At 31.3% G+C, this 72,089-nt stretch overlaps 3 protein-coding genes across 3 annotated transcripts; all 3 read left to right on the top strand.

Annotated features, from left to right (window-relative positions):
* Positions 1–41,071: 41,071 nt before the first annotated feature.
* LOC124919881 lies at positions 41,072–41,524 on the top strand. The gene has a single exon (XM_047460244.1). The coding sequence runs from the start codon at positions 41,072–41,074 to the stop codon at positions 41,522–41,524; it is 453 nt and encodes a 150-aa protein (XP_047316200.1).
* Positions 41,525–41,575: 51 nt separating this feature from the next.
* On the top strand, positions 41,576–43,643 carry LOC124919880 (pentatricopeptide repeat-containing protein At5g40400). The gene has a single exon (XM_047460243.1). It carries the CDS (start codon positions 41,576–41,578, stop codon positions 43,523–43,525), a length of 1,950 nt encoding a protein of 649 aa, XP_047316199.1. The 3' UTR covers positions 43,526–43,643.
* Positions 43,644–58,232: 14,589 nt separating this feature from the next.
* LOC124919879 (probable lysine-specific demethylase ELF6) lies at positions 58,233–69,723 on the top strand. The gene is made up of 8 exons (XM_047460242.1): positions 58,233–58,342; positions 58,525–59,618; positions 61,098–61,176; positions 61,477–61,544; positions 62,165–62,315; positions 66,532–67,025; positions 67,983–68,216; positions 68,319–69,723. Exons 2-8 carry the CDS (start codon positions 58,559–58,561, stop codon positions 69,455–69,457), a joined length of 3,225 nt encoding a protein of 1,074 aa, XP_047316198.1. The 5' UTR covers positions 58,233–58,342; positions 58,525–58,558; the 3' UTR covers positions 69,458–69,723.
* Positions 69,724–72,089: the final 2,366 nt, after the last annotated feature.

Genomic DNA, 72,089 nt, shown 5'->3' with positions numbered 1-72,089 from the left:
TGTATTATAATAATAATATATTCTAACAATCATATCATATATTTTTATCGTATTTTTTTTTACAATATCTCTCACTTATTCACAAATATTCTATTCACATACACTCTTTCATCTACACATTTTTCTCTCACTTATTCACAAACACTCTCTTCCCTTCTGTCACTTCATTTTTTTCATATTATTTCATTTGAGAATTAGTAAACTCAAGTTACTCAACCATTTATTTCGTTGAATAGATATGGAATTTGATATTTTCGTTTTGAAAATAAATTTTGGTTTGAGTTTGAGCTCGAATTCGAGCTTGAGTTTGAAAATTTAATTTTTGTCAAGCTTTTCTAGCCGAGTCGAGCTCGAGCTCAATTTATAAACTTAGTCGAGCTCGAGTTTGAGCCGAACTAATAAATACTTAATTGAGTCGAACTCGAGCTCAATCTTGTTTGAGCTCGACTCAGCTCATTTGCATCCTTAGTCGGACCTCTCGATCTTGGTCGAAGTTTCACGGTCGGACCTCTCAGTCCTAACTGCAATTTCTCGGTCAAACCTCTCGGTCCTGGATGAAATTTCTCGGTTGTACCTCTCGGTCCTAACCGAATATCCTTGATCGGACCTCTTGGTCCTGGTCGAATCTCTCGGTCCTAGTTGAACCTATCGGTGCTCAAGAACATCAAAGCTGCAGGTTTTACAATTTTAATAAGGCTCGGATCCTTTGATCAAATGGCTTGGGTAACTTTACAAAACTCTCAAGAACATTATGAACATCATCCTAAGGTATCATTCGACCTGGGTGATGTTCAATTTGTGCAAAAACAATTTGAACTCCAAAAATTAAGTTTTTGGATTTTAAAGTTTAATGAAGTGTAATGAGTTTGACAATAGATTCTTTACTACTTCATATGATTGATTAATACCAAAATATGAATATTAGATGTTCATTTTGACCAATTCAAGACTTAAAATTTTCATTTAATTTAAAATTTTTGATTTTGATCAAACATGATCGAGATTGATCACACATAATCCAAATAGGTTTCCAGCATCACTAGAAACATGTTCAGAAGCTTTCTGGATTGTTGTTCTTAATATTAACTCAAGAATAGAAAACCCAATTTTCAAATTTTCAAATTCAAATTTGAAGTTTTTTAGTTTTGTTCGATTGATTGTGTTTGGCTTCAACAAAAAGCTCACAAATGATCATTGGATTGTTTCTCAATCAAGAAATTGATTAACATGATAGTATATTGAATTGTCAAAACCGAAATGTATAAATTGCAATTCAAACTAGTAATTCGATATAAAGAATGATTGAAAGCTTACCAAGGATTGAAGAACACTCCTTAGACCTTAGGGAAGCTTTTAGAATGTCTAGATCCAAGCTTTAAGGTTAATACAAAATTCCAAAATTCTAGAAGCTTGGAGCTTCAATGGCATATTTTTGTGATTTTTTTTATTGAGGGCGTAAGTGTGAATCTTTTGGCTTCAGATTTATCAAGGGAGGTTATTTATAGTCTCTCAATGTTCGTTGATCGACCAAGTGGGCTGGATTAAGTCAAACAACTATGATGATATTTTGGTTGTTCTTCCGCTCAGTCGTCGGCGTAGATCGTAATAACGATCCTAGATGTAGGGGAAATGATCACCGGAGTATGGTGATCATTTCACTTTTTGAATGGAGTCAAACCATCAAGAATCGACAAAATTCCATATTGAAAATCAAAGATGGATGCGGATGATTATCCATCCAGCGTCGCAATGAAGACGCCAATCTAGAGCAAAACGACGTCATGTCAGAATAATTTAGTGAATGCAGGACGCTCCATTGGTGTTCCGTCAACGTTCTGTCCGCGTTGGAGGAGACAACGTTGGAACAGATGTTTGTTGCTTCTCTACTTCGCATGCGTCTTCTTCTGTTGCAACGGCGACGCAACGCGTTCCTGTGTGTTGGATGAGAATCCAGCGCTTATCCGAAGGTCATGGTTCTTGCTGCAACCATATTTCCGAATTTTGGCCACACATATTTATTTATTTTATTTAACCTTAAGGGTTTATTTGAAGTTAATTTTTCTTTTACTCTTTTGGCTTTATTTTTAAATCTTTTAAAATATACAAAATAATCAAAAATAAATGTGTCAATTTATTTATTTTTGGGTTTAATAAATAATTTATTTGTGATAAAATGTATACAATATTTATCTTAAATTATTTATTTTTAATCTCTTTGATTTTTTTAAAATTCATTTGAGACAAAATAGATAAAACATTTATCCCAATTTATTTTATTTATTTTCTTTAGTCATTTTCATTACTTAATTTAGAATTTAATTATTATAATAATTAATTCAATTAATTGTTTGATTAGGTTTTGTCCTGTCAGTTAATTATTTTGATTTTATTTATTAAAAAAATATATATTTTAAAATTTTTATTGGATATATAGATTTTTAGTAATTAAAGTTATATATTTATATTATTATAAAAATGTAAATATAATGATTATGGCAGCAGTAGTAATATTAACAAAACTAGAATATTGACATATAAACAGAATCAACATATATTTTTATTTTTTCTTATAAGGTTCATTCTTTTTGAAGGAAAATATCAGGCTTGGGCCAACAAAATCCTTGAATATTAAAACTAGCTAATTGTCCCAACAAAAAAATGGGCGGGAAAACTATTTCACTCGATTAATTTGATTTGTTGCTGGGCAGCCTAGCTAACTACGATCCACCGTCCAAATTAAAATAATTAACCAGATAATTTAAGATAATTAATTCTTGATTCAGATTCAAGTGATCATAAGCCATTATTATTAAATTCATCTAGATATATTATTAATATAAAAGATATTCTAATATAGGTTAATATTATATTTATTTTGAATAACAATTGTATAAAAATTGTCATTATACAAACCAAATAGGTCATCCAAAACCACTTTTTAAATATTTTAAAATAAAAGTATAAATATATATATGTATATATATATATATATATATATATATATATATTTGGCTAATATGAGTATTATATAAAATTTCTAAATACGTTATAAACAACTAACATCGAAAATTTTTACGTTATTTAAGACAGTATATCTAAAATAAATAAATAAAAAATAAATTTTTATTTTATAGTTTAACATTATTTAATACCATTGGAATTCAAACATTTTATCAAGTAAGGAATATAAATATTTTAACATTTTATCAGGAATATAAATATTTTAATTATTAGATTACTTTTGATTTTTAATTTATTTTATATTTTTTATGTAATATATATATATTTGGTATATAAACTTTTGGCCCGCATATTAATCGGTATGATATATTTAACAAGAAGTTATCTATATTCATTTACACACAAAAATATTCAAATGTATGTATTTAACTTTTATCTCTAAAATTAAATATTAAAATTTATTGTTGAATTTAAAATATTAATTTTTCATTAAATTTTTTTTTGTTAAAATGTTATATTTATATTGATTAGTCTAAAATTCAAGGTGTGTATATATATCAACTTTATTTTATTTTTTAATTTAATCATTTTAAGTTTTACGAAGAATTACATCACAAATTAATAATCAGATCAGTTTATTTTACAAAATATTTTTCCTTGTACATGGATATGGATCACATGACTTACAATTAAATATTATAAATATAACTAGCATAAATGCTCGCAGTTTTACGGATAAAAATATATACAAATTATTATTTATTTATAAATAATTTAGATAAAATTAATATTATTCCTATCTAATTAATTTAAAATTGGTTTTAGTTATAAAACTGAAGTGTAATCTAAATTAATGTTAATATATATTTTATCTCATCGGTACTCACTTAATTCTTCAATTGACCCTCATCTTGTAACTCACTCTTTTTTATATACCTCTTTTATCCCTTCGGCAAACCACCCATCAACCTTAGTCGACTCAATTAATGTCACACCTCTTATTCTAGTCAAACTCAATCATTAATTCCCCAATTAACTCTCATCTTTTGACTCATACTTTTTCATATGTCTCTTTATCCTCTCGACACACCACACACTGACCATAATCTTGTGACTCACATTTTTTTATATACCTTTTTATCTCCTCGACAAACCACTATAGACCATAATCTTGTGACTCACACTTTTTCATATGCTTCTTTATCCTCTCGACAAATCACCCACTGACCATAATCTTGTGACTCACACTTTTTATATGCCTCATTATCTCCTCAACAAACCACATACTGACCATAATTTTGTGACTCACTTTTTCATATGCCTCTTTATCCTCTCGACAAATCACCCACTGACCATAATCTTGTGACTCACACTTTTTTATATGCCTCATTATCTCCTCGACAAACCACCTACTAACCATAATTTTGTGACTCACACTTTTTCATATGCCTCTTTATCCACTCGACAAACCACCCACTAACGATAATCTTGTGACTCACACTTTTTAATATGTCTATTTATCCCTCGACAAACCACTCACCAATCTTAGTCGACCTCTCTTTTACTCTCACTTCAATAAATAAACAACCAAACCAATTGATCACATACCTTTTATCCAACGTCAAACCAACCACTGACCCCCAATTGACTTTCATCCTATGACTTACACTTTTTCATATGCCTCTGTATCCCCTTGGCCGACAAACCACCCACCACCCAACCTTCATCTCGTGACCTCACACTTTCAAATGCTCGTCAAACTAACCACTAATTCCAACCTCACACTCAACAAACTACCCACCACCCGACCTCCATCTCTTGACAACAACACTTTCAAATGCTCATCAAACCAACCACTAATTCCGACCTCACACTCAACAAACCACCCACCACTCGACCTCCATCTCGTGACCTCACTTTCAAATGCTTGCCAAAGCAACAACTAATCACAACCTCACACTCAACAAACAAACCACCACCTGACCTCCATCTTGTGACCTCACTTTCAAATGCTCGTCAAACCATCCACTAATTCCGAACTCACACTTAACAAACCACCCACCACCCGACCTCCATCTCGTGACCTCACACTTTCAAATGCTCGTCAAACCAACCATTAATTCCAACCCACACTCAACAAACCACCCATCACCCGACCTCCATCTTGTGACCTCACTTTTAAATAATTGTCAAACCAACCACTAATTCCAATCTCACACACGACAAACCACTCATCACCCGACCTCCATCTCGTGACCACACACTTTCAAAATTCTCTCCAAACCAACCACTAATTCTGACCTCACACTCGACAAACCACGTACCACTCATCACCTAACCACCATCTCGTGACCTCACACTTTCAAATTGTCTCCAAACCAACCACTAAATTTGACCTCACACTAAACAAACTACATCTCGTGATCTCACACTTTCAAATGCTCATCAAATCAAACACTAATTCCAACTTCACACTTTTAGATGTCTCGTATCCTTTGTTTAAAAATTTGCATGTTTTGGGATTCGAACCCTAGTCTTAAGCATAAAAAGTGAAGACTTTAACCGCTAGATCACTTTAAATTGTTGAAATAATTTTATTATTCTGTGTGTATATATAATTTTTATATTAACTAAAAAATTATTTATATTCATAAAGAAAATATTATATATATAATAAGAGAAAAAATGTATAAAATGCATAAGAATATATGAGATATCAATCCTTAACTCTATGATATAAATTAGACTAGAATTTTTAGACCTTAATGTAATTAGAAAAATTCTCGTGCGATACACACGGACAAAAAATATAAACAAAATAAATAGTTTTTTTTATAATAATATGTATTCAATGTTTAAAATTCTTAATAAATCACGAATAATATATTAAAATAAAAAATAGAACACTCTCATTTCACATTTTTCTCACTTCAGTAAAATAATTCATCTTCTCACATATCTCATCACATATATTTTTTTCCAATTAACTTCTTATCTTGTAACCTTACACTTTCACATTGGTCTATCAAATATCTGATTCATATTTTTTAATATTTAGTATCGTGATTTCATACTTTGGTCAATCAAATATTTGATTTATATTTTTTTAACACTTTCAATTGTTACCGGCCTATTATGTCTCGACAAATCACATCTCAATCACACTTGTTTATAGGCGAATCAACTCACAATCCGACCCAATTATTCATTTACTCTCACATATATATCCAAATAAACACAACTCTCGATCCGGCAATCCGAACACATTGAAAATTAAGCATAATTATATATATATATATATATATATATATATATTTTGTAGGCAAGATATATAAATACTAACCAAACGTCTAGATTAAATAAGATTTAAAGTTTAATCAATAAATCATCAGGATTAGAGTCGGTGAGGTGTAATTGTTTGTATTTAATGCAATTAGATAAGTATAATGACACTTTAATTTAAGACCCACAAACTCCAAGTCCATTTACCTAATTCTTATTTCATTAATTTGTTTTTTTTTAATTTATTGCTTAAATATAAATAAATATAAATAAATATCTCAAATTTTGCCAATAACATTTTATGTAGTTATTAAGAAAAACTGAAATTTTAAAAAGTGTTTAAATGAATACATACAGTTATCATAAATATTTAAATTTAGATGATATTTTTTTCAAACTTCATACTAGAATATGAACAATTGACATAATTAATTTATTGTAAATCCTATAAGTACAGATCATATGAGATAAGCTCGTGATCATGTGGCCTTTGCGGGGTAAGCCAATTTAATATTGCCACTTAATCAATTCATTTTTTTATTCGTCGAGTGATAGGGATAGAAAATTTGGGGTTAGTTCGATGCTACTCATACAGGCAGTACTGTATCCACTAAAGCAGCGTCACCTGTACAAAGAAAAAAAAAATTAACAAATGAGGAGAGTGATGCTTCACTTCTTTTGTGTATAGGTGTCATTTTATGAGTGTGACACAGGCACTGCATGCAGAGCCGTCAATTTGGGTTAGACCCGTTGGGTTGGCCCGCCCCGCCAAACAATTTAGACGGGTTGGGTTGAAATATTAGCAACTCATTTGGAAGTGGGCATACACGGGCCTAGGTGGGTCGGGCTTGGGTTGGCCCGCGGGTTGGCAATAAAAAATCTAATTTGATTTATAGCCTTATAGGCATATGCCGCATAACCCTAGTTTTTTTTCTCTCTTAGGAAGCACTGCAACAGTCAATACTCAATATGCAAGCTCTTATTTGTACACGCAATTGGTTACATGGATATGCTATCGATAATTTTAGTTACAAATTTTTAATTATGTCCTTAACTTATTTGTGACTTGTGACTTCATATATTAGTTTATTTTGATTTGAATTTTTAATTACCTTCATTTTTGTAAAATATTTCATATGTAGATAAAAATCAAGAAGGCAACGTAATAGTTACATCAATATTGTCCACGCAATGATCAAATGTTCTAGAGGATGTTGATGATGACATTGAAAAGAAATTAGATGAATGAGAAAGATTTGACATGGATTATATCTCGATTGATGGTATTTAAGAAATGTTGACTTTACTGAAATTTCTATTTTATGAAATTTTTAAATTTTAGTTACTTTGTTGAACTGTTTGGTCAATTAATATGTAACGATAGACAAGACTCTTGTTTGATGTGCATTATGACTATTTGATCATGTTCTTGAACTCTTGTATTCTAGAACTATTAATGATTTTTATTTGTAGTGAGACAATCCGCGGGATCGCCCACCCCGCCATGGGTTGCCTGTATGAGTATCATTGAAATAACCGAATTTGGGAGAGAGAATGGAGGAGGAAATTATGTGTCACTATATCACTAATTGGAAAAAATATAAAGAGTGAAAATAAAGAAGAAAAATAAATTTTATTATTTTTTCGGCCAATCATATTACGTCACGTCATTCCTTCCTCATTTCCTCTTTTAAATTCACTCTTCCAATCAATTCTCGTGATTCATGAATTGTCATTGGTTAACTCTAAATGAGATTTTCTTTAGTTAGAATTAAAAATTTCTCTTTAAATATATTTTAAGTAAAATTCGAACTTATAATTTTTAAACTTTTAAAAATTATTTTTTTTTCATTTAAACTAAACTATATAAGATACATTCACTAATTAGTTAATGCTATTTGCACAGGACTGAAAACAAAAATTATAAATTTTGGATTTCTTTTCTTTTATTATTAACTCATGTTTGCGATTTTGAAAAATGCCATTTTCTAAATTTGATAAAAAAAACAATTTTAAAACTTATTTTAAGTAATTATTAAAATATTTACTAAATAAAAATTCAATTAAATAAATAATAATTTAGAATCAAATATTTTGAAATATTAACCATTTTAATTATTAAAATATATTATATATATATATTAAACTTAATCTAGTAAATAAATAACAATATTATATATTTTTTAAATATATAAAATAATTAAGAAAAGTTTTCGTGCGACATACATGATAAAAATATAAAAACATTTAAAAAGAAATTATAATAATATGCATTTAATGTTTAAAATTCTTAATAAATTATAAATAATATATTAAAATAAAAAATAGAACATTCTTATTTCACATTTTATTCACTTCGTTAAAAACAACTCATCTTTTAACATATCTCATCACATATTTTTTCCAATGAACCTCTCATCTCGTGACCTTATACTTTACTTTGGTCTATCAAATATCTGATTCATATTTTTTAATATTTAGGATCGTGACCTCACACTTTGGTTAATCAAATATTTGATTTATATTTTTTAACCACTTTCAATTGTTACCGGCCTATTATCCCTCGGCAAATCACATCACAATCACACTTGGTTAAAGGGTTGTACTTATTTTTTTAGGTTGCAAGTTCGAAACATACATAACCATTTTAAGTTTATGGGCGGGTCAACCCACAATCCGATCCAAGTATCCATTTACTCTCACATATATATCAAAATTAATCACAACTTTCGACCCGACAATCTGGAAACTTTGAAAATTAAGCATCATTATATATGTATATATATTAGTTAGTTAAAAAGTTTAACTTATATTGTTAAGAATGTCTTTCGTTCATCAAATTTGTTGTTGAATTTAAAATATAACCCACAGCCCAGTTTATGGATGCTTGGTCAGATTGTGGGTTCACCCACCCATAAACTTAAAACGGTTAAAAATGAAATTAAAAATGCTATATGCATGTTTCGAACTCGCAACCTAACAAAACAAGTACAACTCTTTAACAACTTTATATTTTAAATTAAACACCAAATTTGATTAACGCGAGACATTTTAATAATATAAGTTTAACTTTTAACTAACTAATCTATATATATATATAATGATATTTAATTTTCAAAGTGTCCGGATTATAGAGTATAAGTTCTACTTTTTAACTAACTAATTTTTATATATATATAATGATGCTTAATTTTTAAAATGTCTAGATTGTCGGGTTGAGAGTTGTGGTTAATTTGGATATATATGAGAGTAAATTAAAAATACATATTTTTACCATAATTGTTTTTCTCGATTTTTATATCATTACTCGTGCAAATTCACAAGATACATGCTAGTTAGTTATAGTTATTGTAAGGTTCATAATGGATAGTTTTTAGCTAGTTATTATGAAACTTGTTGGAATTAAACTAATTTTATTAATTAAATAGAAATGAGAATTTAGACAAATTTAATCTAAATGAAATTAACACCAAATTCAAATGTGAATTAATGTGAAATTTAATCCAAATGAAATTAATAACAAATTCAAATGTGAATTAATAGTGAAATATAATCCAAATGAAATTAACACCAAACTCAAATGTGAATTAATGGTGAAATTTAATTCAAATGAAATTCACACCAAATTCAATTGTGAATTAAGGTGAAATTTAGTTCAAATAAAATTAAATTCATTAATTATTTAATTTACATTAATTTTTGAATGAGGCCATTAACAAATATTAAATTATTTAATATTGTTAATTGTTTTTGTAACAATTATGAGTTTATTGATGTTATCAATTCTTATTGATAATTATTTCTAGTAACGGTTGAAAATATGTGAAGATGAAAAATGAAGAGGTAAGAAATATCATCAGTTGGATTATGGATGGATTATGGATTCATAATAGTTGAATTCATTTTGATGATTTAATATTCAGTTATAATAGTCTTTTTATCTATTGCTAGATCATCTCAAACCACCACATCTTATCATATATTACTCTAGAATTTTAAGTGTTTTTCTTTATTTTTGTGAATGATTTTCGAGTTCTTCACTTAATTCATTTTCACACATTATTTTATCATTTCCTACTCTAAAATTCTAAAAGTTTTTTTCTTATCTTTTTGAATGTTCTTTATGAGTGTTGTTCGAGTTCTTGACTCGACAATTTTTGTTGAAACTCGGTGATTGGATTTAGATATCTTTATCATGTTCTATGCGTAGTGATTCTAGTGCAAAATCACTACTAAGATAAGTTACAACACAAACGGGAGACGATGAAGTTGTTTAAGGAAAATATGTATAACACATACTTCGAATTAACATTGTATTCTAGTGATTTCGTTCTTTGTACATTGTATTTAATTAATTTCTTTGTAACATCATTTTTATATATTTTTTGTAATTTTGAAGACAAAAATACGAACAATCTTATAATATTAGTTTCGTGTGTTAAGCTATTTAGTAGCTTGTACCATCGAAAATCTTTGTCTTTGATATTTCAGAAATACGAGCTGCGATGTTGCAAGAGAGATGTTGTCTCATTTTGATAAGTTGAAATTATTTATCTTGAGAAATAGAAGAATTAACTAATAAAGATAGTCTTTATTGTATAATGTTAATTAATTATTAACAATATTTTAGTATATTGTACAAGCTTAAATTTATAAGCTAATATTTGTTATATATATATATATATTCTTATGAAAAATATGTATATTATTTATACAAAATATATAAGTGATTCTCTAGTTTAATTAAAGACTTGGTTTATTATTAAGAAAGAAACTAATAAGAAAAAACTAAAAAGATAGTTTTTATCAAAAAAAATGAATGATGATTAATAATAATTGGTTATAGGTGTAATTTATTAATAATTATAAAAATTAATTTTAATTGAAATAAATTATTTAGTTTTGATATATGTATTTCTAAATTAATTAAACATGAGTAATTAATGAGTAATTAATAAGAATGTGGTATGATAATTACTAACTAAGAAAATATTGTCTATTTATATACGTATATATACTGTCTTATATATTTACCTTTTGATTATGATAATAAGTTATCATTTTTTTGTCAAAGTTAAGTAAAAAAGGAGAAGAATAAATTTTTCTAAAAAAAGACAGAAGATCGTAAACAGTGGTATAACAATGAAAGGGTGGGTTGGTGTAGTGGTTTGAAGTTCAGACGCAAATGTGCAAGGCAGAAGTCAAGTACCTTGTTTGAATCCTACTTTAACTAATAATTTCTTTTTGTAGAAATCTAATGTGTTAAAATGACTTTGGTCATTGATTTAGGAACCTTGAATGGGATAGCCGATGGTTTCTTTATAGAAATTAGACTCGCTTATAAAAATTAGACTCGTTAAAATGACTATAGTCATTGATGTTGAAACTATTCCAATTTTTTATGTAAAAATTATGAGATGAATGAGTGTCATTAAAAGTGTCTTATGTAGAAATTTGATGTGTCAAAACAATTTTATTCATGAATGTTGGAATCATTCTAATTTCTTGTGTAAAAATTATAAAATGAATTGGGGCACTTAATAGTTTTTATGTAGAAATTTAATTTGGTAAAATGACTTTATCATTTATACTTTAAATCATTTTAATTTCTTTTATAGAATTTGTGTGATTAATCATTAGATGACATAAACTAGATATCATATTTGTTAGAACTCGTTATATTAATGTGTTCAAAGAGACGACTATGTGAGTCAAAATTGTCTTTGCAAGAATTATCTCGGTGAAAATAATTTACCCAAATTTGTTTTGAACATTGTCTATTTACGTGGATTATCGTACAATGCACAGTAATGTAAATGTTTCGATTAAGACGTGAAGTATATTTGTAGATATATTATTTGATTGTGTTGATAAGTGATTGTTTATATAACATGCATATTAGTTAATAATCTGATAATTTGTCTTTTACATTGTATTTAATTAATTTCTTTGTAACATTATTTTTTTATATATATTTTTTAATTTTGAAGACAATAATACTAACGAAACTATGCTTAAACTATACTGTGAAGTCTTTTAAAACTATGCTTAAACTGATAACAATGCTAGTTATTTTGAAGTATAGTTATTAACTAGTTAGTGTGAAATTTTGTAATTCAAGTTGATGTGAAGTATTGTGATACTATGCCTAAACTGATATAATTTTATCTCATTTTACTAACAAAGTCATGTGAAGCGCGCTTCACATGTCTCTACTTTACGCTGAAATGTTAAGCGCTCTTCATAGATTAAAAGTAAATGTGACAATTATATATATCATTAAGACAATAAAAATTATTTCATTACATGTCTTTTGTACGATATTTTTATCGTTAAAAATTACGATAAAAATGATTAAATCCACCAAGGATGTAAATTACACTACATGAAATATCATGTTGTTATCAAATGATATTTATATTATTAAATGAAAGACTTTACGTTTATAAGTGAATATGTTTACATTTGGAAGTGCAATCTACGTATAGAAATCTTTTAAGAAAATTATGAATGATATATTAAACGTTATAATCTATAATTTTAACTTATTTCGAAAAATAAAATAATTTTATAAAAAATATGTAATCATTTACACGAAGACAGAATAGTTCAAAGAAATTTTATCTACTAGTTAGCCAAGTAAACAATATTTTCATAAAAAATTGTTTAAATTGTAAGCATGACTATGCTTCTTATTATAATATGTTTCAAGACTATCTAAGAATGTACCAACGAAAATTTCTAATCATTGTGATAGTAATAAAAAATTGCACAAACTTAGAGTCAATAACAAGTCTAGACATACAAGTCTTTGGCATAATATCATTAAATTATACTATCTAATGGAGTTATCAAATTTGATTATGCAAGTCAAAGATAACATTGTGGATCCACTAACCAAATTATTGAATAAAGAGTTATTATGAAAGTCTTTTAAAGACATGAGCCTACTATAAGTTTATATGAAGTAAACACAACTTATGCAGATTGGAGATCATAAGAACTATGTTCAATGAGAAAACCTAATTGTACTAACTTGGAAGATTATTGTTGAAGATTAATCCTATAACAAAATAATATATATTTTGACAAGGATAATCATATCTCTTTTAATGATTTTTTGTGAGTAAAGAGATAACCTATGTGAGGAAGAAGTGAGATCAATTTGAAGGAATTGTATGACTCAATTCAAGACTCTCTCATAGAACCAGACGCATGTTCCATGGCTAAAACTGACACAACCATGAGAATTTAACATGCATCTGGAAAATTCTATGTGAAAGTATATATAATCATTACACAAAAGACATAATAATTCAAGGACATCTAGTCTACTAATCAACTAGTAAAGTTATATGTTATTACAAGATAATGTTTAAAGTGTTACACTTATCTATCCTATATAAAATTCAACTGTTGAATCTTTCAATTGGTTAATCTTTCAATTTCTATTAATGTGGGGATTGTTAGAATTAAACTAATTCAATTAATTAAATAGAAATGAGAATTTAAAAAAATTTAATCCAAATGAAATTGACACCAAATTAAAATGTGAATTAAGGTGAAATTTAATTCAAATAAAATTCACACCAAATTCAAATGCGAATTATTTGTGAAATTTAATCCAAATAAAATTTACACCAAATACAAATGTGAATTAAGGTGAAATTTAATCCAAATGAAAATGAATTTGTTCATTATTTAATTAACATTAATTCATTGAACGAGACAATTAATAAATATTAAATAAATTCAATATTTTTAATTGTCATTGCAACAACTAACATGAATTCCGATCATTTACACGGGTAAAAATATAAACAAAATATTATTTATCTATAAGTATTTTAGATAAAATTAAAAATATTCAAAAATATTTAATTTAAAATTAGTTTTAGTTTATAAAAATTAAGTTAAATCCAAAATTTAATGTTAACATATTTTTTTTAAATTTATTAAATATCTAAAGTTAAAAAAATTAATTTTATGAGTTTGAAAAACACTTAAAATAAGTGTAAATTTCTTCTTAGTAAGAATAAGTCAATTACACTATTTATCTCATTAGTTTACTATAAATCGATATAGAGATTTTACTTAAAGTTGTGTCATATGTTTTGCTCTTATCTAAAGTAATGTTAGACGTGTTTTACACTATTATCGACCACTTATTCAAATTACCGCAACTTTTTTTACCACCACTTCGACAAACCAATCACCAATCACATAATTCACATCTCATATCATGACCTCACACACTTTCACACGCTTATTATCTCTCGTCAAATCAACCACTAATCTCAATCGACCTCTCATATCATGACCTCACAATTTTCTTATGCCTCTTATCACACTCGACAAATCAACCACAATCTTAGTCGACCTCTAGTATCGTGAGCTCACACATTTTCACATTTGATCAATCATAATTTCATTCATATTATTTTTAATCATCGATATCTCTCTTTATTATCGGTTTTATCCCAAAAAATCAACCACAAGTCCCCACCTCGCATCTCATCATATTTACTCTTATTGTGACTTCTCTTACCCCCACTTCAATAAATTAACAACCAATCCCTCAATCGACCATTTTGTTCAATCCACATCTCATTCATATATTTTTAACCAATAATATATAATTTGTTAAGAAGACCTCTTATATTTACCCTCACTTAGACAAATCAACCTCCAAATCCAAAACAATATTACATCTCGTGACATCACACACTTTCACACATCTCTTATTCCCTTGGCAAACCACCCACCAATCTTAGTTGACTTCTTGTGACTCACACTTTTTCATGTCTCTTTATCCACTCGGCAAACATCCACCAAATCTTAGTCAACCTCTTGTGACTCAAACTTTTTCATGCCTCTTTATCCCATCGGCAAACTACCCACCAATTTTAATCAATCTCTTTTACCTCCACTTCAACAAATAAACAATCAATTTCAATCGATCACACACCACTTATCCCTCTCATTAAACCAACTACTAATATCCCTCAATTGATAATAATCTTGTGACTCACTCTTTTTCATATTCCTATTCATCCTCTCACACACCTCTTAAACCTCGTTAAACCAACCATAACCCCCCAATTGACCATCATCTTGTGACTCACATTTTTTCATATGTCTCTTTATCTCCTCGGCTGATAAACCACCCACCACCCGACCTCTATCTCGTGACCTTTCAATTTCAAATGCTCGTTAAACCAACCAATGAATCCAACCTCACACTTTCATATGCCTATTTTTCTCCTCGGCTGACAAACCACCCACCACCCGACCTTCATCTCGTGACCTCACACTTTCAAATGCTTTTTAAACCAACCAATAAATCCAACATCTCACTTTCATATGCCTTTTATCCCTCATATGCTTCTTTACCCCCTCGACAAACAACCCACCAATCTTAGACGAACTCTTTTACCCCCCCCCCCCCCCACTTCAACAAATTAACAACCAATACCAATTGATCACACACCTCTTATACCTCGTCAAACCAACCACTAACCCCCTCTCTCTCCCCCCCCCCCAATTGACCATCATCTTGTGACTCACATTTTTTCATATGCCTATTTATCTCCTCGACTAATAAACCAACCAATAAATCCAACCTCACACTTTCATATGCCTCTTATACTTTATTTAAAAAGTTGTGACACGATATATTATACTCAAGAATGTATTCTATAATATTGATTTCTCAAATATTTATAATACTCACTTCTTAAATCTGCAGTTTTTGGGATTCGAACAATGGTCTTAAACATGAAATGTGAACACCTAAACCGCTAGACCACTTGAGAATGTTGAAATAATTTTATAATTTTGTGTATATATATATATTGTATTTAATATTTATTACCAATTAGTTAATTATTTGACATCTTGTGAGTCACAGTTTTTTATATGCCTTTTTATTATATTTTCACACACCTCTTATCATTCGTTAAATCAACCACCAATCTCAATTACATTTTCAAATGATTGTTATTTCTCATAAAATCAATCACCTATCTCAATCAACTATTTCACACATTCAATGCATTTAATATTCCAATGGAACTAGCTGGACTTCATTTATTAAAACTCAGATTCTACATACTTTTTTCTTTATTTTTTATGGGTCCACCTTATGCAAAGACAGTTCTATATGTATTCATGAGAATAAATGTACTATAAAATTGTATAAGATATAAAATTATTTAACCATGAGAATTCTTCCCTTTATAAATAATTCATAAAGTCTTATTAGCTTAGTTGGTTACAAGGTTATAATTGTTTTTGTTAGGTTACAAGTTCGAAATATACATATAGCATTTTTAATTTTATTTTTAACCGTTTCAAATTTATGGGTGGGTTAATCTACAATCCGACTCAAGTGTCCATTTACTCTCACGTATATATCTAAATTGACCACAACTCTCGACTCAAAAACCAAGAAAATCCAAATTCAACATTATTATATATATATATATTAGTTAATTAGTTAAAACGTTGAACTTATATTGTTAGAATGTCGCACGTTCATCAAATTTGATGTTTAATTTAAAATATAAAGTATTATTAGATTAGTTGGATAAAGAGTTGTACTTGATTTGTTAGGCTGTAAGTTCAAAACATACTTATAGAATTTTTAATTTTATTTTTAACCGTTTCAAGTTTATGGGGAGTCAACCCATGATCCAACCAAGTATCCATTTACTCTCACATATATATATACAAATTAAACACATTTCTCGACTCGACAAATTATGTAAATTCAATTTAAGCATTATTATATATATTAGTTATTTAAAAAGTTGAACTTATATTTTTAGGAATGTCGCACGTTCATCAAATTTGGTGTTAAATTTAAAATATAAAGTCTTATTAACTTAGTTGGTTGAGAATTGTACTTGTTTTGTTTGGTTGCAAGTTCGAAACATACATATAGCATTTTTATTTTATTCATAACCATTACAAGTTTATGGGCGGGTCAACCCATGATCCGACCCAAATATCCATTACACTCACATATAAATCCAAATTAACCATAGTTCTCGACCCGAAGAACCAAGCAAATTCAAATTAAACATTATTATATATATATATTAATTAGTTAAAATGTTGAACTTATATTGTTAGGAATGTCGCATATTCATCAAATTTGATGTTGAATTTAAAATATAAAGTATTATTAGCTTAATTGGTTAAAGAGTTGTACTTATTTTGTTTGGTTGTAAGTTCAAAGCATACATATAGTTTTTTTAATTTTATTTTTAACTATTTCAAGTTTATGGGTGAGTCAACTCACGATCAGACTTAAGTATATATTCTCTCACATATATATTTAAATTAACCACATATCTCAACCCGACAAACTAAACAAATTTAAATTAAGAATTATTATTAAATATATATATATATATATATATATATATATTAGTTAGTTAAAAGTTTAACTTGTATTTTTAGGAATGTCGCACGCTGATCAAATTTTGTGTTGAATTAAAAATATAAAATCTTATTAGCTTAGTTGGTTAAAAGGTTGTACTTGTTTTGTTAGGTTGTATGTTCAAAACATACATATAGAATTTTTAATTTTATTTTTAACCGTTTCAAGTTTATGTGCAGGTCAACCCACGATCGGACCCAAGTATCCATTACTCCTGATATATATTCAAATTAACCACAACTCTCGACCCGACAAACCAATCAAATTCAAATGAAACATTATTATATATATATATATATATATTAGTTAGTTAGTTAAAAAGTTGAACTTATATTGTTATGAATGTCGCACATTGTAGACACTCAATTTTTGCACCCAAAGTAAGTCTTCCTAGTTCAATATGATGTTCATACTTGATTATTGAACTAGGAGAGAAAAATAAAAATTCACTTCTTGAAATTGGCTCAGAGTGTCCCTCGAGTAGAAGTTCAAACGCTAATTTTCAAAATTACTTGAGCATCATATGTTTTCATACATTTAGAATGACCATCTTGAAAAATCATGAACTTTGGGTATAATATTGTTGTTGGACAAAATGTGTCGAACAACAAGTTTGGGGCCATTTGTGTGTCCAAACGTCATTTTCAAAAAGATTCGGAATTTGGGAAATCTGAAATGTTCAAATTAACCATTTTGGAAAATCTTGAATTTTGAGTATAATATTATTGTTAGCAATTTTGTGCAAGATGCCTTTAAAAGGGAAAAATCGTCAAAACCGAGTTGAAACAGGCGAGTCAGGAGCAAGTCTGTAGACACTCATTTTTCACTCTCAATTTTTATAGTTTATAAAAATACTATTTTTGAAATTATTTAATTTTCAAGAAAAATTAATTTTTTAATTTAATAAGTTAAGGTATTAATTTTTCTAAGTTATAACACTTAGAAAAGTTATTATACTTAAATATTCAAGGTTTTATTTAATTAATTACCTTGGATATTTATAAAATCAAAATACCAAATCTAAAAATATATATATATATATTAACGCTTTTTATAAAGTTTTTTTTAAAAAAATCATTAATATTTTTTTTATTTTGTTTTCATTAATTATATTAGATTAATTATTTTAAATAATTAGTTTAGCTATTTGTTTTTATTTAATTAGATTAAGGTAGATTAGTTTAATTAAGTTAACTAGTTTTTTTATCCTTTTATATTAGGATTAAATAGGATAATCTTTAAAAAATGAGTAATCATTTTTTTTTCCTTTATAATTGTTTTTATTTAACATTTTTATATAGACAAAATGGGAAAAAACATTTGGATTTCAAAAAAAATGAACAAGGTGTGAAAGGTGGGGATGCTCCTAGAAGAATTCCACAAGACTAGGCATCCCTTAAGACTATAGATCCCTTGAGACTTACACTTTTAATTAATTAAAAAAAATCTTTTGTCAAATGGTGTAGGGTGTAAATGGACTTGCGCCCTAGGTTTCTCATGAGATTCCTATAAATACACACCATTGTGCACTTGCACAAAGGTCAGATTTTTCCTTCTCAAGTGCTCCTAGGCTGTCAAACAGAAATCCTCTTTGTTTCTACATATTTAGGAATCCCCTTAAGAGAATTTTCTAAGAAATTACCAATTCTTCTCAAATTGGTCATAAGCATTGCTTAGAGTCCACGGTTTAGCCCCCACAAGGCCAAGAACGCAACCATTTGTAAGTTCTTGACACTTATCCTTTGTATTTGTCTATTGCCATTAATAAAAGTGTTTAGTGTTTGTCTTTTCTTTTTTTCATTATAATATATAACTGTTTGTATTATTTGCTCGTTTAGGTTTTACTTTCTGCATCTTTATCAATGTAAATATGTAAATAACATAACATGTAAATAAAATAAAACATAACAAAAAAAACTTTTCCAAGAACATAAAAAAAATACAATCTGCCTTCATTTGATTTGTTTGTTAATTTTATAATGATTAGAATTAAGATTCTTAGTTTATATAAATGTTTGTTTATATGTTAATATCAAATCTGGAAAGTTTCATGTAATTTGGGATCAATTGGATCACCAAAACTTAGTTAGTTAGAATCTATGTAGAAAAACTAGAAGTAGTGGACCTTGTTGTTGTAGCGGCGCCTTGGAAGATCCTCCGTCTAAGAAACAAGCACCCTGAAGCGCACTGAAAAAGACTCTGACCGAGAAACAGGAACCCTGGAGTGCACGCGGATGTTGGCCGACCGAGGAGCTTTTCTGCACACAGGACCGATGCTATCCGCACCCTAGGACTGAGACCGAGGACTAAGGACTGAGGACCAGAGAACATGACCGATGACCGAGACTAAGGACTAAGACCAATGACCGAGACTAAGGACTAATACCGATGACCGAGACTAAGGACTAAGACCGAGGACCAAGACCGTGGACAGGCTGAGGACCGATACTTTTCATACCCGAGGCTCTTCATCTAATCGAGAAAACTTAGCCCTAGGCTAACTTTCATCACACCTTACCCCTTTAGGCATCCTTTGGGCTATGATTGGCACTCAAGAGGGACCTACTGCCTATTTAGGACCAAGAGTTGTTGTAGACCCACGACCGATGATCTGCACCTAAATGAGATATGCTGCTAGCCTAGGACCGAGAGGATGAACCTTACGACCGAGAATTTGAACATGTTGTGCACTTGGGACCGATGTTGTTTGTTGCACCTAGGACCGTTGTTGCTGATTAAGGATGACGTTTCTGCAAGCTACGACCGAGAATTTGAACCTGTTATGCACCTGGGACCACTACTACTAACCAGGGACCTACATTACTACATGATGCGACCAAGAATGTGCACATGGGGTCAATGTTACTAACTAGGGACCGATATTGTTGCACTATGTTCGACCGAGGGTGCAAATTTTGACTGAGCTTGGTTTGCACATTGGCTAAAGTACAGGTTATGGGACCGTGGAGGCTAACCACTGTCCTTGTGTGTATTTTTCATATTTTTTATGTCATGTTAAGGTTATTCATTTGGTTTTTTATTGGCTTTATTTTTTATGTAAGTTTGTGGCTTATGTGTCTAGGTTAGCATATAAATATTTTAAAAACATTGTAAGGCGTAAAATATTTTTAAAATGACTAAATTTAATTAGTTAAGATCTTAGGGGCGTTGTGGGATATAGCGTCTAAAATACCATTTCTCACACGTAATCAAATGTCGAACTCAATCTCTTAATTTCCTGATTTTTAAGATTAAGTGTGACTTTAGTTGTAAGGAAATTAAAATTGAAAAAATTTAAAGTAAGCCTATGACATACTTCCTATAAAAAAACTCTCAATCTCTTCCAAATTCGACGAGGTGGTAAGTTATGAAATTGTCTACAAAACCTCGTTTATAAACTTGAATTTTTTTAGACCTTAAAATTAATTCTCCTCACATTTGACTTTTTTTCAAAACTTAATCTTTTTTAATAGAGAGATCCTAGAAAAAATTCAAGTTGTCGACCTCGACATAAAAAAATGATCGTAAAGTCAACAGAGGTCAACGTGCTAGGCTTTACACCCAAAAAGATTCAAAATTGCGCATGTTGACGTCATGCTGACGCTAGGCACCGATCATTTGAAAAAAAACGTTAAAATCTAGGATTTTGATTCATTTTCGTAGAAGAAAATCAGGAGGCATCTTTAGTTTCAGAAAAATCATCAAGGTCGCTATACTCAATGAAATTAGATGTTCTTAGATGTTTTGGAAACTGGAAGAGTCCTCTACAACTTTCGTTTGTATCAGGAGTAATGTCAAAGCTCTTAGCCTCTTCAAATCGGAGGTTGGAGACAATGCGACTAAGACAGGATCGAACCAGACATGTCATCGGTGTTTATCTCATAACTAATGATATAGGGCATAGTTTTTGGATTTCTACTTATGTTTGGAAAGCTAATACGCAGCCCGTTCGAATGGAACTGGTCTTTCTTGTCCATTCAATGGCTAATGTGGTCAACTTAGCCCGACAACCCGATACAAGCTCACTCACTTTGTTCTAGAAGCAAACTGGAGTATGGGGGTGACTTTGAAAATTCATATCTTTTGTTTGACTCAACCATTTTGAGCAAATGAGATATTACTGGAAAATACTTTGAGTTAGATTTCATTTTATATCAAGTAGCGCTCATGATTCAACCTATAGCTTACATGAGGTTGCCCGTAAGCCATGTTATCCACTTCGAGACCCCAATATTCCATCGAGAATTGCATAGATCTACAGATAGTTTTGAGGATTTCTTCCAACACGAAAATGGAAGCTAAGAAACTCACATTTCCAACCTATCATGGCTCAGCTTGAATGGTAGTCTAAGTCAAAAGTTATGATCATTTGAAGTCTCAATTGATCTAGATTGGTAAAAAACCAAAACTAGAAATGGCCTAACTTCAAAATTTTGTAACTTAGACCACACTCCATCATGTTAACTGTTTCAAATTGGAGAATCAAGGTGGAGATGTTACCTACTAAATTTGATTGTCCTCAAATAAAGTGAACAAATATTCAGTCCAGGGTGACCTGCTGAGTGAGTTCTTAGTTGAACCAACTAAAGAAATTAAAAATATCCCAAAGATAATGTAGAATTATCTTGGAAGGAAACAATTTCAAGAATGGAAATTCTAAGAATGAATGTTATCAATAGAAAATCAATGGAAATAATTGATTTTCTACTTGATTGAAGATTTGCTGCTGATTGTCAAATCAATTATAATTGATTTGATTTTTATTTTATTAATATTTTTATTTCATTGATATGTAATTTTCACTATTTAAGCACTAGACTTCTTTTGTAATCTGTACAAGAAAATACAAGCAATAAAAATATTATTTTACCTCTCTCAAAATTCTACATGGTAACGTCACTCGTTGTCATCAATATTTAGTGACACTCCGGTGATTCGAACGTCACTTGTTGTCATCAACATTCAGCGACAATATTCGAATGTCACTCGCTGTCATCAACATTCAGCAACACTCCAGCGATTCAAATGTTACTCGTTGTCATCAATATCCAGCGACACTCCGGCGATTATAACGCCACTCGTTGTCATCAATATCCAGCAACACTCCGGTGATTCGAACATCACTCGATGTCATCAATATCCAGCGACACTCCGGCGATTCAAACCGTCACTCGATGTCATCAATATCCAGCGACACTCTGGCGATTCAAACTGTCACTCGCTGACATCAACATCACATCCCATCGGCAACACCCTCTTCAATCTCTGCCCAAGGCTCTATTGCACTACTCTACGTTACATCCCACAATTTGGTGGCTAACATACTCACCAAGGCGATTCGAGGAAGTATGTGGCAAGTTGGGAAGTCTCAACATCTACTACCCAACTTTTGGGGGAGTGTAGAATTATCTTGGAAGGAAACAATTTCAAGAATGGAAATTTCAAGAATGGAATGTTATCAGTAGCAGCAAATCAATAGGAATAATTAATTTTTTACTTGATTGAAGATTTGATGCTGATTGTCAAATCAATTATAATTGATTTGATTTTTATTTTATTTATAGATTTGATTTTTATTTTATTAATATTTTTATTTCATTAATATGTAATTTTCACTATTTAAGCACTAAACTTCTTATATAATCTGTACAAATATTTTCCCTCTCTCAAAATTCTACAGATACCTTTGAACAGGGTATACAAGGAGAATACCTCATTAATTTGAGACACATTGGGTCATTTGTAAAAAATTCCAGTTAGCCTAGAGAGAGCGTAGACTTGGAAAGGAAGCAACCCAACTATAAAACAAGTTGAAGGTGATTCCGGTGAGGTTCTAGCTTTGGGAGATCAATTCTAGCTTTTGTTTTTTTAGTTCTTTTTCTTCTTCAAGTAGATTTTATTCTACCAATGTTATAGTTCATTCAAGACGTCGGTTTTGTACATCGACGTCGACATTGAGTTTGATTTTGGAAGTTTGTTAATTAAATTCCAATTTGTATTTAATTTATGAATGTGTTACGACTTGTTTCGTAAGATGAGTTTTGGGTTCAAGAATCGAGTTCTTGATCTATAAGACCGGTGGAAATTCTACAATCAAAAGGCAGCGGAAGGTTTTCGATAGAGAATTTGGGGGGGAAGGGATAGAAGAATCAAGGGTGCGAAGAGAATTACTGTTGGTCTATATCAAACAATCCATAATAATAATAATAGACGAATAGGGGCGAAGTCACATCTTCATCATTCTATTCATGGGTCCTTGGGGAAGAAAGATCATCCTTATATAGGTGATGTCTTGCCCCATAATATTCGGTTACAACAAATACTAGAAAATAACAGAATTCGGTTTGTAAAGTAGAAAAGGAAAGCAAAACAAAATAATAAAACAACAAAATAGAAATTTGGCCCATGTGCACCATAGGACCGAGACCGGGTGTCGAGAAAGGTTGCTGGAATTTATTCTAGGACCGAGGCCTTGATGCGTAGGCCTAACATTATCTCCCCCTTCAAAATTCGTCGCCCTCGACGAAATAAGACCGTGGTCTGCCGAGTCTGCCGAGCCTCTAATGCGCATGCTCAATATTTCAAAAAATTCGGTCGGACTTCAGCAAGTCCCGCAAGTGTCGGAGTCTAGGACCGCATTTCTTAAAAGCCTTCGGTCTTCCTGCTCCACGACCAGTCCTTCCTTCGGCCCAGCACGCCAAGTGCAGCAAAAGGGTCATCTTTCTTCCGGGCATACTCTAGAATGTCTTCAAACAACCAAGCACAGTCCTTTATCCAGACCAGCAACACATGCGCAACAACATAGCCATGTCTTCCGACTACCTTCATGGCTGGTGTTCGGTTGTTGGGTTGCTGGGTGAGCCCTTTGATTATTTTTTGGAAATTTTCAGGAGCGTCTTCCAAAACAAGTGAACCAGTTTGGCATTCGTTTTTGCTCTTTATTTGTACCGTGACAGCAACATTATGATTTTCCAAGGCCTTTTCTAGTTGGCTGCCTTGTATTATGTTGACCCGCGACTGAGGGGCACCTTGCTGGACCAAGAAAGTGTGCAAGATAATGACACGTTCGTCCCTTGTCTCAAACACCAAAGGTGGGTCATAAAAATCTGATTCTTGGACGGGTTCTTGAACGCGTTCTTGGACTTCTTGATGATTAAACGGGGCCATGAACAATCTGGATTTGCACCTATAATTCGGCTCCCAATTATCATTGCAAGTGTAGCGCCGGTCTTCCTTGGGATCGGTTGTCCGGTTTGTGCTCGGCCATACCGTGTTAACAATGCAAGGCGTGGGCAGCAGCGGCGGTTTGGCGTTGTACAAGGGCCTGCGACCGAATCGCAGCAAAAGATCTTTCTTGAATTTATGCCACGTCAATGCTTCCATATGGTTGCGATTCCGCAAATATGATTCATGCCACGTTCTTGCCTCTTTTGAGAAGTGAGTGCGGACAATGTCCAGCTTTGTGGCATCATTCGTCTTGCTCTCCCTAAATATTTGCTCGGCAAATAAGAGACAACCCTCCAAATCAGTCCCATCAAATTCAGGAATATCAATATTTGTGAGCCGGGATGGAGAAAGGTAGCAAGAAGCAATATTATAGGGTCGGGTGCCAGGATCTTGGCCATTATTAAACACACCTTTTTCAATGGCTGTCAAGCTTTTTCCAGCAGCATACCTTCTGTTCATATTTGGCAGAAAAGCATTGTGCAAGGCAGCCTGTTCGGTCATATGTTGTTGTAGGGCAGCATTCATGGAGGCATATTGTTGGGTCAGCCCTTCAAGTAGGGTCTTAAGATCATCCATCTTTGCTGTTATCTGGTTTCTTTCATTTGAGAATCGTCTTGCTCTGATACCAAGAATGTTACGACTTGTTTCGTAAGATGAGTTTTGGGTTCAAGAATCGAGTTCTTGATCTATAAGACCGGTGGAAATTCTACAATCAAAGGGCAGCGGAAGGTTTTCGATAGAGAATTTGGGGGGGAAGGGATAGAAGAATCAAGGGTGCGAAGAGAATTACTGTTGGTCTATACCAAACAGTCCATAATAATAATAATAGACGAATAGGGGCGAAGTCACATCTTCATCATTCTATTCATGGGTCCTTGGGGAAGAAAGATCATCCTTATATAGGTGATGTCTTGCCCCATAATATTCGGTTACAACAAATACTAGAAAATAACATAATTCGGTTTGTAAAGTAGAAAAGGAAAGCAAAACAAAATAATAAAACAACAAAACAGAAATCTGGCCCATGTGCACCATAGGACCGAGACCGGGTGTCGAGAAAGGTTGCTGGAATTTATTCTAGGACCGAGGCCTTGATGCGTAGGCCTAACAGAATGTTTGAAGGACGTTTGAATGATTGGTTTACCCTAGCTGTTAGAGTCCTACGATAGTTGAGTCTTAGTTAGGAAGAGCCTAAGTTTTGACCAGCATCGTCTCTTAAATTCTAAACTTTCCGAAATCTTCAACAATTGGTCGTTAAAGAAAGAATTGTTGGTTAGTTCTTCGATAATGTCCTAGACAGTTTCTTTGATGCGGTGTTAATACAGTCGGAGCTCTAGAAGATGAGGAATGTGTCTGTGCTGATCGCAGAGACAAAGAATTGAAGAAGGAAGAGTTGCACATAGTAATTGTTGTCTGGTTTCCAGATCTACAAAGGAATCCTTTTTCGATTCCTCTATTGTTCTCCTTTGTTAGTCGAAAATTTTCCTTAGGGTTCATGAACCTCTGTAATGATGAGATTAAAACAGAAATCTGGCCCATGTGCACCATAGGACCGAGACCGGGTGTCGAGAAAGGTTGCTGGAATTTATTCTAGGACCGAGGCCTTGATGCGTAGGCCTAACAGAATGTTTGAAGGACGTTTGAATGATTGGTTTACCCTAGCTGTTAGAGTCCTACGATAGTTGAGTCTTAGTTAGGAAGAGCCTAAGTTTTGACCAGCATCGTCTCTTAAATTCTAAACTTTCCGAAATCTTCAACAATTGGTCGTTAAAGAAAGAATTGTTGGTTAGTTCTTCGATAATGTCCTAGACAGTTTCTTTGATGCGGTGTTAATACAGTCGGAGCTCTAGAAGATGAGGAATGTGTCTGTGCTGATCGCAGAGACAAAGAATTGAAGAAGGAAGAGTTGCACATAGTAATTGTTGTCTGGTTTCCAGATCTACAAAGGAATCCTTTTTCGATTCCTCTATTGTTCTCCTTTGTTAGTCGAAAATTTTCCTTAGGGTTCATGAACCTCTGTAATGATGAGATTTTATCTACTAAAGCAATGGTGATGGAAAATTTATATTATTCGGACGTCAAAAGTTCAGATTGAGGAAGATAGGGTGTTCCTCTGTTCTTCGACATCGGATTCCATAAAACTATGGACAAGAATCTAGAAAACGCGAAGTCTATTTATCCCAAGGTGACCTCCGAGCAGGCGAGGCCAGGTAGAGAATCTTCTTGTGCATCTATGGAAAAAGGAATCATGCACGTTTTCCAGTTCACTTTACCAGAATTCCTTATTTCCGATTTCCTCAAGTCTTGAGATGCATTCACTTTGACCCTCAAAACTTTAATTCCTTTAAATTCAGCCTGGAACTTATTTACTAAATCAATTCATTTAATTCAATAATAGTTCAGCTCCTAAATTTTCAGTCTTGTGCAATTTCAACCCTAAACTTCCATATTTGAATCATTTTTAGAGGATACAAAATTATTTTGGCCCCTGGACTATTTTCAACGTTCAATTAGGCCGTCAAACTTTATATTCATCCAAATTTGGATATAAAGTTTCAATTTCTATCTTTTGAGAAATTTCATAAAGCTTGTTTGGTTTCCTTTTATACTAAACAATCTTTTTTCTTCAATTGGAGTCTCCAAATGATTTTTTAAAATTTCAAAAATTCAGGGATGGTCAAAAATATTATTTTCAACAAAAACAATACTTTTCTATAATTTTTAGGGCCCGTTTGGAAAACGTCTTATTTTGGAATGCTCATTTCGGGATATTTATAGCCCAAAAAATTATGAAATTTTTATAGTAGGTTCATAAAAATATTTTTAACTTCTCTAAAAAATTTCAGAGTTTTCGGAATAATTTTGAAAAAAAGCTCGTTTTATCGGAGTCATATTGGGTGTCCTATAACCCTGAAAAGTTTTGTGATCAAGAGTAAAGTGTTTCTAAAAATATGTTTGACATGCACAAAAACTCTCGGGATTTTCCAACTCTTTTGAAAATTCTCGATTTCGGTTGTTTTATACTTTGGGGCTCCAATTCTCCTCTTTGTTTTCTTAATCCATATTCATGTGAACTAGTGAAGTCCTTCATGTGCAAGGATTCATAGTCTATCAACGAGAAAACATTCAAGTAAATCAACTAATGCGAGAGTTCACATTGTGATTCACATGTGTGCCCAAGGAGCGCATTCGATGATCCATTTTATCTTCTTTAAGTCTGGGTATATCTAACGAGAGTCTAGAATCACTTTTGGACTAAGCATATGATATAATGTTAAATAGACTTAAGACACAATAAATGGACATTCAAGAATTCTAATGGCTTGATGTCAATCTTCATTGAAATCCAATCTAGAGCTAGGATCACTCCTTTTGGATTAAAGACAAGGTTAGGTCATTCACAAACAAAAGAATTCTGAACTCATAATGCAATTGTGTAATGTACCTTCACAAACAATGACCAACACCATAGGATTAGAGACTATCCCACGGGATAGGTGCATATGACATAGTTATTGTGGCCCTTTCTTCATGCGTAACCAAGCATCGGACCCTTAATTTGTAAATACTATGTTTTCTTTCTTTAGTTTCTTTTTTAAGTAAACTAAAGTGGCGACTCTTAAAGTCAACCGCAGTATTACGTTTTTAAACATATACTAATCTAGAACCTATACGGGCCAAGCATGGAAAGATCTATGATATAGAACTCCACTTTGGTTCCTCATCTCAAACAAATATGACAACATTCTATATGGACAGTTCTCTTATCTATTTTTTATAAGAGTCGAGAGAAAGGTAAGACACGAGGTTGTATAGTACAGTTTTTATTGAACAAACTTTTTTCTAAAATGTGCACGGGTCGTGTTTACTATTTAAGTCATTCGACGTGTCCCCTCCATGGGCGGAGCACTCGAAAGGATAGGTAAGGCATGAGACCGACCAACTTCGAATCGCACAAAATGTTCTTAAAGACGGAGCATTCGAATGGATGAATCAATCTTAGGATTAGATCCTTCATGCCCTAAAATACAAGACGTTAGGTGGACTCTTAAAATTAGTAAACGCTTAAGATGAAAAGAGAGAGAAGATCTCACGTAACAAGAAAAAATTTCTTAGGACGTGGGGTAGGAGTGAATTTAAACATGTACACACGTTCATCAAATTTGGTGTTGAATTTAAAATATAAAGTCTTATTAGTTTAGTTGGTTAAAGGGTTGTATTTTGCAAGTTCGAAACATACATATAATATTTTATTTTTAATTGTTTCAAGTTTATAGGCGGGTAACCCACGATCCGGCCTAAGTATCCATTTATTCTCAAATATATATCCAAATTGACCACAACTCTTGACCCGACAAACCAAGCAAATTCAAATTAAGAAATATTATATATATATATATATTACTTAGTTAAAAAGATTTGAACTTATATTGTTAGGAATGTCGCATGTTCATCAAATTTGGTGTTGAATTTAAAATGTAAATTCTTATTAGCTTATAAGTTTGTTAAAGGGTTGTACTTGTTTTTGTTAGGTTGCAAGTTTGAAACATATATTAAGCATTATTATATATATAAATTAGTTAGTTAAAAAGTTGAACTTATATTGTAAGGAATGTCGCACGTTTATCAGATTTGGTGTTGAATTTAATATATAAGTCTTATTAGTTTAGTTGGTTAAAGGTTGTACTTGTTTTGTTTGGTTGAGAGTTTGAAAATACATATAGCATTTTTATTTTATTTTTAACCTTTTAAGTTTATAGACGGGTCAACCCACGATCCGACCCAAGTATAAATTTACTCTCACATATATATTCAAATTAATCATAACTCTTGACCCGACAAACCAAGTAAATTCAAATTAAGCATTATTATTATATACTAGCAAAAAGTCCGTGCGTTTGCACGAATGTAAGTTAACACATATATTAACTAAAAAAACATGGAAAATAAAATTAAAAATCAACATCGAAATGCCACTAAATGCTTGTAGTTGCTACTTAAATCTATCATTCAAATTAATTTGTTTGTATTATTTTTGTAAATTCTAATATAAATAGATATTATAATAGTTAGTCTAAGTTGTAAATATAAAAAAATATAAGATGAAATAAGAAGTGGAATGAATATCGATAATTTGACAATATTTTTTATGACATTTTTTAAGGTTGTAAGGATCGTAATTGGACACAACACAAGGAATCAGAAGTTCTAATTTCTCAAAATTTATGACTATAAATATCATTTAAAAGTCCTACCAATTTGAGACTATAAATATCAAACAAAACTCTTATTCATAGTGTCGATCATCCGATAAGAATTTAGTGGTTCTACACATTCAAATAATAAAATTGTTGTTCGAAATTTCTCTTTTTATGTTTTGCAGATAATTTCATTTTAAATGGAATAGATGAAAAAGTAATAGAGAATAAAAAGTATAATATCAAAAGGCTAAGAATTTGATAATATTCTCAATAAACATCTTATTATTTCAATTTTATATCACCAAAATATAGAATAGTGACAAAAAAATAAATAAGTTTATTACCAAATGTAAAGACAAATACATATATAAATATCAAAATAATGTAGATATTGAACAACCACCAATATAACATTAAAGTTAAAATATGTCAAAAAAATAATAATAATAAAGTTAATAATAATAATAATAATAATAATAAATTATCAATTGTTTATGAATTTACTTGTACCACCTAACAATTTGTCTAAAATTTTGTAAAATGAAACTCATTTTTTTGTTGGTGTCGAAATACTTCTAATCCAATTTCCATAATATTTGCATTAATTAGTTATAAATTATGAGGGAAGGGGTTTGTTTTATTTTATGTTAATTATTTGAATAAATTAATAATATATATGAATTGAAGGTTGTAATAATATTAATATCCGTTAATTTTATTTCTATTAATTAGTTATAAATTAGAATGAAACTGATTTATTACGTTAGTGAATTAATATTAATATTTAATGCAAATCTCAAATAGAACGGAGAGTGTTTGTTTTATTTGATGGTAATTATTTGGATAAATGATTAATATATATGAATTGAAGGTTGTAATAATATTTATTTCTAATAATTTTATTAATATAATATTAATATCCGTTAATTTTATTTCTAATGATTTATTTTATGTATAGGAGGTTATAATAATATTTATTATCCGTTAGTGAACATATTCAATGTTAGTATATTTTTTTACCATTTAAATCTTCTAAATAGTTTTCATAATTAATATTAATATTTAATACAAATCTCAATAATTTTAGATGAGAAGGGTTTATTTTATTTGGATTTATTTATAAATAATCAAATTATTTAGGTTATATTTGTTAAGTTTATTTTTACTAACATTTAAAAAAAAATAAGAGTATCAAAAACTAAAATATACCAAAAAATAGTAGTTGCACAATAAAATTAAATTCATAAAACAAATTATTATTTCATTAAAAATTAAAATTAGGAGGATTTATTTTATTTGATGTTAATTATTTGAATAAATTATTAATATATGTGAATCGAAAGTTATAATAATATTTATTATCAGTTAATTTTATTTATAATAATTAGTTATAAATTAGAATGAAACTGAATTAATTAGAGGTTATAATAATATTTATTATTCATTAGTGTGAACATATTCAATGTAATGTAAGTATATTTTTTTATAATTTAAATCTTTTAAATAATTTTCATAATTAATATTAATATTTAATACAAATCTCAAATGACATTTTAGATGAGAAGGGTTTATTTTATTTGAATTATTTTATAAATAATCAAATTATTTAGATGAAATATTTAATAAAAAATATTAATATATATAGATGGTAGGTTATATTTATTGAGTTTATTTTTATTAACATTTTTTTTAATAAAAATAGGAGTATCAAAAACTAAAATATACCATAAAATTAGTAGATAAAAATAGTAGTTGCACAATAAAATTAAATTCATAAAACACATTATTATTTTATTAAAATTATGAGTATTAAACAAATTATTCCAAGTTAGTGTATACATAAGAAATCTAAAGCTAAACACAATTATCTCAAAATTAAAATATTACAATAGCTTGCATCTAGAAGTATAATGGCATATAATGGCTGAAAGTACCTGAAATAAACCAAATAACATCAAGAATTAATGTAATAGAAAAATTAAAAAATCTTTTTACAAATGAATTTTATGATAAAATGATCTAAATTTCACTGACTTACCAATGCTCACACCTTCAGGCATGATAACACGATTATCACAAAAAACAACTTTGCATAACCATGATAGCACCATTATCGCCAAAACCTAATAAAAAAATCAAAGTTGTTTAATCTTGAATCCAATGAACCCATCATCTCCATCAAAACATCAATTGAAATATTAAAAATCAACATATTAAAGTGATGACTAAAAGGACTTGAAACCAAGCAAACAAATCGAGAATTATTATAGATATATATATATAGTCTCTAGATAACTTTGCTCTCATCTTGTCTTTGAATAACAAAATAAGACTTAAGGAGAGACGAAACATAATTGAGAAGAAAAGTTATATTTCAAGAACTAATAAAAATAAAAATATATGATAAGAAGTTTAGACTTGAGCTCAAGAGTTCATACCACATTACACAAATATGGATCTTCTTTAAAATAACTGAAAGCCTCGTTCTCCCTATGAAAATGACAACATTACGTCTACAAAAACTCAAGAAAAAATAGTCATTGCATCTATAACAAATAAAGACTTTTTTCAGAATATGTATAATCAACCACTTTCTATAACAAATAAAGATCTAAGCCTGAGAATGAAAGAAGAGAGAGAAATATATATATTTAAGAAAGAGAAAATACCTATGAAAGAAGAGAGAAATATATATATTTAAGAAAGAGAAAATATATATGATGATGATGTTGATCATTTTGGAGAGAGTGTGATTAATATATATCGAGAATCATTAGGTTTATTTTTAAAATAATTAATAAAAAATAAAAGAGTAACAGACATAGAATAATTAATGATGAAAGTTAATAGAATTGATGAAAAAATATATATTTTATATATTATTAGTGTGAATATATATATGGTAAATGATAGAAAAACAATTAATTGATAAAGATAAATGAAGAGAGAAAAATATATATATATTTTTAAGAAAGAGAAAATACTATGATGATGATGTGAATAATTTTGGAGAGAGCGTGATGTACACCTCCAATCTTTTAAATTAAGCATCTAGAAGTATAATGGCATATAATGGCCTAAACTACCTGAAATAAACCAAATAAAATCAAGAATTAATGTAATAGAAAAATTAAAAAATCTTTTTACAAATGAATTTTATGATAAAATGATCTAAATTTCACTGACTTACCAATGCTCACACCTTCAGGCATGATAACACGATTATCACAAAAAACAACTTTGCATAACCATGATAGCACCATTATCGCCAAAACCTAATAAAAAAATCAAAGTTGTTTAATCTTGAATCCAATGAACCCATCATCTCCATCAAAACATCAATTGAAATATTAAAAATCAACATATTAAAGTGATGACTAAAAGGACTTGAAACCAAGCAAACAAATCGAGAATTATTATAGATATATATATATAGTCTCTAGATAACTTTGCTCTCATCTTGTCTTTGAATAACAAAATAAGACTTAAGGAGAGACGAAACATAATTGAGAAGAAAAGTTATATTTCAAGAACTAATAAAAATAAAAATATATGATAAGAAGTTTAGACTTGAGCTCAAGAGTTCATACCACATTACACAAATATGGATCTTCTTTAAAATAACTGAAAGCCTCGTTCTCCCTATGAAAATGACAACATTACGTCTACAAAAACTCAAGAAAAAATAGTCATTGCATCTATAACAAATAAAGACTTTTTTCAGAATATGTATAATCAACCACTTTCTATAACAAATAAAGATCTAAGCCTGAGAATGAAAGAAGAGAGAGAAATATATATATTTAAGAAAGAGAAAATACGTATGAAAGAAGAGAGAAATATATATATTTAAGAAAGAGAAAATATATATGATGATGATGTTGATCATTTTGGAGAGAGCGTGATTAATATATATCGAGAATCATTAGGTTTATTTTTAAAATAATTAATAAAAAATAAAAGAGTAACAGACATAGAATAATTAATGATGAAAGTTAATAGAATTGATGAAAAAATATATATTTTATATATTATTAGTGTGAATATATATATGGTAAATGATAGAAAAACAATTAATTGATAAAGATAAATGAAGAGAGAAAAATATATATATATTTTTAAGAAAGAGAAAATACTATGATGATGATGTGAATAATTTTGGAGAGAGCGTGATGTACACCTCCAATCTTTTAAATTAAGCATCTAGAAGTATAATGGCATATAATGGCCTAAACTACCTGAAATAAACCAAATAAAATCAAGAATTAATGTAATAGAAAAATTAAAAAATCTTTTTACAAATGAATTTTATGATAAAATGATCTAAATTTTACTGACTTACTAATGCTCACACCTTCAGGCATGATAACACGATTATCACAAAAAACAACTTTGCATAACCATGATAGCACCATTATCGCCAAAACCTAATAAAAAAATCAAAGTTGTTTAATCTTGAATCCAATGAACCCATCATCTCCATCAAAACATCAATTGAAATATTAAAAATCAATATATTAAAGTGATGACTAAAAGGACTTGAAACCAAGCAAACAAATCGGGAATTATTATATATATATATATATAGTCTCTAAATAACTTTGCTCTCATTTGTCTTTGAATAACAAAATAAGACTTAAGGAGAGACGAAACATAATTGAGAAGAAAAGTTATATTTCAAGAACTAATAATAATAAAAATATATGATAAGAAGTTTAGACTTGAGCTCAAGAGTTCATACCACATTACACAAATATGGATCTTCTTTAAAATAACTGAAAGTCTCATTCTCCCTATGAAAATGACAACATTACATCTACAAAAACTCAAGAAAAAATAGTCATTGCATCTATAACAAATAAAGACCTTTTTCAGAATATGTATAATCAACCAATGAAAGAAGAGAGAGAAATATATATATATTTAAGAAAGAGAAAATACCTATTATGAAAGAAGAGAGAGAAATATATATATTTAAAAAAGAGAAAATATCTATGATGATGATGTTGATCATTTTGGAGAGAGCTTGATTAATATATATAATATTTTAGACGAGAATCATTAGGTTTATTTTTAAAATAATTAATAAAAAAATATTAATATATATGTATATATATAAAAGAGTAACAGACATAGAATAATTAATGATGAAAGTTAATAGAATTGATGAAAAAATATATATTTTATATATTATTAGTGTGAATATATATATGGTAAGGGATAGAAAAACAATTAATTGATAAAAGATAAATGAAGAGAGAGAAATATATATATATATTTCTAAGAAAGAGAAAATACTATGATGATGATGTGAATAATTTTGGAGAGAGCGTGATGTACACCTCCAACCTTTTAAATTAAGCGTTATTAGATATATATAGATAACATAATTTTATACTTCACTAATACACATAATAAGCTCGTTTAGACATATACAACTAGCTAATTTAAATGTATTAACTATTAAAAAAATCATGTAAACATACTTGCTATCAACAATTGACTTAGTTATAAAAAGAGTAAATTTTTTTTAAAAATTTATCAATTAATTGTTAGATATCTTGTTTTTAAGTTAAAAAAAATATATAAGAGAACGATATTATAAATAAATCATAGAAATTAAAAAATACGAATAAACGAAATCACCGATTTGAGAAGTTGATTCAAGGCATGTGCTTAGCACATTTCTTTTAAAATAGTTTTATTGTCTCCCGTTTGTGTTAGAGCTTATCACATATGCATGTCTCCCAGGGTACAACAAATCTAGTAGTGTTTCTGTAGTGGAATCACTACGCATCGAACTTGATCAACGTACCTAAACTATCACCAGGTTTCAACGGAAAATATCAAGCGAAGAACTTGAAAACACTCACAAAATAAGAAGAGGGCTTTTGAAATTCTAGGGTAAAAAATGATAAGAGGATATAAAGTCAATTTTAAATATAAAGTCTTTTATTTAATAATATCAATATATCAATTGATAACATAATGATATTTTGTGTAGTGCAATTCACATCATTAATGGATTTAAGCATTTTATCGTAATTTTCAACGATAAAAATATTATACAAAAGAAAATAAATGTAATGAAAAATATTTCATTGTCTTCATGATATATATATATAATTGTCACATCCACTTTTTAATCAAAGTATGATCAAATTTTCATATCATTATTATAAAATTTGTTATAAGTCATATCAAGACTTTATAAACTTTATTTTTCATTTATTTTATAAAATATTTTTGAAGACATTGGTTCTTCAAATTTTTATGAAAGTAATGTGAAAATATGACATGTTTCTTGATTACAAAATCCTTAAATTTAAAATATCAAATTCGAGCACCAACTCAACAAATATAAACAAGACATTTTCTTGTTCTTTTTTTAAGTTGTGGAACTTTATCTTTTGTGGAGAACATATTAATCTAACAATAAATTATCTTTTTATTTATCATAATATACACAATTATTTGTGTCGCCACATTCGTGTTGGTATCTTTTTTAAATCACACACATTTATATTATTTAAATCAATGATTTTATAATTAAGAAATTGTCACACAATTCTTTTACAAATTTCTTTTACTATATTTATCGTACAATGAAAAAGATAACTATATTATAAATATTTAATTGAATAAAACAAAATTTCTATACAAGAGATTAAATCATTCTTCACATAATCTCTACATAAAAATTTATAATATTTAATCAATTAAAATATTTATTTCATCACATTATTTTTATAAAAGAAATTAGAGTATTTAATAATATAAATGTTCAACGTGTCACATGATTTATACAAAAAAATCATAATGTTTCAAGCATCTTTGGCCGAAGCCGCTTACACATTTATATTGGTTGTACGTTTGCATCTCATAATATCGACTCGTTTGCCACATTATTTCTTAAATCAAATAAGAGTTTTCTTGTAATTATTAGATTTCAAAAATATCAAATTAAACAAGTCTTTTATGATGAAATTAAACAATGTACGTATATCAAATATATAATCAAATGGTTTAGAAACATGCTCAAACAAATTATATGTCATATATATTATAATTACTTCATATATCATTAAGAAAATACCTTTATAAAATAAATCAAAAATTAATTATTATATTAACAATTTATCTTTAATCAAATACAAAATAACTAATTATAAATAATTATTCATGTTATCAATTCGTCAATTTCTTAATTAATGATAACTTTTAACTTTCCATAGAAGTTTTTGGAGACCAAAAGACACATAATTTTATGAAAAATTTTCAGAATTTTCTATTAAAATAAAATAGATATACAATAGTCTTTATCCACATATATATACAAATAACTAGTTAATCATACTTATTATGAATTAACACAAGTTATCATATTATTAGCTAAGATGCATGTTATATATATAAGCAATCACTTAGCAACACAATATATAACTACAAATGTACTTCATGTCTTAATCGAAGCACTTACATTGTCATGTTTTGAACAATAATCGACGTGAGGCGACTATGCATGCTCAAAACAAATCTGGAAGATTGTTCTCACCGAGACAATTCTTGCAAAGACAATTTCAACTAACATAGTCGTGTCTCTTTAAATGCATGATTAAAATAAGTTCTAACCTAAACAACTTTTTTAATCTCTTTATATAAACTAGCATCTAGCCCGTGCATTTGCACGATTAATAATATAAATCTAGCATTTTTAATTTTATTTTTAACCGTTTTAAATTTAAAGACGGGTCAACCCACAATCCGACCCAAATATTCAAATTAACCACATCTCTCGACCCGGCAATCCAGACACTTTAAAAATTAAGCATCATTATATATATAGATTAGTTAGTTAAAAAGTTGAACTTATATTAATAATAAAATGTCCCGCGTTTATCAAATTTGGTGTTGAATTTAAAATATAAAGTTTTTGTATCCTAGTTGGTTAAAGAGTTGTAATTGTTTTGTTAGGTTGCAAGTTTGAAACATACCTCTAGTATTTTTAATTTTATTTTTAACCGTTTTAAATTTAAAGACGGGTCAACCCACAATCCAACCTAAGTATCCAAATTAACCACAACTCTCGACCCGGCAATCCGGACACTTTAAAAATTAAGCATCATTATATATATATATATATAGATGACATTCATTCTCTATCATGATTAATCACATAATTTCTATAGAATAAATTAAAATGCTTCAAAATATTAATGACAACATCATTTTGACAAATTAAATTTCTTTATAAGAAATTGTTAAGTGTCACCTCATTCATCTTATATTTTTTTACACAATAAATTAGAATAATTTCAACATCAATGACTAGAGTCATTTTAACAAGTCTTATTTCTAAAAAGACAGTATTGACTATCTCATTTATCTCATAATTTCTATACAAGAAATTGGAATGGTTTCAACATCAATGACTAAAGTCATTTTAATTAGTCTGATTTCTACCAAAAAATCATTGACTATCCATTCATATCATAATTTCTCAAAAATAAATTGGAATGGTTTCAACATCAATGACTAAAGTTATTTTAACAAGTTTGATTTATACCAAGAAATCATTGACTATCCATTCATCTCATAATTTTTACACACAAAAAATCGAATGATTCCAACATAAATGACTAGAGTCATTTTATAACATGTCAGATTTTAACAAAAGAAATCATTGACTGAACTGAGATTCAAACAAGGAACCTTTCTTTCGCCTCGTACCCCTGCATCTGAACTTCGAACCATTATGTCAATGTGCCTTTTTGTTGTTCTACCTTTGTTTATGACTTTCTATCTTTTTTAACGGAGAAACTTTTTCTTCTCCTTCTTTGTAAAATGATAACTTAGTATATAATCAAAAGGTAAATATATGAGACAATCTATATATACATATATAAATAGACTATATTTCTTTAGTTAGCATATTCTCATTAATTATTGCATTTAATTAATTTATGAATGTATATATTTAATTATTTTACAACTGAAACCATATGTTTCAATTATAATTAATTTTAAATAACACCATTAATTAATTTTATTGATCAAAACTATTTTTTATTTTCTTTTTCAATAGATATAAAATAAAAGAGACGATACTTCCCTTTTCAATTTTAGCATAATTCAACTATAGCCATTGAAAAATCTTTTTTAAAGAATTTAGAATTGGCTTCATCCTTCAAACAACATTCATCATCTCTTTTGTAACATCACAGCTCATATTTCTGAAACATCAAAGACAACTAATTTTGATAGAGCAAACTACTAAATAGTTTAACACAATGAGATTGTTTTAAGATTGTTAGATATCTTGTCTTTAAGTTACAAAAAATATATAATAGAACAATATTATAAATAAATCATAGGAAATAAAAAATACGAAGAAACGAAATCACCAATTTGAGAAGTTGATTTGAGACATGTGTTTAACACATTTCCCTTAAACAGTTTCATCGTCTCCCGTTTGTGCTGAAGCTTATCGTAGATGGTTGTCTCCTAGGGTACAGCGAATCTAATAGTGATTCTTTTCTGGTTTACATTTCTATTGACTTTAATGTTGGAAAGTGTGTATATGTTATAAGGAATCAAATGGAGACCAAGGATGGAACTGGTTATAAGAATGTCCGTGACATTTTTGCTGATATGAGGCTAATGTTCGACAATGCAATGCAGTATAACGATGAAAAGAGCGATGTTCATTTGATGGCGAAGACTTTGTTAGAAAAACAAAGACATTTTTACAATTGTTTAGAACATTCAAATTAAGTGTTTTACAATAAATGATACATGGTGATAATCTAAATAATGATGAAAATGATTAAATCTTAGTACCCAACTTCAATTGATTGTTTTCAAATAACACTCATTTTATGTACAAAACATCAATAATATATATATTATTATTACCCATTTCATTCGGGCTCACTCCATCCTCAACGCCCATTCTGTGTGCCCACCCATTGTTATTATTACTCATTTCATTCGGGCTCACTCCATCCTCAACGCCCATTATGTGTGCCCCAAAAGCATTCAAACGTACAGGCTAGTGAAGTGATGCTCATTCATGGATTATAGAAATCAAAATAACATATGCATAGACCAGTAAGCAAAACATAAAATGGAGATTGAGAGATACATATCGCAAACGTCGCAGGCGAATATGCATCTGTCGCAGACGAATATGCATCTGTCGCAGGCGAAAATGCATCTGTCGCAGGCGAAAATGCATCTGTCGCAGACGAAAATTCATTTGTCCCAGGCGAATATGTATCTGTCGCAGACGAATATGCATCTTCGTCTGCGACAGATGCATCGTCGCCTGCAATGCCTTCGACAAATGCATTTTAAACCCAAAACGATTCAGTCAGCCCATAAACCTAAGCTTAAACCTAAATCTAAACTCTAAACACCAAAACCCTAAACCATTCTTCCATTTCAGCATGTATGGAAGGTAATCGACAGAAAACGGTAAAAACTCACCTTCAATGTTGCGGCGTTGCCTCGGGAGTTCATTGCCTCGGAGAAAACTCACCCTCAACCTCAACCTCAACCTTCGTTTTTCTGCTTTTTTCCGTCGTCGGGGGCTTGGATGGTCGTCGGGGCTCGGATGGTCGTCGGGGCTTGGATCGAGGACTTGGATTGTCGTTGGGGAGAGAAGGAGAAGAAGAAGAGTGGGGTTTCGGGGGAAGAAGAGTGGAAAACCGTTTAGGAAATATGAAAAGAGGAGAGGGAGGGAAGAAACGAAGAAACTGAAAGGAAAGGGAATTCTCATTTTTGATTTTTTTAATTAGAGGGTAAAAACATCTTTTTCCATAGGCAAAATGTTAGATTTAAAAAAATTATTTAGCCTATGTTAAATTTGAATGCAGGATATTTTGTCAAATTTTCGATCAAACAAGCCCAGAGAGAGCCTGCAAGTTTCCTTCCATTTTCTTCTCTGTAAAATATGTTGAAGACGACACTATTAGGGTTCACTCCTCCGCCTCGATTTCTTCTTCTCAATCCCAAACACTTCTCAATCTCATACATTCCACCGTCATCGTTAACCCTAAATTCCAGGAAACTCAATTCAAAAAAGCCGCTTGTCTGCGCATCGCAGGGCGGCAATGGAAATGGCTTAGGCGGCGATGATAGCAAGGAGGAGACGAAAGATCGACAGAAAAAGGAGAACGATTTGAAGAGAGATCGACTACCGGAGTTCAACGTGAAGTGGCTAGAACTGCTTATAGATCCAGATCCAAACAATGTTTTGGCCGTCGGATTGACGGGATTACTAGCGTGGGCGAGCGTACAAGTTCTTTGGCAGCTGTTCTTTATATCGTTGGCAATTCTTGTTGCCGCTCTCAAATACTCATTCATAGCTGCTTTCCTGCTCTTCATTCTTGTTACCCTTTTATGACAGCACAATAATTGGCTAATAGGTATCGTTCTCTTCCCCCAAGTTCCATTCATGTCGTCTCCTCTGGTTAGTTGGAAGCGACTGCAATTTGGTACGTTCCCCTTTCTTCTAATACGCTCTTATAGATCACTAGTCTTCCGCAATTGCGGTTTCCTATCTTCAATAAATTTCTCATCTTTCCAGATTCAACCGTCTTCATCTTGTTCTTATCCTCTTATTCAAGATGAAGATTCCAAACCCAAGGCTTTGTCGAACCCACTCTATTCTTTCCTCTCTCATGCCGAAAACCCCAACAACACTGTTGATATCATATGTTCGATTCTTAGAAATGACACTTCTTCCCTTCTTAATATTCAAGAGGATGAAGCACTTAAGAGGCTTATTCCTCATCTCCATACCCATGAAGTCTCTAGAGTCCTATTGAGATGCCAATCCGATTACTCTAAAGCTCGTTCCTTTTTCAACTGGGTGAAAAACGATGTGAACTTGAAATTGTCAACCCATAATTACTGTATTATGGTTCACATATCAGCATGGTCTAAAAAATTATCAGAAGCAATGCCAATATTGTCTGAACTGGTAGAGACAAGCGAAAACCACGACTCAAAGAGTATAGATGTATTTCGAAGTTTGGTTTCCTCTACTGATGAATGCAATTGGGACCCTGTCGTATTTGATATGCTGATCAAGGCTTACATTAATATCGGCTTGGTAGAGAAAGGGTGGATGGCTTTAAAGATGATGGTAAAGCTTGGATTCCTCCCTAGGATTGTCACATTCAACTGTCTCTTGATCGAGCTCTCCAAACAGAATTGCACAAAAGAATGCTGGGATTTGTTTGAAAAAATGAGCAAGATTGGAATTCATCCTAATTCACATACTTTCAACATAATGACCAATGTTTTCAGCAAACATGGGGATGCAGATAAAATTAACGAATTCTTGGAGAGAATTGAAGAAGAGGGATTTATTCCCGATATAGTGACATATAACACACTAATAGATTGCTATTGCAAAAGGGGAAGAGTGAATGATGCGTTTTATTTGTATAGGATAATGTATAGAAGAAACGTACTACCAGATTTGTTTTCATACACCTCCTTAATGAATGGCCTCTGTAAGGAATCCCGGTTAAGGGAGGCTCATCAACTCTTACATCAAATGGTGCACAGGGGTTTAACTCTGGATGACGTGGCTTATAATACCCTTATAAGCGGTTATTGCAAAATGGGAAAGATGAAGGAATCAAGAGCTTTGATGCACGAAATGATAGCCACTGGAATTCAACCAAACAGTTTTACTTGTTTGGTTCTCGTGGAAGGATATGTAAATCGAGGAAGATCAATTTCAGCTTTAAATGTGTTATGGGAGCTTCAGAGGTTTGGAATTTTTATCCCTCGAGAAATATATGATCTCCTAATCTCCAAGCTATGTTTGGAAAAACGTCCACTAGCTGCAAAGAGACTTATAGAAAGAACAGGGCATGTTCCTGGGGAGCCGATGTACAAAGAAATGATAATTTCGTTGTGTGATTGTGGTTACATAGAAGAGGCAATGGAGGCTTATAAAGATTTAGTAAAAGTAAACCAGAAACCTGATTTACAAGTATATGAAGCTTTGCTAGGATGTTTGTGTAAAGTAGGAAGAAGTGTGGAAGGTGAATCCATGATGAGGGAGTTTGGACAGTGTAATACTGGAATCTGTAGAGCATTAATAGATGGGTTATGTAAAGAAAGGAAAGTTGAAAAGGCTCAGGTTTTGTTATTTGAATTTGCGGAGGAATTTCAGATTCGAGACACTGAATGTTTGAATTACATATTTAGGGTTCTTAGTGAAGGAGAAGAAGGTAATGTTGGTGAAGTGTTACAGTTTCATGAAAAGGTGCAGAAGATGGGGTTTATACCCAATAGATTAACAATGAGATATATGATAGATGCCCTTAGCATTGGAAAGCTGCAACATTTAGCAGCAAACAGAGAATGTTCTGTAATTAGTTTATAATCAAAATCTTGGCTGGCCATTGTATTGTAGCCCTATAGGTTTCTTTTCTTGGTTGCCATGTAAAAGGTGGTGTCATACATATGTTTTTCTAACAATGACAAATGAGTTTGATCTACTGTTTTTATTAGTGTTGTATACTAACATTATTAAAAATGCGGTCTAATTGAAAATAAATTTTGATGTTCATTTGAGGTGTAGATTGATTATTTTCAATAATTTAGATTTAGTTTTACTAGTTGTTTTGAATATTCTACCTTCGTTTATTCAAATTTGAAACTACTTATATTTGATAATTAATTTTAATCAACTTTCTTATCAATTGTACAAAATTAGTTCAAATAAATTATATGATCCGTTATTATTTTTTGGCAAAATTTTGACATTGCTTACTAATCATCAATTAATGATAATTTTCATTTTTGTTAAGAATATTTGGGAGAAAGCTTTTTTGACATAGTTGTATTAGTTTAATTAACTTTCTTAGTGTAACTTTCCTCATTTAGGAATGAATTAATTTTTGGAGTGACTTAACAAATTACAATGATTATATCTTTTTAATAGAGAATCTATTATAAATTAGTCTATACAATTTGATATATCATCAATGTTATTTTGATTTAAAAAAATATTATTTATTAACTAATATCTTAGAGGTTGTTCGAATTGAGATTTTTATAAAAATCTAGAAGAAAAAAAAATAATAATTAGTGATGATTTTGAGAGATGCTGATTATTTTTAGTAAAAATACTTAAAGGGTATTGATATATATAAATAAAATAAAAAATAATAATTTAAAATATATGGTATTTTAGTATTTTGATTAATGATTTGAATAATCTGATAGATAAAAGGGGAGTGAATTGATGTTTGATTTTGTAACCCAAACAAGGCCTTATAGAAATAATTTCTTAAAACATATTATACTAATTCAAACAATAAAAAGAACTCAAATAAAATATTTTTTTTATTAAATAATTTTGTTTCCAAATCTCCCAATAAAAATCCTAAATAACTAAGGCCTTCTTCTCTTTGGGTTTTTTAAAAAACTCATCCAAAATTAATTTTTCAATCAATCACTTCTCAATAATCACATCACTCATTTCATTAATCAAAATACTAAAATATCATATATTTCAAATTATTATTTTTTATTTTATTCATATATATCAATACCCTTTAAGTCTTTTTACCAAAAATAATAATCATCTCTTCAAAATCATCTCTTCAAAATCATCATCAATCATTATTTTTTTCCTTCTCTAGGTATTTTCCCTCTCTAGGTTTTTTCAAAAACTCCAATCCGAACCAGGCCTAAATATCAAACAAGCTCATAACAAAATTTCAAATAATTTGACAATTGAAAATATGTTATTGAGTGTTTCATTCTTACTTTTTTTTTTTTTTATGTTATCCAAATTTTTAAATAACTTAGGAAATATATTTCTCATTCAATAGGTTTATGTGGACAACCATTTGTTCTCTTACTCTTTAAAAAATTTTTTGATTTTTTTATATCACTACAAAAACAATAAACGGTCAAATTGCAATATATGGGTGCAACGACTTTTTTTAATACATGTTTTAATAACTGCAATCTACATTGTAATAAAAAAAAAAAATATTGTAAATCTTTCAACTATATTTTCAGCAAAAATGTATTTTTATGAAAAATATAATTTGGAAAATATATCACTAAAAATAGAAAAATAAAAACCCTAGTTGTAGTTAGGTATCTAAACTCTATCTGTTGATAGGTGTGAGAAATCGTTTGTACACAATTCCGTCAATAAACCCTATATGTCAATAGGTTGGGACATCATTTGTATATGATAGGTATTTAAGCCTTGTTTATCAACAAGCACATCGATTATATGTATATAAATCATGTTCAAATCCTATCTTCGGATAGGTAATCCCAAAGTTACGTTCCAAATCCTATCTCACGATAGGTACCCAATGAAGTTACTATTCTATGATACTATTACCGATTCTGTTCAAAATCATATCTCACGATAAGTACTCCAATGATGTTCTATTCCTAGTTCCCGATATGAAAGCCTATTTGTTGATAGCACCACGATCATTTATACATGATCATTCTCAACTTCACCTGTGAGTGATATTCGTGGAAAGTTTGTTGAATTCCATGATAAAAATTGATGATATCATATATACATGATCACACGATAGTAAAATCCATAGGAAAGTATGTTAACTTCCTCATCAAGATTAATCTATAGGAATTGATGTTTCAATGTCTATGATTACCCTTACCCCATGTATTTTACGGATGCTTTGTCAAATGCTGTAAAATAAGGTTACACAAGAATCATCCTTGTTGTAATTAAGACACCAAGGAAAGGGTTTCCTAAAGCAACGCTAGGAAGTACCTCGATAACTGCTACATATAGCATCAACAGGTCGCTCCAATAGCGACATGTTACATGTTCCATCTTCCTAACCCCCTCATTATAAATTGGACTAGATGACTAATGTTAGATGTCAGACTCGAATCAGCGTTTTCAAAAACCGTTTTTTGTATTCAAACTCGATTCGAGAGGGTACTCTATAAGCACTAAAAATCTACATCCCAATTTATTATATTAAAATAATTATTTTGAATTATTTTTAAATAAATAAAATCAAAATAATTAAACTCATGTCCAAAAACCTATTTAAAACAATTAATTTAAAAAAATTAATTTTGATTAATTAATGTGTTAATTAATCAAATTAATTAGGATTAATTAATGTGTTAATTAATCAAATTAATTAGGGTTAAGGCCAAAATAAAAAATAAAATTATTTGGGATAAATGTTGTACCCATAATGTCTTAAAATAATTTTAGAAAAATTAAAGGATAAAAATAAATAATTTATAGTGAATTTTGTATTCAATTCACCTAAAAGAATTATTTATTTAAATCTTAAAAATATAACTAAAAATAAAATAAATTGGTAAAATATTTATTTTAATATTTTTTGCATTTGAAAAGATCAAAATTAAAGCCAAAATGGTAAAAGAAAAAAAATCAATTTCAAACAAACCCTTAAAGTTTTAAAATAAAAATAAATATGTAATCGGGTGTAGCCGAAAATAGAAGAGTTTAGTGCAGCAGGAACCGCGTACATCAGATGGACGCTCGAATCCCATCCAACGCGCCAAAGCGCTCCGCGTAGCCCGTTGTAGAAGAAGGAAGAACGCGTCGAGGAGCACCGAATCAATTAACGGGACGTCAACCCCGTTAGCCGAAAATGCCAGCACTTGACGGAATGCCAACGGAATGCCAGACGTGCATCAAAACGACGTTGTTTTGGCACTGTTCTTCATCTTCATCGCGGTCGCCGAGTAGATAAGCATGAAGAACACAAATCGATCTTGTATTTTTGGAACTCAGTCATTTGTTGATGGTTTTGACCCGTTCAAAATCCAAAATGATCACGTTGAAATCATGATCATTCTCCTTATGCCCGTAGGCCTCGTCACGACTTATTCTAGAGACTGCTAGCCAAGAACAGTCAAAAGCCATTAATGACTTTTGGCTGATTTAGGCCACTAGGCTTCGTGAACCGACTTAGGAGTAGTATAAATACTCTCATCAAGTGATTCTGAAGCTAACCAACCAACATAGAAGCCTTAAATCAAGAAAAATCAAAATCCTCCATTAAAGCTTTTAAGTTTCGTATTTTTCGAAATTTTCATTTAAGGCATTCAAGTTTGGATATGTGCATCCAAAAAAATTCTCAAAGGATAAAGGAGTGTTCTCCCATTTTTGGTATGAGTCAAATCAACCTCTAATTCATATTTATAGTTTGAATTTGAAATTTTTATATTTCAAATTGCATAAGCTTGTATGCTTGATTTTTATGATGTTTAATGACTAAAAATTCTTCCCTATATGATTTATAAACTATCTAGATATGATAGAATCAATAATTCAATCTAATAAACAAAAACACAATTTTAATTTAAAAAAAAACTAGTTTGTTGTTCTTGGGTTAATTCAATCAAATCACAGCCCACAAAACTTCCCAACATAATTTTAATGATGTTGGGCAACCATTATGATCACGTTTGATCAATCCCGATCACGTTTGATCAAAATCAAAATTTTTAAAATAAAATGAAAATTTATATTTCTTGAATTGGTCAAAATGAACAGTTAGTCCAAAAGATATCTCTTTCATTTACCTCATATCGACATTCTTGTCGATCATGCCTCTAACAATCAGTTGTTGTCTTTCATGGATGAATTTTCATGATATAATCTGATCCTAATAGCCGAAGAAGACAAAGAGAATACCACATTTATCACATAGGTGGGCGCGTTTTGTTTCAGAGCCATGCCCTTCGGTCTCAAAAATGTCGGGGCTACTTTCCAAAGAGAAGTCACTATGATCTTGCATGACATAATCCACAATAAAATGGAAGTCTACATTGACGACATGATTGTGAGTCTAAAGATTACCAGGGTCACCTTCCCAACTTAGATAAATTCTTGCAGAGAATTAGAAAATATTGACTTCGGTTAAATCTGAAGACATGTTCATTTGGAGTCACCACTAGTAAGATGTTAGGTTTCCTTATTACCCAGCGAGGAATACAAATCGATTCATCCAAAATCGAGGTCATTACAGCTATGCATGCGCCTCGAAATGAATGAGAAGTTCGAGGAATTCTCGACAAAATTCAGTTCATTAGTCGGTTCTTTAGCAAATAGACTTTCACTTGTGATCCTCTTTTCAAGCTACTAAAAAAGATCAGAAATTTCAATGGGATGAAACTTGTCAACAAGAATTTAAAAAATCAAATACTATTTAAAGTCACCACCGGTCCTTATGTCACCAAGGCCCGGTATTCCCTTAATTCTCTATCTCATAGTGACAGATTCGACTATGGGTAGCCTGTTGGCTCAAAAAACAAGAATAAACTCGAAATCGATGTTTACTATCTAAGTAAGAGAATGAATGGATGCAAATTAAACTATTCGACACCCAAAAAAGTATGTTGGGCACTTGCATGAATCACTAAAATATTAAGACATTATATGCATCCCGCCCTATCAAGTTGATATCCAGGTTGGATTCAATCCATTATTTGTTTTAGCGAACGCTACTGTCGCTCAGACTCTCTAAATTAATGATGATGATCTTTGAATATGATATTACATATACGGTTCAGAACTCAGTTAAAAGAATTTGATTGATGAGAAATAGAAAATATGTTTTGAATATTTATTCTAAATAATCAAAAAGGGAGAAATTGATAAGTAAAAATAGTTAATTAAGTAGTAGTATTAATTAACTATTTAAAATATGCTAATCAACTTAAGAAAATCGGCCAACGATTACAAAATTACAAACTTTTGAATATTTATTCTAAATAATCAAAAAGGGAGAAATTGTTAAGTAAAAATATGTAATTAATTAATTAACTATTAAATAAGAATTTAACTGAGTTAGTCTTGTGCAAATTAAAACCGGAAGGAAAGTTAATCGGTATTTTCTTAAGTTGGCTCGGTTCTATACTTTAGTATTTAAGTAGAATTGGTATTATCCACAGAGTTAGTCCCTAGCGTGGAATGGACTAATCGACCTCTAGTTTTGTATAACTACGTCACATCAAAAGGGGAGAACTACGTGAAACCTGATTCTTTCAAAGGATTAAAAAATATATATCAAGGACAAAAGAAAGATACGTAGGCCGTCTATATATAGGTCCGGTCTCAATAAAAAAATAAATAAATAAAGGAATAGCTATTCCTAATTATGTCTAACATAAAGTCTAAAGATAGTAAGAACCTTGGTTCTTTCCACCAACCGGTAACAAGGATTTTAGGAAATAAGTAGGGAAAAAACTAATAACTGCTTTGTTAATCCTGTAGTGATTAATCTCCCAAATATGACTCCGAGTTTCCAGAAACTCTAATCGATGGATATTAACCCTTTATAGAAGACTTTTGAAAAAAAGACCTAGAATAAACCCCAAAAGCCAAGTTAAAGCCGCAATATGAGAAAATATGTCTCATTCACCTTTGTATAAGAGAATAGAGATAGTTAAACTCAAGGCTTAAAAAAACAATATATAAACTTCCTATGTAGGTTGAGGTGAAATCACTGTTGATTCTTACTCGGGCGGTTGTCCCGATGACTATCGCAAGAGAAAAATATATTGATTATCCCTAATATACCCAGGAACCAAAAATATATGCATATATAACACTCCAGTCTAGGTTGAGGTTTTAAAATGACTGTATATGCTCACTCAGGCGGTTGTCTCGATGACTATCGCAAGAGAAAAATGTATTAATTCCTCCAGATATACCCTGGAAGCGGAAAAATGAAAGAAAATAAAGAAAATTCCCGAAGCCAGAAAGTTAAAGCTCTCTCTATGACTATATTAGGAATAATCAAACTTTCAAAGGATTGCGACCCACAGTAAAAGAAACCAAAAATATAAGTGAACGAGACCCACATATCTCGGTCACCTTCCTTGCGAGTTAAGAGTTTGGATAATCGTCTGCACAAGATTGAATTTATCATCTATATCTTATCATAAAAGAAAAAATGAACTCGGACTCTTCAAAGTGAGATAATCTCTCTTAAATTGTAGAAATGCTCGTATCTTTGTCCTAAACACATTTCGAATCTAAGTTTCCATGATTCGTAGATATGATCAAGGTTTCTTCTGTTTTCAAACCTTATTTGGAACAGAATTGAGAACAGTTCATTCCTTAGAAATGACAACAAGACTAGTCGATGTTTCACCCAGTTGTGAAGGTCACTTCATAAGACCAAAAGGAGAAAGATTATGCTGAAATCCTCCTTAAAGTGATAAAAATCCCCTAAGAGTCACAATTTTAATCTAGTTGCGAAGGACATTCCATCACATTAAGGCCAAAGCTCCCTTCAAAACAACACGGTCGATGTTTTACCTAGCTGTGAAGGACACTTTGTCAAAGCTAAAATAGATAAACTATCAATCAAAATGACTCCTCTCATAAACCACCTCCAACTGAACTATGATTTGTCAATCAACTGTGAAGGTCATTTTGTACAAGACCTCTCTAAAATCATATTTATTAATAGGAACAGTAGATCATTGTTAGGATTCTTAAAAAGCCTATTCTGATAGGTGTCTTTGTAGGTTATTATTATAACATATTCTGTAAGGATCTAGGTCGCGGCTTGAGGACCGGGGTTGGGCCGGTTAGCGCGTCTCACTCAAAGGATGGTGATTAATCCGGTTAGAGATTAATACCGGGGTTTCAATACTACACAAACTGTCACAAACCCTTGAACTATGTTCAAGCGCGAAAGAGGTTTGTTTCAGGTTGAAGCAGCACACTCAAGAGATAAGCAGAACCAGTTTTCGGATAAGATAGGTTTGGAAATTGGTGGGTCGGTGTGGAGCTTAGTGATTCGATTTAAGCACTGTAGAGTCGGTCAAAGCGGTGTAAGTAGGTTAGTACAAATCGGTAAGAATGTAGAACTGGCAGAAAGTAAATAACAAGACAGGATTTTATGGATGTTCGGAGATAAAACTCTTACGTCACCCCTTCCTCTCGAAACCGCGAGAAGGATATTCACTAAGGAATACAAACACAATCCGATCGAGACTTATTTCCTACTCGATAACACCCGTACAATTTACACCGAAATTGTAAATATTACACTTCAACTTAGCATTTATGCTTTCTAGAGATAGAACACACTCTTTTCACTTGTAGATTAATTGTTCACTGTGTACCACTTAAAATCTCTTTTTTTGTGTCCCCCATTTACTCCTCTTCAGCTACTCCTTTTATAGGTGAAATATGTCAACGGTCATATTTCACTTCCTTGAATTTGATTGGCTGAGCAGAGATTCAGTGATTCAGACCTGGCGGTCAACCTTTCAGACCTGACGGTCTGATCTTCCAGTGTGCAAGACAAACCTGCTAGGTTTGTCTTTTACTCAATATGGTGACTGTCTGTTAGACAGTTGTCTGTACTTGGAAGATTGCCTTTCTAATTTATCCTGGAGTGGAAAGATCTTGTAGGACGATCTTCTGCAATCTGCAGACTGTCCTCAGACTTGTATGAATATGGCAATAGTAAAGTCTGTCCCTTTGATGTTATCTTCTGCAGATACCCAAAGTATCTGTTTGCACCGATTTGTAAGTTGTACTTAGTTTGATATTCTTGACTTCTTTCTCTAAGTAGCTTCTTCATCGGTTTTCCGGTTTGATGCATTTCGGTTTAGGATGTCTACCGGTTGTTTAGGTTAACCGGATGACTTCAGTTTTTTCATAGCTTCAGGTTAACCGAATGACTTCAGGTTTTTCATAGCTTCAGGTTAACTGGATGACTTCAGGTTTTTCATAGCTTCAGGTTAACCGGATGACTTCAGGTTTTTCATAGTTTCAAGTTAACCGGATGACTTCATATTTTTCATAGCTTCAGGTTAACCGGATGACTTCAGGTTTTTCATAGCTTCAGGTTAACCGGATGACTTCAGGTTTTTCATAGCTTCAAGTTAACCGAATGACTTCAGGTTTTTCATAGCTTCAAGTTAACCGGATGACTTCAGGTTTTTCATAGCTTCAAGTTAACTAGATGACTTCAGGTTTTTCATAGCTTTAGGTTAACCGGATGACTTCAGGTTTTTCATAACTGCAGGTTAACCGGATGACTTCTGGTTTTTCATAGCTTCAGGTTAACCAGATGACTTCAGGTTAACCAGATGACTTCAGGTTTTTTATAGCTTCAGGTTAACCGGATGACTTCAGGTTTTTCCTAGCTTTAGGTTAACCGGATGACTTCAGATTTTTCATAGCTTCAAGTTAACCGGTTTGATATTCAACCTGATAACTTCAGGATTGTTCATCTGCTTCTTTTGGCCGGCTGGATTTCTTGACAGGTTGGAGTCTTGACCGATGGGAGTTCTTGACCGGTTAGATTTCTTGACCGTTCTTTCGGTTTACAACTCAATCGGTCCTGAACTTGAACCTGTCCCAATTTCTGCTCATAGGTTGAGCCTGTCCGGATTTTGAACTTCTTGACCGAACCGGTTGACCGAGCCGGTATACATTGTCGAGCCAATCTTGCCTATAGGTAAATTTCGGATTTTGCTCAGCTTCCCTGAAATAGCAAAACTTTAAATATTATTTTTTGTCAGTGAGATTTGATCCCTGGTCACCTGTGTGACAGGCATGGGTGTTTACCACTACGCTACAGCACCTTCTTGTTATATTTAAACCAATTAATATACTTGATATGACTTAACGGTTTATTTTCTCACAATTTCTCCCTTTTTGATTATTTAGAATAAATATTCAAAACTTGTAATCGTTGGCCGGTTTAAAATTAACTTACTTAATTTTTCTAACATATTTCATTGGAGTGATTGTTTTCACTATTCCTTAGAGGGTGGGCCCTATCTCTGGATAGGTATCCATGCATATCATTATTATGACCAATTCCCTTCAAAATGATGTTATCACATATCTTCTCAATATGTTATTATTATAACCTATCCTCTCAGAATGATTATCATCAGCCTTGTAGAGTGATTATTATCACCTTCCCCAAGCAGGTTTTATTCCATGACAAATATCCATGAGAGTCATTATTATCATAACCAATCTTCAGCAGTGAATTCTATATTTTGATGGACATGACGTGATTATTATCAATATCCTCGGAGAATTTTATCTCTATTCCCGTAAAATTCTATCACCATTCCCAATAAGAATATTCCCTATGAGAGTCTACTTCATAATGGATAGTCTTTAGCATAAGACCCATCCCCTTAGAGAGTTATTTTTACTCCCCAGACAAGCCCTAACAGATATACATTATCACTCATGGTTATGATAGGATTATTATAATAATTCATCACCAGTCGGAGTCCTGCTTACTCCTAAGCAAGCATAAGACTATTGTGATAGTCTATCCCCAAACGAGATTCAACTAGTGAATCTCATGTGGTTATCCCCACCTATGTGTCATTGTTATGATTCATCCCCATTATCTTTTGTCATCCATGTTTTATCCTTCTACCTTATTATAAGCCATGGTACAAATTTCAAGATGTTCATCACTCGAACCCACATTTTCCAAAAACAAAGTTTGTTTTACTCAAACTCGGTTCGAGAGAGGCATTTTGTAAACATTAAAATTTGAAATACTCTATTTTATAAATAATATTATTATTTATAATAATAATAATAATAAAATAATATTTTTAATTTAAAGAATAACCCAAAAAGAGATTAAAGATCAAATCAGAGTTAATTATTTTGATAATTAAACCCAAATCAGAAATATTAAATAAATATCACAAATAATTTAGTTTAAAATATTGTATTTATTTTACCCAAATTAAACCTAGGAAGGGTTGAAATTATTTAATTATGATTTTAAACATAAATTATGTTAATTTACAGCTTAAAATAATTAAATAAATACCCCAAAATACCCAAAAATAAAAATTATGAACATAATTTTTATTATGTTTCAATAAATAATTTTGAGCAATTTTTGGTGAAGAAAAATACAAGAAAGAGGTTAAAATTCGATTTCAAATAACTTTTTTATAAAAAATAAAACTAACAATTAGGTGTAGTCAAAAATGGAAAATTAAATTGCAGCAGGATCCTAGGCCATTCGGATAAGCACTGAAGTTTTATCCAGCACCTAGGAATCAGTCACACATGCCCGCTGTAACGGTGCACATGGGCACCCGTTCCACGCGGAAACAACTAACGGTATATCACGCCCGTTAGCCCAATCGCTCAGACGCAGAAGAAAAGCCACGAAACGCTAACGACGCGTTTTTGACGGATCAAAATAGCGTCGTTTTGATCGTCGACTTCACGAACTCTTGCAGGCCGCGACGATCTCCGACGTTTCTTCAAGAAGGGATAACTCTGTCATTTCTCCACTTTATCCCTTCGTTTTTCTTTCCACTTGCTCGCCTTATCCTCGCCATCAATAACCCTATAGCTAGGATCGAAACCTTGCCCTTGAACTAGACTACCACAAATGAGATATGTTTTAGGGATAAGAACTCCGAAAATCAAATTGGAGTTGAATTCGTCCTCCTTAAACGACCTAAAGCTACTATAAATAGTCCTTATGTGTTTCTCTATCAATCTATCAAACAATTCACAGATATTACAACCCAAATCATAGATTCAAGAATCCGGCCCAGAACAGATTTTTGTAAAATCTCTTCTAGTGATCACAACTTGGATCCAGGCTTTGGAAAAGCTTCCAACAACTCATAGGAGTGTTCTCCAACTGTTGGTAAGCTTCCATATTTATTGAATTTCAATTTGTAATTGAAATTTAGTTTTTACCAAGTTTGATCAGTTTGATATGTTCTAGGGTTTAATTCTACGATTTCTTTGTTTAGAATCAATCCCTAGATGTTATATGAACTTTCTATTGAAAAAGATTCGATCAAATCAAAACTCAAAAAACGAAATTTTGAATTGAAATTTTGGATTTTTTAAAATTCATGTTCTAGAATTTTAATCTTGTTTTATTTTATTCAAATAGTTGCTAAACATGTTTTTAAACATGTTACGATGATTTCTAGATCACTATAACATCATTCCGATCATGTTTGATCAAACTGTATTTTTGAAAATTCTTGATTTGGATTTCATCTTAAAAAATTGTTACAGAGTTGTTATGATATTCTTATTTTGGTTGTGTTCAACTATGTTAATCATTTCAAAGCTAATAAAACAAAAATCAGACCTTGAAATGCCCTAATTCGAAAGATCCCAAATTTTGACCTAAAAATGATTTTTAAAAATTGATCTTTGTAAAGATCGATTGATTGTGATTAGGGTTAGGGCTTATGTTCTTTATAATCATATGAATCATCTACAACTCATAGATCACGATTCCATGATCTATATCAAAAGTTATAACTTTTGTAATTTTTAACCAAATAAAAAACACTCGGTCCCCGACGATTGAGTCTTATAGGATCGGGACCGAGAAACACGACCGAAAATCTTTGGTCTGGACCGAGACGAAGGACTGGTGTTCTTGAGTTAGGACCAAGATCGATGACCAATGTTCTTGAGTTAGGACCGATACCCAAGGCTAGTGTTCTTGAGAAAGGACTATGGAGTTCGACCGAGGTTTCTAACCTCGGACCGAGAAGTCTGACCTGGGACTGAGACTCCTAGGTCCACGACCGAAAAATCTAGATCTGGGATCGAGCCTCCCAAACATAGGACCGAAGAACTTGAGTTTAGGACCAAGCCTCTTGAACCCTAGGACTGAGCCCTTCGGTCCCTTGATTCGAGCAGTCTGAGTTCGAGACTGAGCCTCTCGAACCCAGGACCGAGCCTTTCGGTCCCTTGACCCATGCTCTCGAGCCTTGGTCCAAACATCCTCGGTCTAGACTGAGCCCTTCCGAGTCCAGATCACTAAAACTGAACCCAAACCCTATGACACTGGTCCTTAAGCCCATTTGGTTCCACTTTTCAAAATCCAAAATTATTTTTGTAATTTTGGAACCCCAATCCATTTTCAATAATCTCGAAAGGTCAAAAAATGATATTTAAATATTTTTAGAATACTTCCTAAACAAATATTTTGGTTAAGGCCCTATTTGAGATTTATTTTTAAATTCTAACACTTTTTTGATATTTTTACGGGTTTTACTCAGTATTATATCAACGCAAAGCCTTTATAAATAATTTTGTACAATTATTTGCGCAATCTAAACTTATCATTGTTTAGGACCCCTGAACTACTAATAAAAAAATAAATCTTATAATAGCCAGAATTTGTTTATTTTAAATTTAAGACCGTCCTTTGACGGGCGCAAAGGACATAGCACGGAAACTCTTTTCCGAGCGTAACCAAGAATACGAACCCTTAAAATACGTTTATACACATATATTTTAATGATTTTCTTAAAATCATACGATGACTTTAATTTTCAAATAAATAATCTTTTAAATTAGTTATGTTTGATTAATTTAAACCGTGTTTTGGTTAAATTGTTATTTGGACCCCAAATTATTAAAATTTGAACAAAAATAAATATTTTATATAATTAATTTCCTAAGCTCCCAAGTATTAGTTTTAAAATCTTTTAAAATAATATTTTCTTTTAAAAGACGCTTGACACGCAAACCAATGTTGAAACACATCGAGTCTCGAGCCTCCTCGCGATATTTTCCGTATTGTCATGCATCGTCCAAACATGTGTTAAGCTGCGGGGAGCAATTCCTGGGGGTTACACTTATCATTCATCTTATTTTTGTACACTTATTTTACTCCAATTGGCCGAGCTTTTTCAAGGTCATTCAACTCCCAAGTTTTGCTGCGTTCAATTGCTTCAATTTTTTCTTCCATAGATGATCTACATCTCGTCTTGGGTAAAAAATTGTTTATAATTTATTAAAATTTGTTTTTAAAGTTTAATGACAATTAACTTCTAAATAAATGAGAAAGAAATATGAGAGAAAAAATATTAAATAAAAAATATTTTGATAAATAAAAGGTGTGATGAGATAGATTAAGGACTTGTTTGATCTTTGTTTATCGGAATAAAACCAAAATTTTATTTTAAAAATCAACAATCAAATCAACTATCTAATAAATCATTTATCAAATTAAATACTAAAATTACTCTCAACTTAAATATTTTATTTTATATTAATAAAAGTTAATATTAATATATATATATATAATATTTATTTTATTATAATTTAATATTTATTTTAATATAAATTAAATTATAAAATAATTTCATTTTAAAAAATTATATTAATACATTAAATAAAAGTTAAAACACAGTTATAACATACCATATTATTTAATATATCATTTGAATTTTAAATAATTTAAATAAATAAATAATTATACTAGAAAATAAAATTAAATATATTTAAATAAAAAATTATTAATTAATTTATAAATAAATCTAATTTAAATTAATATTAATTTTTATATTAATAAAAGTTAATATTAACCTATGCATAATTTTTATTATATTTTAAATTTTATTTTAATATAAATTAAATTATTTCATTTAGAGATAGAATCTATACGGTTATTAATGTAATAAAAATTAAAAAATTAGATTTTTTTCTAATTTTGTCAAACAATTCTTAATTTGAATTTTATCTGATTTTTTTTCCAAATAATCCTTTTTTTGACAAAAGTAGAAAAATATCTATTTTTTTTATTTCTTAAACGAGTTCTATGTGAAAAAAATTATCAGATTGAGTAAAAAAAAAAAAAAATCAATATCAAACCCATTCCTATTATTTTATTATAAATTTAAAAAAAATTAATTACATACAAATTTAAAATACTTAAACCCAATGTAATACATTGTCCCTAACTACAAACATAGTTTTTTTTTGGATAGAGTATATACATATTGTAAAACTTTATTAACATATTTCTATAATCTTAAAAGTTCTTTATTATAATTGTTTATACATGTTTTCACACATTTAAACATTTTACTATTTATGAAAAGTTATTAAATAATATATTTAAATATGAAAAAGGAAAATATTAAAAAAGTTTAAAGATATTTAGGTAATATTAATCTTTATAATAAATTAAATATCAAATCTGGAATAAGACTGTACGGTTATTGACGGCTGGCAATTTCAACTTGCAATCTTGTCAGCGTACGTTAGAGAAATAACTGAAAGATATACTACGTTGCGCTGATCGGAATGTCGCTGATAACCTAGACACAAAATTTCTTCTCTTTCTCTCTCTCTCTCTCTCTCTGAACTGGTCCTTTTGGAACAACCAACTGCCATCGATTGGAGTTACAGGTATTCACTGCTCATAGGTCCTATTTTTCCTTCGTGCATTTGAATTTTAATTCCTTGAGTTTTCTTTTTTTCTCAAACTAGGGTTTTGTTTTGGCAATTGCCTGACCTTATCTGAAATTCTAGTCTTTCACGTCTTTGTTTAATGATCCTGTATAATTCTAGAGATTTGGTTTGAATTGTAGGAGATTCGTTTTATGGTATTGAGTTCTAATTACTATGAAGGGAGTGAAAATACCGGACTGGCTTAAAGGGTTGCCTGTAGCACCGGAATTTCACCCAACGGACACTGAATTCGCAGACCCAATTGCTTATATATCAAAAATTGAGAAAGAAGCTAGTGCCTTTGGTATATGCAAAATCATTCCACCATTCCCAAGACCTTCAAGGAAGTATGTCATTGCTAACTTAAACAAGTCACTTTCAAAGTCTCCGGAATTGGGTCCTGATGTTAATTTGACTAGATTGCAATCTTCTATGAAATCGGATTCTGTAACTAATACAAATGAAGGAGAAAACAGGGCAGTGTTTACTACAAGGCAACAAGAGCTGGGGCAAGATAGTAGAGTTCTTAAGGGAGGAACTATTCAGCCTCAATTTTTGGCTCACAAGCAAGTATGGCAAAGTGGGGAAGTTTATACACTGGACCAATTTGAATCCAAATCAAAAGCTTTTGCTAAGAGCCAAATGGGTACTTCCAAGGAAGTTTCTCCATTGGTTGCAGAGGTGAAGTTCTGGAATGCAACTTTAGAGAAACCTATATACATAGACTATGCTAATGATGTTCCTGGCTCTGGATTTGGAGATCCTGATGGATCATTTAAGTTTTTCCAAAGGAGGAGGAGAAGGAGAAGGAAGATCTTCAAGGACAGTACACATGGAATAGACACCAATAATTACAAAGCAGATACCATTCTTGAGCAGGACACATCAGATCAGATAACGGGTAGCTCACCAATTCTGATACCAGAAGTGCTACCGGAAGCTTCTGGTTGTAAGCTTTCAAACAGTCCCTGGAATTTACAAGTGATTGCAAGGTCTCATGGTTCACTTACTCGTTTCATGCCTGATGACATTCCTGGTGTTACTTCACCCATGGTTTATATTGGCATGCTGTTCAGTTGGTTTGCTTGGCATGTTGAAGATCATGAACTACATAGCTTAAATTTTCTCCACACTGGATCTCCAAAAACATGGTATGCTGTGCCAGCAGATTATGCACTTGCTTTCGAGGAAGTCATTCGCACCAAAGCATATGGAGGGAATATAGACCAATTAAGTATGTAAGCCATTATTTGAGTATTGTTATAGTACTTTATAGTTTATTCCTTTACAAGTATATAAGAAAATTGTATCTCTTTTTTATAAAAATGGAAGCATCTCTGGATTGTTTTAAATATGCTGTTTCTCTTATTTAGCATATTTTATCCCCTTTTTCCAATATGGATCGAGATTCAACTGTTTTTCATAGCTGAATGTGCTTTCAGTGTATCTACTGAGATGCCACCCGAATATATTAAATAAAATATATCATTGGGAAATTCATGTTAGTTGAATTTATCACAGGAGAAGGTTTGAATATTAAATCTGGATTTGAATTTGAGCATATTTTCATTTTTTTTGTATCGCTGCACGGTATTATTTGTGCCTTTGCATGTTAAAACAGTAAGAGTTGACAAATGCTTCAATTGGGAATCATTCATCCACTAGTTTATGTTTCTACTTGAGAGTAGTTCGTTTGTGTATCATACATATTGCTAACATCTTCATTACTTTTGATTGGCGATACAAAATGAACAACAGTGTCACTTGTTATGACTAAAGGAAGCAATTTCTTATCATCTTTTTATAAGTTGTCTTCTCCAAAAAACGGAGTGGAGTGGATTCAATGAGTTAAGTTGATCCACTTAGCTGATTTAAACATGTTTCTGTGAAGCAATCATATATAGACAATTTTATTCTATACTCATATATGAATAAATTAAATTTGATGATCCAGAAAACCAGTGGTTAAATACCATGAGAAAAGTATATTAGGAAACAAGAGCCCTTGGTTTAAGGATTTGAATGAAAGATCCTTGTTCTGCAAAGGGCTTTGATGTTTATTGGTATGTAGTTCAGGTAAGTTATATTGACAGTTTTAGGACATGAAAAATTTCTTATAAATAGAATACAACTCCTTTTGTTTTCTCATTTCTAATTTGTTTGTTTTTGCATGGTCTCTTCCCACATTAATAACTCTGTTTTACTTGGATAATTGTCATCTTAAATCATTATGGCGGAGGGTCTCAACAAGGCCTTCTTTTTAACTTCTTTTACCAAACTGAATTATCTTGAGAAGAGTTGGTTCCATTCTTAAATGGAGGGCATGATGTTTTGTGTGTTCATATTTGGATTGCAAAAGACACATTGTTGATGCTGCTCTTTATGTATGAATTATCATGCTCGTGAAGTTCAATTTAATGTTACGAAGGTTGATTCATTCAATATAGATACATTTTCACGTTATGGTGAAACTTAGGATGCTCTGTTGAACGAACAATCATAACTTCTTATCTTCAATGTTGGTGAACAGTGCCAACATATAGTTGGACCTGCTATATGCAAAGTGGATTAATGGAATTTAAGGAGAGAGAGAGATGGTTCTGGATTTTTTTCGAGACTCAAATAAAATTCGGTTTCATGACCATTTATATATTGGTTTGCATTTTACATAAATGTGTCATTTTTGTAACCCAGGTGCTTTTCTAATTTCCAGCTGCTCTGTTGCACTTGGGCGAAAAGACTACTGTTTTATCTCCTGAAGTTGTTGTTGCATCTGGCATTCCATGTTGCAGGTACAACACTGCCTTCATCTTTTGCACTTCCATCTTTTTCCCTGTTTTTGGATTCGGTTATGGAATATTTGGAAACACTTCATGTTTCTTTCCATTTCTGGATGATCTGGATCCAAATACACCAAAAAAATCTGAATCGGTGTGTGACTAAGTCTTGTTTCCAAATATGGATTTATCTTACACAAAAAGTGTTTCCAAATGGGGATATTACTATCATGTATTAACCTCTATAGCGAGGACTGATTGATGCATCTAATGCTCCTCTTTTGCCACATCTGATGGAATTATTTCATTTTTCAGGCTGGTACAATATCCTGGGGAGTTTGTTGTGACATTTCCAAGGGCTTATCACATTGGCTTCAGCCATGGTAGTAACACTTTTTATTTCATCCTACAACATTAATATAATTGCACTTTTTCATGAGAATGATATGTAGCCTTTCTTTTAAATGAGGTAACACCCAAACCCAACATTAATATATCTGACCATGTATGATTGAAATTTTTCCTTGAAACGCTTAAAACTCAAGGATTAGGATTACATGACCTCTACATCCTTGCTGATAATCTTTAAACAAAAATCTTAATTTTGTTTTCTACGTAAAAATATATATATACAGACGGAAATGTAGAGGAAGAAATCAAAATTGTACTAGCTTAAAATTAAAATCAATTATGAAAAGAAGATTAATACACCAGTTAATGATGAGATCTACTAAGATAATGATTTAGATATCACTTCTGAAATCATTTTGACTATTGATTTGACCATGTTTGGACCATTGGTCTAAGATGATGATCCATTGTGACAAGGTTCTTCACATTGATTTTGCTTCTGATTAATCAGTTGGAAAACTTTTTTTTTCTGTTGCAGTTACTTTTAGTTATTGATCTGCATGGGATGTTGGTTCAATTGTGTCTTTATTCCCTCTACTTGTTGATGAAGGTAGATTTATTCCATGTCTCATTTGTTTTGTTTCCCAAATAGGTTTTAATTGTGGAGAAGCTGCAAATTTTGGAACTCCAAAGTGGCTCAATTTGGCAAAGGAGGCTGCAGTGCGGAGAGCTGCTATGAATTTTCTTCCTATGCTTTCACATCAGCAACTGTTGTACCTTTTGACAATGTCGTTCGTTTCTAGGTGATCATCTGAGCTATTTTTCTTTGGATCATTAGTGGTGTGAATCTTATCAGTCAAGTGCCTCAAATGACTTGAAGGGGGTTTATGGCATGAAAATGGGATAAAACTAGAAAAGATAGAGAGATGATAGAATTAGAGAGTAACAAGTTGAGAGCCAAGATTGAATTATTCATTCTGATGGCCTAACTAGCACTATTTATAACATACAGTAATTTCCTCTATGCATAACAACTTAGTGAGTTAGCAAAACTGAAAAGTTATTGGAGATGGATTATGAAAGAGAATGAAAAAGGGGGCATATTTAAGCTGAAAATACATAGGAAGCAAGCACAAAAATTAAATGCAAGGGAGTCCCAATTGAGGGATATTAGGTTGGTGCCTAGGGGAAGCCAAGCACCACATTAAATTATGAGAGAAACAAAATTCTACAATATCATTGAGTAATTTCTTACATGCATAATGTAACAGATTCAAAGGTGAATAGGCATGATGTAATGGGCCGAGCTTAGCCCATTAGTAGTTAGTTTTTGTTTATTATAGCTTTATTATAAATAGTGTAATAGTTAGGGTCTATGATAGCAGATGTTTAATGTTGAAAGATAAAAGACTTTCTCATCTCTGGCTTACACTATTCAATTCTCATCTACATTCTCTTGTTTTTTTGTATTATTTCTCTGTAAACCCTATATCTGTTACATTGGTATCAGAGCTACGAGCCTCTGATTGTGGAAATCCGAGCATAGAAATTTAGACTGTTGATAATTGCTGATTGTTTGTTCTAGGGATCGTTCTTCATTATTGACTGATTATTATGGATTCAGAGTTTGATTCAATTAAGTTGGCTATTAATGCCTTAACAATGCCGCACAAACTGAGATGGTGGATGCTAGGAACAAGAGATGGTGGATGCAGGACTAAATGACAGTTATGATGTAGATGTTAGGAAATAGGATAAGCGGAATGGATTCTCTTCCAGATTTGCTCCAAATAGATACTGGCCGAAAAATTTGCTCCTAGAAGAGGAAAAGGAAGCATGTCAATCAGCTTCACATTTGAAGGTTGATACAAAAGATGTTGGCAAAAGAGATGGTTAAATACCTGTTTTCGATGAAGTAATGAACAAAGCAAACAAAGTTGTCAACAATGAAGAAGTTCCGGTTGCAGCATTACCGGATACCGGAAGAAGTTCCATATGAGGCGGTTTCACCGTTGTCGAAAGAAGTTCCAGATGAGACGAAGATGAACTTAATGGATCTCATAAAAGGTTCTATACTAAACATTGTACTTTCTCAGCTTTCATTGTCCAAACCGCTAAATCTAAGTTTTGATAAACTGAAATCAAGAATAGTAGAAGGTAGATTTAGTCGAGTACCAAATATTCATTCGATCTCGCTGCACTTGCCCTTTTTGGAAGTAAAGAGTATTATTTCTCAAAGTTTCAGTTTCAACATTACAATATCTAAAAAAAAATGGTTATTCAAGGGATGATAATCAAACTGACGTCGATATGGAAAGAAATGATGTCGATATGGAAAGAAATGACGATAATGAGCAAGGTAGGAAAGTATCATCAATGTATGGCTGGGTTAGAGCCATGCTTTTGGAATATAGGACTTGAACCTATTCGATATTTGGTGAGAAGGGGACGAAGGAAGCACGTGATAGAAGAATTCCCTCCAAACCCCCTTATTCGACTCAAGTGTTACAAAAAGTTATTGAAGAAGTCTATCATATCCGTATGAATGTCTCCATATGATAATAGTTTATGGGCTAAAGCAATCTCATCCAACTACGGTATTAGGGACTTCGAATGGATCCCTTTAGCCAACAGAGTTAACAGCGATTGTAGCATTTGGGGTCACATTGCAAATCTGTGGGGATCCCTCCAACCCCTCCTTCACTTCTCTGTTAGAAACAGCAAAATGATTCTCTTCTGGACTGACCCGTGGCATCCTGGCGGAACCCTTCCGCCATTTCTGTTGTTTTATCCGATTTCTATGAAGCTTCTAACAAGAAGGGGGGCCACAATTTGTTGAGGTTCATCAGTGGACAGATCGTTTGGTCACCCACTTTCAACCACAGGCTCTCCATTGCTGATGCTGCAAAGCTGTCGACGTTTATTTCGCTCCTTATCAATACCACAATCTCTACGGAGTCCAGGGACACTTTCGCCTTCCTAAATTTCAGTCTAGTTACATTTATGACGCCTCTATCCCCAGGGGAATTGATGAGCACTATCCTTGGAAGGAGCTTTAGAAACCAAAGATTCCCACCAAAATTTCTTTGTTTGCATGGGAGGCTATTCACGGAGGTATTCTTACTCTCGACAAGCTTAAAGGAAAAGGTTTTTCCCTGGCTAAAAGATGCAATATCTGTACAGCCGAAGAAACGGCCAATCATATCCTCCATCATTGTCCCATGGCATCTAACATTTGGGTCCTTCTTCAGAATGTTATCAATCACTAATGGGCCATGCCTCCTAATTAGAGACTTTTGGGAGCAATGGATCTCGAGATGCTCGAGAGGGGTTATAAGCAATGAATGGAAGTGCATTCCACTTATTATGTGGTGGATATTATAGAAAGAACGAAATATGAGAAATTTTCAAGGAAAGAGTTTTGGGGCCGGTAGGATTAAATGTTTTCTTTTTCAAACTTTTGCATCAATCAAAAAGAAGGGGAGGTGCACAGGATGGGTCTATCTCGAGCTTATCGGAATCTATCTTTGTTTATTTTTGGTTCTTCTCTTTTCTGCAAATTATTTTGGAACGTTTCTTGCGTTTCACTCTCGACTTCAATAAAAAGTTGACATTTTTAAAAAAAGATGAATATCTCCGTATGGATATCTTCCAAGTTAAGCATCATCACAAGATGAAATTGATATTACTAGAAGACAACATCAAAAAAACTTTCGGTTTAGTCATAAAGCAAATGAGAATAATAGTCTATTTATTAGATCCATTATCTTCATCCAATAGATTGGAAGTTGTATGATGTGCTCAACTTCAAAAGAAAAAAGAATAGGGAGAGTCCAATCCTATGTTGCTAGTTATGCTTGACTGGCCGAAAAGAGTGACAAAGCAACTTTGACCAGCAATGTTAGTTTTTTGTGGCTTTATTTCAATCAATAAAGTTATTAAGTTGCAAGGAATAGAAGAAACAGGGCAAGAAAAAAAGCAAGAATACATGAAGAAACAAAGAAGAAGAGGGGAGTTGCTCACTTGAAATGAAGGAAAATATATTGGACTGCTCAATTTAAAGGGCGGTGCAAGACTCTTTTGTCTCTTAGAAACTAGGTTAATTGGCGGCCCAAGACTCTTTTGTCTCTTAGAAACTAGGTTAAAAGGTTGGTGGAGGTGTCCGATGGACTCTAAGAAAATAGATTAACTATCTTATTGGGCTGCACACTAAAAGATTGAGCTTACATATTGGTACGGGTTGCAAGAGTAGGGATGACATACATAAAAGAAGAAACATAGGGACTACGGAAGTGTGGTGGATCTCTAAATGAGATATTTGCACAACTGGTATTACACTTCATGGTTGACATTTGAGATTTTCAAATGGAACAAATGGAGAGTCAGACTTGGTGGACTACTATGATGCCATTCCACTTCTTCGAGGTCGAAGAAGTCTTGATGGGGGGAGTAATGTAACGGTGCCATTCCACTTCTTTGAGGTCGAAGAAGTCTTGACGAGAGTAATGTAACGGATACAGAGGTGAATATGCCTGATATGGGCCGAGCTTAGCCCATTAGTAGTTGGTTGGCTTATTATTGTTTTATTATAAACAGAGAATAGTTATGGTTTATGATAGTTATTGTTGAAAGACAAAAAACTGTTTCTCATCTATGGCTTAGGCTATTCAATTCTCATACATATTTTCTTGTTTCTTCGTATTATTTATCTGTAAACCCTAGATCTGATACACGTAACAATTAGTAAGTTGGCATAACTGCCGAGTGTAATCTACAACATATCTAAAAGAGAAGGGACTTTTTTCTTAGGAAGCACACTCAACCACTGATGTATACTGCATTGACAGATAAGGAACTTATTTAATAATTTTCTATAACAACTATTCTTCTAGATGATTAATCTGGACTGTCTATGTTGTTGTATCCCATCTTTGGATCTGTTTAACCTTGCCATAATTTCTTTGAAGAGTTGTATGTGTTTAGTTACTGAATACTATTGTGGAATTGTTTTCATGACAGAGTTCCGACATCCTTATTAGTACCATGGGGGCGGAGATCCCGTTTGAAAGATCGTCTAAAAGATGAAAGAGAGCTACTGGTGAAGAGAGCTTTTCTGGATGACATAATGAGTGAAAATAACTTGCTTAATGCCCTTCTTGGGAAGGATTCCTCCCATCATGTTGTATTATGGTGTGCTGATTTGCTGCCATCCCTGAAAAGGGAAACTGTGGAGAACAGTATTAGCGACGGATCAACTCTTCCCTCAGACAATATCCATGCTGATGGTGATTTGCTTACTGAGATGAACTTATGCATGCAAAATCTTGATGAACTGTGTGCATACGATGGTGATCTGTCGGGTGATTTTCAAGTTGATTCTGGTCCATTAGCATGTACAGGCTGTGGCGTTCTTGGGTTTCCATTTATGTGTATGATCCAACCATCGGAGATAACATCAAAGAAACTGTTGGAAGAGCTGGGAATATCAAAACTAGAGAATCGTGATGAATCAGGTATGATCTATATTTGTTTCTCTGAAGTATTTTTTACACCAATGAATGCAACTTTATTATCATGATCGATATTTCTTTCCTTTGAAACATAAAAAAAGAGAAATTAATGGCTGGTTGTTATTGGTGTCACTTATGGTCATAAGTTGTAACTGACATATTTAGGAGTTTTAAGTCGAATTGGCTGTAAAAGTAAAAGAGTGAGCAAGAGAAAAAAGTGAGTAATGATTATAATGATGTTGATTGATATTCAGATTAATGAGAATTTTTTATTGCTCAAAGTGGATGAGGGTAATTTGGAGATTGTGTTGCTGGATAATGAATAAATAGTGAAGAATTTATCCAATAGATCAACTAATTTGGGAATTTTCCCATAAAGTATGTCCTAACCTACCTTTGTACACTTTGACCTTTTCTTCAACATGATATTAACAAGAGCTACATTTACATTATTAACTAACATGTACTAATGTGAAGGTTTATATGGCTTTTGAAAAAATATTTAGGAGTTTATTAGTAAGTTGAATATTTGACACGACAAAAATATGTAACTGCATCCAACCACATTTTCATACCAAACGTATCAACATGCAGAATCTAAATTTTTGTTTCACGATATATCTGCAATTGTATCACTTCCAGCCACTTTTCATATCAAACGTATCTAGATCCAAATCCATAAGTTATTTCTCTGTTTGTCAGACAGATCTAAACCCAGCTACACATGTATTTCCAAATGCGGTTGTTTATACTAAACTCCTTCCTCTTCTAATTATAGTATTACCCTTATACTATTTACTAATATATCCCAACATTCCCACTAATGGTTAAAGGAGGTGCTACAGTTTCAAGCTTTTACATCTCTTATCATTGTTTTCTTTTCCCAGACTTGTTTAAAATTCTAGTCATATGCACAAAACAATGTATTAGAAGTCTATGTTTCTTTACAATGTTGTGCAGACAAAGTGGCAAATCCTCTAAAGGCTGAAAATTCTGCCAAAACTTCTAGAAGTTCATTATTGGTTGATTCAAAGGAGGACAGTGGCATTTCTTCTGGATCAAATTATAAGAAGAAATGGAACACTTGTAGTAGATTTTTCAGACCACGTTTCTTATGCTTGGAGCATGCTGTACAAGTTCAGGAGCTGTTGCATTCGAAAGGTGGAACAAATATCCTAGTCACTTGTCACTCAGGTAAGATTTGAAAAATGCCTGTAATGGGGTATTTCCGTCCTTGTATTTAATCAGATTATTTCCTTTTAACCAATTAAATTTGCTGCATCTCTATCTGCGTAGACTTCCAAAAGATGAAGGCGCATGCTGTGGTCATTGCTGAGGAAACTGGTACGCCATTTGATTATAGTGAGGTTCGGTTTGATAATGCATCCAAGGATGAATTAAACTTAATCGATCTTGCGATGAATGGTGAACAAATGGCTAATGTTGAAGAAGAAGATTGGACATGTAGCCTTGGTATTAATTTGCAATACTATGTGGTCAATAAGAGAAAAGATTCTTCTTCATCTAAGCAAGTAAAAAATGTGTTGAAGTTGGATGCGTTGTTTGGTCAAAGAAACTCCAATTCAATAGATTTCAACCTCAAATGGCCATCTAGAAAGTCCCGATCAAACCGAAGTCACCTAAATCATCCAGTCATGTCTAAAACAAGCAATGACATTCTTCTAGATGTTGGAAATCAGATGGAAACGACCTGTTTGGCCAATGAAGCTTCTGAAAAAAATATTGTTGCAAAATCAGATGATGGTAAGAAACTTATACAGTATTCACGGAGAAGCAAAAATGTGAAGAACCTGATCACAGTGGTGAAACAGAATGATGCAACAATTAGTAACACAGACCAGAACACTGAAAATGTGATAGCTCCAACTGATGAATCTCCTTCAATGGATCCTAGAAGAAAGAAAGAGATAGAAATGCGAATTGACGAGAGATGTGATTTCTTTATCAGGAGTCCATGTGAAGGTCTGAGGCCGAGGGCAAAGAAGGAAACAATTAATAACGACAATGATGATAATGATAATAAACAAACCCCTGCAAAAAGGACAAAGAGGGCTTGTGGTGATAGTAATAACAATAGGTGTGATCTGGAAGGGTGTAGAATGAGTTTCAAGACGAAGGAGGAACTTGTAATGCATAAAGACAATATTTGTGTATACAAAGGTTGCAAAAAGAAATTCAGCTGTCATAAAAACACAGTTAATCATCAGCGGGTGCATGAAAATGATAGGCCACTCAAATGCCCATGGAAGGGTTGCAAAATGACTTTCAAATGGGCTTGGGCTAGGACAGAGCATTTACGAGTTCATACTGGTGAGCGTCCGTATAAGTGTATAGTTGAAGGGTGTGGGCTTACCTTCAGATATATATCGGATTTTAGCAGGCATAGAAGGAAGAATGGACATTATGTTCATTAATTAAAGATGTTTTTACCTTGATTAGGTGCTTGTTCTCATGATGTTTATAGTTCATGTAGAGTATTCATCTAGGGTGGAAAGTTAGCACCAAAACTGTGTATTTGATTTTAGGGTTTCTTTTCTGGTTCATGTTAATTGTTAGGGGTAGACTTACCCTTCTTGTAGTAGGATAAGGAGAAAAGTATTCTTGTTAAGTCTTTGTCTGGTTGGATGGTTAGGACCCGGAACCTCTTTTTCGGTTTTCTTTTTTTCTGAACACCTTTTTTTAGATTTCTTTCCCTTTAAAACTTTTGAAGGGCATTTTTCAGTAAAGGGTAAATTAACATAGTAAACTCCAATTTGGGGACTATTTGATTGCTGAGGTTCTTGCAACTAATTGGGCATTGATCCTTGTAGTTGTGTAAGAATAGTGAAGTATGAAAAAGAAAAGTGGCTTCTTGAAAGCAGCCAATTTGCATTATTGTCTATGACTGTAAGAGCATCTCAGCCAATTTGCACTATTGTCTATGACTGTAAGAGCATCTTCAACGCATGACCTGTGCCCGCATCGGACAGTGTGAAAAGGGCAGGTCATTAGTTTTTTTCATTTTTTGCATTGTAGATAAAAGGAAAAAGAGGTTCAGATTATATAATATAATATATTATACAATATAGGAATATTAGTTATATATTTAATTATAATATTTTTTTCTACTATTTTTAAATAATATTATAATAACATTAAATAAATATATATTCTAAAATTTTACTATAAAATAGGAATATTAATTATATATTCAATTATAATAATATTAATTATATATTAAATTATAATAATATTATAATATATTTTAAATTATAAAAATATTTTATATTTTATTATAATATAAAAATATTAGTTATATATTCTTAAATTTTCCTATAATATAGGAATATTAGTTATATATTCTCAAATTTATTCTTATAATGTTTTTAATATTATAATATATTTTAAATTATAAAAATATTTTATATTTCAATTTATTTAATATTAATTATATATATATATATTTAATTAATAAATATATATTTCAAATAAATTAATATATTTTTCTATTAATTATATTAACACGTTTTAAAGTTTAAATTCTTAAATTTTCCTATAATATAGGAATATTAGTTATAATAGTATAAATTAGTTATTTATTTAAAACACCTTTAAATTATTTAGATAAGAGGACGGGAAGAAGCATTGGAGTGTTTTGCCCAAGTACAATATGTGCCCGCTTTCTTCTGAGGTGGAATATAGATTTGACAAAATAAGAGGGCAGAGGTCTTGTGCTGCGAATGCTCTAAGATCATTTTATAAATGATTTGGGAGGGATGGTAACTCAATCATTGTTCATGAACTTCTTTATGGCAATAGTCATATTTTTTAGGAGAGTAAAGATCACAGGTTCAATTCTCACTTATATTAAGTTGAAATTGTTGTCTGGTTATAATTTGAGAAGATAAAGGTGTCGTACAAAATTACATGTAAGCATATTTGTTAAAAAAAAAAATCATTTTTTAAAATTCAAAATTATTTATGCTTTTTAACCTACTGTGTTATTTAATTTTCAAAAAATATAAACATAAATAAATCAATTGTTAGAAAAGGTTAGATAAAAAAATATTTTTTTTATAAATAAAATTGGGTGAACAAATGATTAATAACAAATTAGGTGGAGGGAGGGGAAATTTGAGCAAATGACCCTAAAAAGAGGCCTAAATGCATTTGGTGAGGGTGACTAATTTAAATAGCACTGGTGACCCTATTTTTTTTCTGACGAAAATGCCCCTATTGCGTCACACATTCTCAGGTTGCGTGACGCAATTTTTAATTTTTTTATTTTTCAAAAAATTTTAATTATGAAATTTTTTGGACGAAAATGCCCCAGTTGCGTCACACAACCCCAGGTGCGTCACGCAATCGCGAGACGGAAAAAACAAAAATTGAAAAAAAAAAATCGGTTGCGTTACGCAAGGGTATAATTGTCATTAAAAAAAAGAGGGTCACCAGCGCTATTTAAATTAGTCACCCTCACTTCCCTCAATTCAGCCTATTTTTAGGGTCACATGCTCAAATTCCCCGGAAGGAGAGACATATGTCATTTTAACTGAGGATGATAATTTAAAACCGCCCCAAAAAATCGAATTGTCTTGTTTGGGACGATTTTTCTTTGAAATTGAACGGGAATGGAGCGAGGATGATATTTGTGTCCCACGCATCGACCCGCCCCGATCTCGCCCCGATCTCACTCCGATTCTGCCCCGAACACTATAAACATAATAAAATATATATTAAATCACCATTATATTTATTTATTCATTATATTTTATAAGAGTGGTAAGTTTATTTCTTTATAATAATATAAAATTTTAATATATTATATTAAAAAATCCGTTTATATATATAATTTTTTATTTTTTATAAAATTATTTTATTAACGGTGTCTTGCATGGATTCCACGAAACCGAACGGGGCATGGATGATAATAAAATTTTTTCCAAAATAAATACGGGGCGGGGATGGTAAATGCATTCCCCGCTCCGAACCGCCCCATTGTCATTCCTAATTTTAACCCTCATAATGGGTCAAATTCTAAAAATAACCCACACTTGATAAACTTTG

This window comes from Impatiens glandulifera, chromosome 1 (assembly GCF_907164915.1).
Source record: "Impatiens glandulifera chromosome 1, dImpGla2.1, whole genome shotgun sequence".
NCBI lineage: Eukaryota > Viridiplantae > Streptophyta > Magnoliopsida > Ericales > Balsaminaceae > Impatiens > Impatiens glandulifera.
This window is presented reverse-complemented; position numbering and strand designations above follow the sequence as displayed.

Coding starts and splice junctions, on each gene's coding strand:
- LOC124919881 (XM_047460244.1), top strand. CDS start 41,072: ATGTTGAAGACGACACTATTAGGGTTCACTCCTCCGCCTCGATTTCTT.
- LOC124919880 (XM_047460243.1), top strand. CDS start 41,576: ATGTCGTCTCCTCTGGTTAGTTGGAAGCGACTGCAATTTGGTACGTTC.
- LOC124919879 (XM_047460242.1), top strand. CDS start 58,559: ATGAAGGGAGTGAAAATACCGGACTGGCTTAAAGGGTTGCCTGTAGCA. Junction 61,177..61,476: donor TCTGGCATTCCATGTTGCAG/GTACAACACTGC, acceptor TTCATTTTTCAG/GCTGGTACAATATCCTGGGG. Junction 62,316..66,531: donor ACAATGTCGTTCGTTTCTAG/GTGATCATCTGA, acceptor TTTTCATGACAG/AGTTCCGACATCCTTATTAG.